Below are 72,089 nucleotides of genomic sequence, written 5' to 3'. Positions count from 1 at the left end.
GGGAACGTTATAAGAAACAAAGCACGTCTGGTCGTAAAAGGATACTGTCAGGAGGAAGGCATTGACTATGAAGAGACTTTCGCTCCTATAGCTAGGCTGGAGTCAGTGAGAATATTTCTTGCCTACGCTGCTCACAAAAACTTTGAGGTATTTCAAATGGACGTCAAGTGTGCATTTCTCAATGGCGATCTCGAAGAAACTGTGTATGTGGAGCAACCTCCTGGATTCGTGAATGAAAAGTATCCCAATCATCGTTACATTTTGGATAAAGCCGTGTATGGTCTGAAACAAGCACCGAGAGCCTGGTATGAAACGCTGACTAAATTTTTAAAGATGTCCAAATTCAAACAAGGATCGGTTGACCCAACCTTCTTTCGCAAAAAGGAAGGTAACCACCTTATGATCGTTCAAATTTATGTCGATGATATCATCTTTGGCTCCACGAATCCTAGCCTAACAGCTGAATTCAGGAAGCTGATGGAGACTAAATTTGAAATGAGCTCGATGGGCCCCATTAACTTTTTCCTTGGTTTAAATATTAGACAGGGACCTGAAGGCATCTTTATCAACCAGGAAGCTTACACAAAGACTCTCTTAGCTAAATTTGGCATGATGGGAGATTCAAAAGTCAAAGTCCCAATGGTGTTCGGCACTAAGCTCACCCCATCCCTGGATAAACCGGCTGTTGATATTACACTATATCGTCAAATGATAGGCTCTTTAATGTATCTTACTGTTAGCAGGCCTGACATAATGTTTTCTGTTTGTTACTGTGCTCGGTTTCAGGCAAATCCTCGGGAGCCTCACATGCTTGCAGTAAAGAACATATTACATTATCTCAAAAGAACTACCTCTTTAGGTTTGTGGTATCCTTCTAACTCAGGCTTCTTCGTTCAAGCCTACTCAGATGCAGACCTTGGTGGTTGTGGTCTCGACAGGAAAAGCACCACTGGCAGCTGCCAATTCCTCGATGGGAAGTTAGTTAGCTGGCAGTCAAAGAAACAAACGTGCGTGTCTCTGTCTACTACTGAAGCAGAATACATCACCGCTGCTTCCTGTACCTCTCAAGTGATTTGGATCCAGAGTCAACTCCGAGACTATGGACTCAATATGAAAAAGATCCCACTATATTGTGACTCTGAAAGTGCAATCAGGATTTGTCATAACCCAGTGCAACACTCCAAGACCAAGCACATCGCACTGAGGTATCACTTCATCAAAGATCACGTGGAAGATGGAAACGTTGAAGTACACTTTGTTCGAACCACTGATCAGTTGGCTGATGTCTTTACCAAAGCTCTTCCTGAAGCGACTTTCAACAAAATTCTACAAGGCTTAGGTATGATGGTAGGAGAGTTGGTCCCCAATCCTCAAATCTCTAACTAAGAATCAGGAACCGAAATAGCCAGACCGCTCGGTCTCTCTCTGCTCTGAAGATTTAATCAAACCGACGTAGACAGACCGCTCGGTCTCTTTCTGCTTTGAAGATTTAATGGAACCGAAGTAGACAGACCGCTCGGTCTCTCTCTGCTCTGGTGATCTAATGGAACCGAAATAGACTGACCGCTCGGTTCCTCTCTGTTCTAAAATTTTCATGTCACCGAAATACACAGATCGCTCGGTCTATCTCTGCTTCATCATTTTTTTTTATGTTGTACATTTTATCTTTCTGTTTTTATTCCTTTTCAGAAAAATTTCAAAATCACAAAAATACATTTTATCTTTCTGTTTTTATTTCTTTTTCAGAAAAATTTCAAAATCACAAAAATACATTTTATCTTTCTGTTTTTAATTTTTCGAAATAATTTCAAAATCACAAAAACATTTTATCTTTCTGTTTTATTCTGTTTTCTTACTTATTTCCACTAATCGCAAGTCCTGGTTGATGTAAGTTTTGCACAGGTAAATACAAGTATCACCTTCGATAGTGTTCACCCAGGTATGTTTTATCTTTTACTCAAACTAGTTAGATGTCCCTAGAAGCATGCTGCTGTATGTTGTCACAAGCCTCTATGACCTTGAGTAAGCCTTAATGATTCGATCAATACCTATCGTTTCTTCCCGATCAGGCTATTTTTTTAAACACTCGGTCTAGAGCTACCTTACTCTTCTCATTTGAAACATGAGTTACTCTGCTTTGTCCCACTTTTGTAGCAGAAGGTACATTCGGTCTCTTAACCACCTCCTCAAATTCTACATTTACCCTCAATTCCCTAATGTAACCCTTGATGCTTTCGGTCTTTACCACTGAAGCTTATGGTTACACAACATCTGTGTTTATGATCTGGGATTCGTTTACCACGTTCCTAGTGAAACCCAACATTCAATACCTAAAATGAATTGACGGTGTGTGTTATACTCAAAATGTTACTTGGAAATCTCATTTTCTTTTTGCGTGATCTTTTATGAAATCATCTCTTCCTAAGACATTTCTTCCCAAAGAGGTCCAGTTTAATTTTTTTTGAGATTTCTGTTTATCCCATGCTTGTCACTAGATAATTCCCACCTACCTGTTCAACAGATCACATCGGTCTCACAGGTACCTCTGCCAACACTCAGTTTTATGTTGAGACTTGATGTTCGGTTGGAGGACAACCACCCCACAGACTATGCTCAAAAGATTCCTTTCATTGTTTCTTAACAGACAATTGATCGTATTTCTAGGGAAACTGCTCAAGCACTTCAAGTCTTTCTTGACTTTGAAGGAAGTGATTCTTGCCCGGAATCTTCCGCCTTCTGTCTTCTTCATAGACAACACTCACATCTCAAACACCTTTGATTTATTTCTCTATCTTTCACACTCTTATGCATGAAAATTAATTTTTCCAACATTCGGATTGCTGTTTGGTATGTGGTTTTAAGTTACAGTTGTAACCAAACACGGGCACAAGGGATTTCAAACGGTACAAAAATATGATTTGGGCGCGTGCAGTTGATTCGTTTCACACCCACGTGTGCTGATGTATTCCTGGGATAAACCATAACATCCAATCGCGCTTTTTCAGGCGACGTTTTGGTTCCCTTATCATCACGATTTTCTCTCTCCAGTGAACGGTATAAATAAGGGGTGATCGTGTTCTTTGGCATTTACCACTCACGTAATCTCTCTCTCTGAAAAGTTTCCACTGTTCATCTTCTTCTTCAATTCAACAATGGCGACTTCTTCTTCTGCACAAGATCAAACTGCCTCTTCATCTTTGCTTTCTATCAAGCCTAATCAGAATATGATTATCGAGATGAACCCTTTCTTATATGATGCGTACATGCTTCATGTCGTGGAATGTCTCAAATATTCCCCATTGCTGTTGGCACTCACGCAGGTGGAAGCCGTTCCGTTGTCCCTGCTTTCTCAAGTCTACACAACAGCAAGTTATGACAAACACAAAGATCGCATCTACTTCACCATCCATGACAAGAAAACCTCTGTTTCAAAAACCAAGTTTTGCTCTCTTCTAGGGCTTGCAATTGATTCTTCCGTGATCTCCCCGGATTTTGTCACTATTACCCAACTGTTCTCGATGATGTACGAGATGGGCTATACAGATGTTCTTACAACAATCGCGAAGGTCAAGAAATCCTATCTTCCTTCTCAATGGAATTGCTTGCTTACCCTTTTAATCAAGGGTTTAGCGGAACGTTGTGGTGGTTCTGATACCACGAGTAAAGGATTTCTCACCATTCTCTATGGTCTTTACAACGGCATCAACCTCGATTATGGCTCCATAATTTGGTCTCAAGTGGTTTAGAGTCTAAACACCACCACCCGATACTCCGAGATCTCTTGCGGACGTTTCTGGACGCTCATCACAAAGAAGGCCATGGATTCCCTAGAAATCCTTGTGATGAAGGATGCTCTTCTGGCTTCAATTGCCTCTTACAACACGAAGAAGATTATCGTTTCTAATCCAAGTAAGTTTCTACATTATGGATTAATCCCTGAATCCATGTACAGATGTGTCACGCCTCACAGCCAGATCATGGCAGACTATAGCACCAGAACTCCCTTGCCTCCAAGGGTTCTGTCCGACGAACAAAAAGCCGCATTGGAAGCCCTTGATCAACCTGCCAACCGAGGCAAGAGGGCTAGTAAAAAGGAGAAAAAGGAGAAGAAAGAATCTGAATCGCAAAAGGAGAGAAAGCCAAGATCCTCCAAGCGAAAACATGATGCAGATGAACCTTCTTGGTCCAAATCCAAGAAAGTTAAGAAGATGGCTAAAAGGGCCAAAGGATCCCCTTCTCCTGGCTCTGCTCCACATGACCAATCCGACACAGAGGCTGCTGCTCCTCATGCTTCTCCAACTGAGCCAACTCCTGCTCAGTCTCCTCAACAACCATCCTCTCCTGCAGCCACTAATCTTCCCTCTCCACCAGCATCTCCCAAAATTACAAAATCATCCACTCCACCACCTTCTCCTAAAATTCCTACCCCACCCCCATCACCGAAACAGACGGTCCCACTTTCTGTTCCTACAATCACCCCTCCCACTACAACAGCACCAACCATTCCTTTCTCTGTTACTATACCCACCTCTTCTATCCCCACTCCAATCATCACCGAATCGGTTACCACCACCTCTTCTCAGCCACCAGTTACAATCAATGTATCTGATACAGGGGCTATTACTGTGGTTGAAACCCCCGTCATCAACATCCCTCCATCACCTTCTCCATCCTCACACTCCGGTGCTACTTTGGGCGGTGATGATGAAGAGTACAATTCTCTTTATTATAGCCCTTACCGGATTCCCACAGATACTGATGCCGATACCCCTATTACCAGTCAGCAGCTTCAAGAAATTCATGACAAACTCGACAGTTTGCTGGCTGACAATAAAGCCTATGGGGGTGTGGTGCTCAAAGCCTTCATCGAGTCTGCGATCAAGACGTATACTGATGCTCTGGACCGTTCTACTGATGCCATTGATAACTCAGCAGCTTCATGCTCCAAAGCTACAAAGGAAGTCTCTGAGGTTGTTCACACGACTCAGCTCTTTCTTGACTCTCTCAAAGCACATGCTGATGCTAATGCGGCCAAGTTTCAGACGTCTGTAGACTCCTTTTCGGCTACCCTTCAGGGTGAAACCTCCAAGTTTGAGGCTCTGCGTGCTGACCTCAAAACTGAATCCACCTCTTTTCTCAAATCTTTGGATTCACGTTTTGCTTCTCTAGCAGCAGAGAGCACCTTAAAAGAAGATCTTGTCAAGCATCAGGAAACTATTGACCTTCAGAAGATCCAACTGGCCCAGGCTCAACAAGAAATTTCTTTGCTGAAAACTCAGCGGGCTGTTCTTCAAGGTTGCGCTGGTGATGTTAAGAATATGTTGACAAATGTCCTTGACACTCATGACCCCTTTCTTACCCTTACCATCAGACAGCATCTCCAGGCAAAACTCCTTCCTGCAATTAATATCTTGAGCGAAATGAAGGGTGTCTCGGAGAAGCTTGTTCTTCCGAGACAAGGGGGAGAAGAGGGTATCCCAAAGACAGAACCGAAGGTTAATTTAGCTTCGGGTTCTGGAAAACAATTTCTTGTTGAGAGCGAGTCAGATACCGATGAAACTATTGCTGAAGCTCTTCAACGAAAGAAAACGGACAAAGAGCTGGATGAAACAATGAAAATAGCTCGAGAGGCAGAGGCCAAAGAAAGAAGACTCAAGGAGGATGAGGATGCCTTACAAGCCAAGAAGACTCTGTTCCCAGAATGGGACAGAGACACACTCATCAATCAAGCGATTGAGTTTCCCTCCATATATTGGTTGGAACAGATTGCATCCTTTGAGTGTGAGAATACCAAAGACTCGCAGTTTGACATGCCAATCACACGAAAAGCTTTTACATTTCATTGCTTCGATGTCACTGCTGATGTCCCTCATCCAAACTTGAAGGTTGACAGAGAATTAATAGATTTTTATCTGAAGTATGGTCAACCACAGTACTTGACATGGAGTGCACAGAAGATAATTAAAGTCAAGGTACTGAAACCAACACAGGCTGGGAAATTTGTGAATGTTAACTTCAAAATCAACAGAGGAACGGCCAACACAGAACATTTTATTTCTCTGGCAGATCTTCCCAGTCTGAATCCTCATGATTGGATTCTGCTATACAACATTCTTCTCTCCAATCAAAGAGAGTATGAACTGATTCTGAAACATCTCAAAAGAATGTTGGCTTCCTATATCCATGAGCTCGCCACTATGGATCAGGAAATAGCAAAAATAATGAACAAGAAACCGACCGTCAAGCCTACTTCCAAGACAGGAGACGTTCACAAAATGAAGTTAGGCCAAATTGACTCTTCAAATCTGACGGTCATGTTCACAAGAGGCGACAAGCACAAGTTTCTGTTTGCTTTGGTAGACAAGCATCTGTTTTCAACAGACTGTCTGGAGCATATCATAAACATCATTCACCGATGCAAGCAGAACTCCACAGCAGACAAGAAGAACTTCACTGATATGCTTCGATGGTATATTACCTTCAGGCATCACATTCTGGCTATTATACCGCGGATTTTTGAGACGGTGAAGAAGCCATCTGCTGTTAAAAGGGAATGAAGGCTCTGTGCCAAATACGCAAAGGGGGAGATTGTTGAAGATTATTGTGTTGCGTCTTGGGCCCTTATGTTTTACAGCCGGATTGGGCTTGTCAATCTGTGCTTATCTTGAATAGCTTTCTTTTTCTTAGGAAAACTGTTAGGGTCGTATTATATATATATATGCATGCATGTATGCGTATAGTAACGGTGGTCACTCTCATTGATTATTTGTAAACCCTAAAATCCTCTACAGTTGATGTTCTTTATCGAGCTCTTCTGAGGATTGTTTATCAAATCATTCGACACCTTTTGATCCATTTACTTGTTCTTAATTGATTATCTAGTTGTTTCTCTACCTGTTTCATTGATCTAATCGATCTTCGAGTTTGTTTTAAAATTCAACACCATGGCGAGGGAGAGGGAGATAGATTTGGAGCATATCCGGAAACGGAAGGCGGAGGAGGGACAGTCAGGAGGGGCTTCGGGGAAGAAGCCCAAGGGATCAGATGTGGGGCCGAAAGGCCAACAGGGACGTGGCCACTGCAGGAAATGCAGCAAGACACACGAGGGGGCGTGCAGGTTGGGATCATCAGGCTGCTACAAGTGCGGCAAGTCTGGGCACTATAGCAGGGATTGCACTGCTTCGGCAGCAGTTATCCAGACGTCTGAGTTGCTGTGTTTCCACTGCAACTAGAGGGGACACAAGAAGTCCAATTGCCCCCAGTTGACAGTTTCAACACCGGTAAAGGCGCTAGCTCCAGTGACCCTGCGGATCACAAATGTCGACAGGGCAAGGCAGAGGCTCCCGTGGTGAGGATCCAGGCATTTCAGTTGACCGCCGAGGACGCACGCGCTGCACCTGTTGTGGTGATGGGTATGATTCTTTCCTTCTTATTTATTTATATGATGTTATGATATTGATATGTGCTCGGTTTATGTATATATATGTATTAGGATCGTTCCATGTGAACGATATCCCAGTCCAGGTGTTGTTCGACTCGGGTGCTATCCGATCGTTTGTTTCCCTTGCACTTAGCAAGAAGTTCACTGAGTCTTCGGGCATGTTGGATTGCCCTTTAGAGGTAGAGATTGCCGATGATCGATCGGTGCGAGCATCAGCAGTGTTCAAGGATTGTGTCTTGAGGTTATTTGAGGAGCGTTATCTGGTGGACTTGGTTCCCATTCCGTTGCGTGGGAACAAGATGATTATAGGCATGGATTGGTTGAGCCCCAATGGGGCGGTGGTAGATTGCGCGCATCAACTAGTGCGAGTCAGGACCATAGATGGGGGAGAGTTAGTGATTCATGGCGAGAGGCCACAGTATGGACCCGCAGTATGTTCAGCAGCGAGGGCTAGACGCTACCTTCAGCAGGGATGCGCAGGATATGTCGCGTACGTGATGGATACCCGGGAGGCGGGTAAGGCGACAGTGAGCGAGGTTCCGGTGGAGCAAGATTTCACAGATGTTTTCTCAGAGGAGCTTCCTGGGATACCTCCGGAGCGACAGGTGGAGTTCAGGATTGACCTCGTTCCTGGTGCGGCTCCGATAGCCAAGGCACCGTATCGGTTGGCTCCTCCCGAGATGCAGGAGTTATCTGCGCAGTTGCAGGAGCTGCTAGACAAGGGATTTATTCGTCCGAGTAGTTCACACTGGGGAGCCCCGATTCTGTTCGTGAAAAAGAAGGACGGGTCGCATCGGATGTGTATAGATTACCGGGAGCTGAACAAGGTAACGGTGAAGAACCGATACCCACTCCCGAGGATTGATGATCTCTTTGACCAACTTTTGGGAGCGTCTTGGTTTTCCAAGATCGATTTGCGTTTGGGTTATCATCAGATGAGGGTCAGAGAAGAGGATGCGCAAAAGACCGCGTTTTGGACGCGCTATGGCCATTATGAGTTCGTGGTGATGCCGTTTGGGCTCACCAATGCTCCTGCCGCGTTCATGGACCTCATGAACCGCGTATGCAAACCGATGCTGGATCGGTCTGTGATAGTTTTCATTGACGACATCTTGGTTTATACCAAGATGCAGGAGGAGCATGAGGAGCATCTGAGAGAGGTTTTGGAGACCATGAGGAGGGAGAGCTTGTATGCCAAGTTCTCCAAGTTTGAGTTTTGGTTGCGCGAGGTGCATTTTCTCGGACACCTTGTCAACCAGAACGGGATTCTGGTCGATCCGGCCAAGGTTGAGGCCGTGATGCGGGGGGAGGTTCCGAAGTCTCCATATGAGATTCGGAGTTTCCTGGGATTAGCAGGCTACTATCGGAGGTTCATTCAGGATTTCTCCAAGATAGCCGTGCCCCTGACGCGGCTGACGAAGAAAGCCGTAGTCTTTCGGTGGAGACCCGAGCATCAGGCTGCATTTGAGACACTAAGACAGAGATTGTTCGAGGCGCCGATCTTAGCCCTGCCAGAGGGCGTAGAGGATTTTGTGGTTTATTGTGATGCGTCCATTTCAGGGTTAGGCGTGGTACTGATGCAGAGGGGGCATGTCATTGCCTACGCTTCGAGGCAGCTCAAGCCTCACGAGGCGAACTACCCGGCGCATGATCTGGAATTGGGGGCAGTGGTTTTTCCCTAAAGATTTGGCGGCATTACTTCTACGGGGTTCATTGTACCATCTACACGGACCACAAGAGTTTGAGGTACCTCATGGATCAGCCGAATCTGAACATGAGGCAACGTCGGTGGTTGGACGTGGTGAAGGATTATGATTGCGAGATCCTCTACCACCCGGGGAAGGCCAATGTGGTGGCCGATGCGCTTAGCTGCAGGGCACCGCCGATCAGGGACGTTTGCTCGAGGATGACCATAGTGACTCCCCCGTTGGAGCGAATTCGGGAGGCTCAACAGGAGGCTATCAAGGAGGAACATCGGAAGAGCGAGCATGTGGTGGGTCAGGTTTCCTCCTTCAATTATGATAGCCGAGGACTATTGACACTACACCGCAGGGTGTGGGTGCCGTATCACGGAGGCGTGCGCCAGATCTTGATGGAGGAGGCGCACAAGTCCCGATTCTCTATTCATCCAGGGGCGACGAAGATGTATAGGGATCTTCGCCTAGATTATTGGTGGCCCTGCATGAAGCGGGATGTGGCATGGTACGTCGAGCGGTGCTTGACCTGCAGGAAGGTTAAGGCCGAACATTAGAGACCGCATGGCAAGATGCAGCCGTTGGATATTCCGTTGTGGAAATGGGAAGATATCACGATGGATTTTATCACAAAGCTTCCCAGGACTGCGCGTGGAGTAGATTCGATTTGGGTTATCGTAGATCGATAGAACAAGAGTGCCCATTTTATTCCGATCCAGGAGAGCATCTCGGCCGAAAAGTTAGCCAACATCTATATCAGGGAGATCGTGGCGCAGCACGGGGTGCCAGTATCGGTTATCTCGGACAGGGATGTGCGTTTTACTTCCAGGTTTTGGAAGAGATTTCATGACGAGTTGGGCACTCGTTTGCATTTTAGCACCACCTTCCACCAGCAGATGGATGGTCAGAGCGAGCGGACCATCCAGACTTTAGAGGATATGTTGCGGGCATGTGTGTTAGATTTCGGTGGTAGCTGGGATACCTATCTTCCCTTGGCTGAGTTCTCATACAATAACAGCTACCACGCGAGTATTGACCATCCCCCAATCGAGATGATGTACGGACGGAGGTGCAGGACCCCGATATGCTGGGGAGAGGTTGGTCAGGGAGTTATGGGGAGCACCAAGGTGGTGATCAAGATGACCGAGAGGATCCAGCAGGTTTAGAGCAGGCTTCAGACTGCTCAGAGTCGGCAGAAAAGTTACGTCGACAAGCGTCGATCCGACTTGGAGTTCCAAGTCGGGGATATGGTTCTCTTGAAGGTATCGCCTTGGAAAGGCGTCATTCGATTAAGGAAGCGGGGCAAGTAGGGCCCGAGATTTATAGGACCGTTTAGGGTTGTAGCCCAGGTGGGCAAGGTGGCGTATAGGCTGGATCTGCCGGTCGAGCTCATCTAGATCCACAACACTTTCCATGTCTCAGAGCTGCGGAAGTGCTTAGTGGATGATTCAGCAGTAGTGCCGTTGGAGGATATTCAGGTTGATGACAGCCTGAATTACATTGAGCGCCCAGTCGCAATCCTCGACAGGAAGTCGAAGGATTTGAGGACCAAGAGGGTGGAACTAGTGAAGGTGCAATGGCAGCACCGCAAGGGTTCGAAGTGGACTTGGGAGCCGGTAGAAGAGATGATGGAGCATTACCCCGAGCTATTTCAGGATCGAGCAGAAGACTTCGAGGACGAAGTCTAAAATAAGTGGGGGAGATTTGTAGCACCTGGTTCTTGGTACGTGAGTTTTGTCTAAGTATTCTGTGTTTTTGGCCATGGACTCGGCGAGTTGGAGGCCCGACTCGCCAAGTAGAGATGAGACTTTGGGGCGCGGTTAAGATGGCGACTCGACGAGTCCACGCTGTCTGATGAAACCCTAATTTCCAAGGGTTTTCACCCTATTTAAACGACCATTTGCGCCCTAACTCCGCCCCATTCACCCTCAGAAGCTCTCCATACGTTCTAGCTCTTGTTCTTGTGAGTTTGAGGCATTTTAGTGTGTGTTCTTGAAGATTTTGAGAAGGAAGTGGAGTAGATCAAGAGGAAGGGAAGGAAGCCAAGCATCTTAGTGTTCTCTCAGAGATTTCTTTGAGGTAAAACTCGTTTTCCCCCTGTCTCTATGCTTGTTACTCCATTAAAGTCTTTCTTGAGCCCTTCCCCAAGCTTGTATGTGCATTATAATTCGTAATAAGCTGATTGGCCTCTAGATCTAGGCATGGTTGAGCTCCAGGAGCTCAGATCTACTGCCTTTATGGACCCATGTTGCATGAAGACCTTAGATCTACTCTTTTGGTGCATTTTGAGCCCTAAAACCCTCATGGATGAATATTTACACGTAAAGTTGGAAACTTTACGTGTTATTCATGATTTAGGAACCCATATCTATGAATGGCATGGACTGGATTCGAGCAAAATCATGTATATGGCTCTTGCATGAAGCCGACTCGGCGAGTCGCTCATCTGACTCGGCGAGTCTAGTCGCGAGTCTCCGAGTTGTCCCCTTTTTCGTTGTGCTGAGTTGTGTAGTGAGTCTAGGGTGGACTCGGTGAGTTGGAAGCCAAAACTCACCCATAAGAGAACTCGGCGAGTCGATGCCCAGACTCGGTGAGTTCAAGGCAATCTCCTTAGATCAAGATTAGACTCGACGAGTTGTTCATACAACTCGGCGAGTCGTAGCATAAGTGTTCATCAGATGAAGATGAACTCGCCGAGTTGTTCATACAACTCGGCGAGTAGGATGAAGGACTTGAACATAAGTTTGGAAGGAGACCTCGTCGAGTCAACGCCTAACTTGACGAGTAGAAACAGAATCTAGGTCAGTAGATTGGACATGGACTCGGCGAGTTGGCGAGCCAACTCAACGAGTCGGGTCAACTGAAAGTTGACTATGACTTTGACTTAGGGCATGATCAGGGGTAAAATGATCATTTTATCCAAAGGACAGTTAGCAGTGTTTGATTGAGTATGTTGTGAGAATTACAGCCGGAGGATTTCCGGAGCAGCAGCAGCAGCAGTAGGCAGTCAGTTCCCGATCAGATCAGCAGCTACTCCGAGGTGAGTTACCTTCCAGTAGCGGTGGGTCTAAGGCCACAATGCCGACCCACCGGTAGGAGATGTGTGATTAGATGATTGTCTTTGTGATATTCATCTAGGGTTGCTACTACATGTGTTATGTTTATGTGTTAGTGACAGTAGGGGGAGATAGTTCCCCAGAATACCGGTCGATAGGGCCAAAGGGGCGGTCATGCCCAACCATGCTAGATAGACTATGTGATATATGTGTTATGTGGTAGTAGTAGGGGTGAAATAGTCCCCAGTATCCGGTCGAGAGGACCGAAGGGGAGGCCTGCACCCAGATATGCTAGGCAGTATCCAGAGGTGATTATATGGTATGTGGTACAATGGGGGAACTCACTAAGCTTCGTGCTTACAGTTTTCAGTTTTGGTTTCAGGTACCTCTTCAGCTAAGGGAAAGGAGCCGGTGTGGTAGCAGCATATCACACACACTCTTGTTTTTCCGCACTGTGGATTTTTTGGGATGAACTCTGAAATATTATTATGATACTACTGGTTTTCAGACACGGATTATTATTATGAATGATTTGTAATGATGTCTTTACGTATTAACCTAATTTAAAAATGAAATTTTTAGCCGGTATTTTTAGGGTGTTACAATATGTATAAGACTAAGTCAATCGAACCACTAATACACCTCATTCATGAAGCCATACTATAAGAGGAATTTAAGGAAGCGGCTTATAAAATGACCATCATTGGGTATCCACTCTTACCGATCGGTATCTTGTACGGTGAAGGGTCGTTAGAAGAATAGATTTGATAGGATAGTTAATTCTCATTAATAAGTATAATGGGATTAAAAGTAACTAAACTCCTTTATTTTAAATCCCAATCTTAGTCACTTTAGGAAAAATGTAAATTTGTATGCTAACCCATGAAATTGCACGCTATACTTTATAGTAGTCAGTGGAGCATGTGTGGTTAACCGACATAGTAATAGTGACTATAAAGATTAATAATGGGCATCTTGAAAATTATCATTGATTAATGGGGCACATGCGGTTAACTGACACATTAAAATGAGATGATAAATGACATCGAGGGTGTTAAGCTAATTTGCATGATTATTCACATCTTGTTTATGATCCTCAGTATCCTAATCACAAATGGAAGAGCATAATTTTAGATTAAACATACCATTGAATAGTTTCAATGAGTTTTAAAGATCTAAGAATTTCACTTAACTTAATTTCCTTCAAATTTTGTTTCCCAATGGTGGAATTGGTAAATCATCATTTACCTCCCTTTATAAAATTTACAATTAGATCACGACATCCCTTTTCTAAGTTGTGAATTTTTTAGTTGGATCCTAGCCTTAATATTTCATTTTTGGGTTGTTATATTAAGGATTGTTATTATCTAACTAAAACTACCTTTCTTTTACATATGTCTACTCCAAATTATGCTTTTAGTTCCTCCTCCTCCTCCAATCAAAACTTCTTGTTGCTAAACATCTACTCAAGGGTGACATTGGATGGCACCAACTATAATGACTGGATGTGCAACATCAATATGGCCCTTCGTTTCAAGGACAAGGAGTATATACTTGAGAAAGAGTTCAATAAGATTAACAAAGAGAAGGCCACTCCTGAAGAACTGGCTGTCTATAAGAAGCACTGCAATGATACAACAAAAGTTGCTTGCATCATGGTAGCCACAATGACTCATGAATTGCAGAGAGACTATGGGGATTACTGGATATACAAGATGAACAATGACCTTATGGAAAAGTACCATAAGCGAGCTCGTCAAGAAAAGTACAAGGTGATAAAGTCCCTCATAGTAAGCAGGATAAAAGTGGGAGAATCTGTTAGCAACCATATGCAGAGAATGTAACGATACGTGGATCGCCTTGTGAAGCTTAATGTGAATTTGATGAGGAGTTGGGTATTGACATAGTCTTGAACTCCTTACCAATTTGTTATGATCATTTTATCTTGATCTATCATTTGAACAACAATGAGACCACTTTTTCTTAATTACACAACCTCCTGCGAACAACTGAAGCATGGATGAAGGGAAAAAGTGTTTCCTCCACTCCTGTTAATGCTCCCGTTTTGGCTGTTGTTCAAGGGAAAGGGAAAAAGAGCAAATGTCCTCCAAAGCAAGATTGGAAGGGAAAGTATCAAGCTGGGTCATCAAGTAATGGACCCAAAGGTAAGTTCAATTCTAATTCTCCCCTTATCTTTGATCCAAAAGAAGCGACTTGCTTCTAGTGCAAGGAAAAAGGGCATTAGAACAGAATCCGCCCAAAATATGTACAAGACATTAAAGATGGCAAGGTGAAGCCGACTTCTATAGGTATATACACTATCTTATCTAATAACTAATCATCTTCTCATTCTTGGGTCCTTGATATAGGATGTGGATTTCACATTTGTTCTTATTTGCAGGGGCTAAGAAGAAGTGAGGACATGGAGCATGCTAGAATAAACTTGATCATGGGGAATAGGTGATCTTCACCTATCACCAAGATTTGAGTTTGTAGTCTAGTGATTAGTGATGAAGTTAGTTTAGATTTCTTAAATTGTTGCTACTTATCAGAAATCTCATGAAACATTATTTCCTTTCATGCATTGTTTAAATAAGGTTTTAGATATTGTTTTAATGATCAGAATGGTTCTATTTTTTCTTATAAAAGTGGTATTTTTTATTTTGAAGCTTTACCTTGTGGTGTTATGTACGAAACTATGATGCGTGTAGACAATTTAGGCAATAATGTATTTCAAATCGACTCGTCTAATGGTATAGACAAAGCGTGCTTGTGGCATTATTGTCTTGGACAGATTAACAAGAAACACATCACCTAACTCCAAAAGGATGTAGTGTTGGAATCATTTGACCTTGGGTCAGATAATGAATGTAGATATTGTCTTTTGGGTAAGATGAAAAAATCACCTTTCATTGGTTCTTGTGAAAGAGGTGAAGGATTTTTGGACCACATACACAAAGATGTGTGTGGGCCTTTCAGATCCACTACAAGGGATGCTAATCGATTCTATGTGAATTTTACTGATGATTATAGCAAATATGGTTATATCTACTTAATCAAGCATAAGTAAAAAACCTTTGAAAAGTTCAAGGAGTTTAAACATGAAGTTGATAATCAACTAGGTAGGAAGATAAAGATGCTCCAATCAGATAGAGGTGGAGAGTATCTTAGTATTGAGTTCCACGACTAACTTATGGAATGTGGAATAGTTTCAAAATTGACACCTCCTAGGACACCACAACTTAATGGTGTGGCTCAAAGGCACAATCGAACCTTATTAGACATGGTTCGTTCCATGATGAGTCGAGCTTCTCTTCCAAATTTATTTTGGGGGTATGCGTTTGAGACTGCTCCCCACACTCTTAATCTTGTCCCAACTAAGAAGGTTGCCAAAACACCTCATGAGATGTGGACAGGGAAGGTTCCGTCGTTAGCACATATCAAGGTTTGGGGTTATGAAGCTTTTGCTAGATGAGAGACTCATGAAAATCTTGGAAGTAAGAGATGTATTTTCATTGGCTATCCACAGAAGACCTTTAGATATTTGTTCTACATACCTAGTGAGAATGTGGTCTTTGTAGCATAAAGGGGAGTCTTTCAAGAGAGAAATCTTATATAAATAGAGGATAATGGGAGTATAATTGATTTTGAAGAGATTCAAGAATTAAACGATGAAGGAACCTTTGAAGATGCTAGGGTTTAATCAGAGGAAGAAATTCCAGTTAAACCAATTGATGAGTCATTACCTCTTAGGCATTCCAGTAGAGTTAAATGCCACCTGAGTTCTATGGTGTCCATATAACTTTAAATGGTGATACATTTATCAGTGATAGTATACTGGTAAATTTGGATGATCCGGTTAACTAAAAGGAAAAACTGGCAGGCCCTGAGGTAGCCTAATGGAAAGAGGCAATGGACTACGAGATCAAGTCCATGCATGACAACCAAGTTTTGGATTTGGTTGATAATGTACCAGGTCGTAAGACAATTGGGTGCCAAATGGATCTTTAAGAAGAAGACCGACATAGAAGGAAAGATACATACTTTCAATGCTCGACTGGTTCTGAATGGATTTACTCAAACCCTAGGGGTTGACTATGATGAGACCTTGTCACTAATGGCCAAGATAAGATCTATTAGGATAATGCTCGCCACAGCTGCTTTTCATGACTATGAAATTTGGAAGGTGGATGTCAAAGCTATTGTGCTTAGTGAAAAGTTGGATGAGGATGTTTACATGAGTCATTCAGAGGGTTTTGTTGATGTAAAGTTTCCCAATAGAGTGTGTAAGATTGAGAAATCAATATATGGATTAAAACAAGATTTTCAGAGATGGAATCATTGCTTTGACGACAAGGTCAATGAGTTTGGCTTCTCCAGAAGTGAATATGATTCATGCGTGTATGTCAAAGCTAGTGGGAGTATAGTAACCTTCCTGGTATTGTATGTTGATGACATACTTCTTAAAGGAAACGATGTTCCAACTTTGCAATAGGTTAATTCTTGGATTAGAAAGTGTTTCGCTAAGAAGGATCTAGGAGAGGCTGCTTATATTCTAGGGATAAGAATTCTGAGAGACAGGGGTACACGACTGATTGGACTTAGTCTGAATACATACTTGGAAAAGGTGCTAAAACGTTTTAGTATAGAGAATTGCAAGAATTGAGGACTACCTATACAGAGTAATACCAAACTGAGTAAGACTCATAGACCGAGTTCCGATGCAGAGATAACAGAAATGAGTAGAGTTCTATATGCTTCCATCATTGGATCTATCATGTATGCTACGGCATATACTCGCCCCGACGTGGCCTTTTCTTTGAGCATGGCCAGTCGTTATCAGGGAAATCCACGTAGAGCTTATTAGATAGAAGTTCAGAATATTCTCAAGTATTTATTAAGAATTAAGGACTGGGTCCTAGTACTTGGTGGTAATTATACATTGAGAGTAACTGGGTATAGTGACACCAGCTTTCAAATAGACAGAGACAACTTCCGTTCTCAATCTGGCTGGTGTTTACCTTAAATAGAGGAGCGGTAACCTGGAAAAGTTCCAAACAAGAAACAGTGGCTAATTCTACCTGTGAATCAGAGTACATCGTGGCGAGCGAAGCATCAAAGGAGGCAATTTGGTTGAAGAACTTCATCGGAGACCTTGGAGTTGTTCCATCCATCAAGGAGCCAATGTAAATTTTTTGTGATAACGAAGGAGCGGTTGCCTAGACATAGGAACCAAGAGATCCTAGCAGATCAAGACATATTAATAAAAAAATACCATTTCATCAGACATAGAGTAGAAGAAGGTCACCTCATAGTGAAGAGGGTATCATTAGAATAAAATCCTATAGATCGCCTCACAATGGGTCTGATCAGGGTTAAACACATTCAACATGCTAGGAGCATTGGTATGAGAGATGATATTAGTTTTAGTAAGTAGATAGTTAGTTTAAAACTTGTAACAAGTAAATTTAATTGACTTCTGGTGATTAAAAAATAGAGAATTACTTATGACTTTGTTTGCTACCTTCTATCAATTGTTTATCACTGTGTTTCATTTTTGCATGTTTTACCTCCCGAATAATTCGAGTATTCAAACTCCATAGTCAATCATACTTTTGGAAGTAAGTAGTGAATTTAGACTGCCATGAATAAGATTGTAGATTGTTTAAAGAGTTTTAGACATAGCAATGGTATTGCTGCAATGTTTATAAGTACTTTGAAATGGATATTTAAGTATTAGATTAACCCATGATCTGAGAATTACTTCAAGGAATTTATCACGAGTAATTATGAGACAATAGTATCTTATAATCTTAAAACAAAGATATATGAGTTGTGGTTTACAAGTTAGTTGTGCATTGATGATATGTAAACGCATCAGTAAATCGGTGTTATAAAACGTATTCTTGTGCATGATTTGATGATTAAATTTGCAAGCATATAAGTCAAAGTTTATTCGCTCCTTTTACGTTAATGAGAAAAAGTGATATCTTTGGGCCCCTCGATGATTTGGTGTTGACTTATAGTGTCGGGCCCGACCATAACTAAATTGATGTGTTCGATTAGAAGTTATATGCAATTACAAATCAGAAGTTGGGAAACAAAGTATTGGACAATGAGATTGATTATGTTTCATGTCTCATATCTGAATGATATCTTGTAGAACGGAGGATTATATGATCACTTACCTCAGGACATGTAACTGACTGGGTCAAAGTTCGACAATGGCTTTTAGAAGCTACAATTTACTGATTGGTTTACAAGTTATACTTGAATTTATAGTTACAGACATATCCAAGTGGGAGTCTGTTAGATTTGGTGTCTAAGCCCATAACTATAATTGGTATAAACTTGAATTGATGGTAGCATAGTCCTTTTCGATTATCCTCAAACCTAACAATTGGACATGATATTTTCAGAGAGAGAGAGGTTGATTTACTATTTGATTAATAAATTGAAATAAATAATTTATAAATATATTATGATAATGATATATTAATTAGAAATAGTAGTATTTAATTAATATTTAATAAAAATTTAACTGGAATTAATTTTGTGATTAAAAGAATTAATTAAAAGTGTAGGGACTAAAGTGCAATTGTTCAATAATGGAGAAAAAGGTTCCAAAACCTTCCACACATAGGGTGGACAGTTTCTATAGGCTTTAGTGTTTCTAGGATTATCTTTGGAAGATAATCAGGAAGCTGGATAATGACCAATTCAAGATAATATTATTTTATTGGTTTTGGGTTTGTCTAGGGTTTCCAAGTTGCACTATATAAGGAGGTCTAACCCTTTGATTTTAGGCACTCATACTTCCCCAAGGTTTGGCTGAAAATCTGATCTCCTACTTCCTCTCTCCTCAATATCCTTCTTGCCTGTGTTGGGTGTGAACCACCAGAGGAACGACGATTGTGGTGCTTGCTTCCGAAAGATCAACAAACAGATTCTTTGTTGTTTACTTCAACAATAAAAAATTTATGTATTCCTATTAATGAGTTCAAGTTTGAATAGGAAAATTTTGTAGTTTGATAGTTCATAGTATGTTGCCTTTATGTGAAAGACATAGATCCTTCTTAGGTTGCATGTGCCCTAATCATTTAATTGTTAAATGTTTTTCCTCTTAGAACATTATTTTTGTAACCTCCATAAACCATTACAAACATATGTGGCACAACCTACTTCACAACAAAAATACGTGAAAAGGAGTTGAAGATGGAAAAAGAATAAAGCCCAAGAAGCTCTATAGCCATCATAAAATAAGAATGAGGTCACATTTTCCAAAGATGAGAGAGAAAACATTATGGATCGTCATCATGTCGAATTGGTGCTAACCCTATACATTGCAAACCACTATGTTAGAAGAATCCTAGCTAATTGAGGAAGCTCTATCAACATAATCCTTAGAGAAACTCTACAAAAAATGAACATCCCAGAGTTAGAAATCCTACCGAGATGCTTAGTACTAGTCGGATTCAGTGGTGAAACACGAACACCATGGATAAAATTAAGTTGCTGGTATACATAGGAGGAAGAAAGTCAATGCAATATTCTTGCACCATATACAATGTCATCATGGGCCAGAGCTCGATCTATGAGTTAAAGGTAGTCCCCTCAACATGTCACCAATGTGTCAGTATTCTTGCACCTTGGGGGTAATCAGGATCCTTGGAGATCAAGAGGAAGCTAGTAATGTGACATCCCCTCATTTCTCGGCCAAAAAAAGACCGATTTAATTTATGCTTTTTATAATAAAATCAGAGAAATCTTTTTAAAAGATGTTGCGGAATTGGTCCCAAAACAAAACATGATAAAAGTTTATCAAAATCTTTCCTTAAGAAATGTATAGTTTCATTTCATATCAAAACCTCGGGATGTCATGTTCCGATACAGATCAAAAGCATAAACAAGACATTATAAGCCTTTCAACAATTATTTACAACTACTACCCTATAATAAAAAAAATCTCTCCTCGTCCTCCGACTATGCTCAAGGTCCACTACCTGAAATCATAAAAACTGAGTGGCTCAGGCTTGGGAGCCTGGTGAGCATATAGGGTTTTCAACCCACAATAATAATATACTTATTAAGTTCACCAATCAACAATAACCCTGATTACCCATTCCCATTGTCCTCACTTTACGTCCCTAAACACCTATCATAAGGGACCTAGCCTAAAGAATATCATCGAGATGGACACTACTGCTAAGGGGTTTCCTCAGCCATACATGTCCTAAAGGCAACCATGAGGGGGATGGAGTACACCAATGAACATTTAGTTCATCAACACCTACAAGTTGCAAACCTGCTAGTGTTCCACTGGACTGTCTAGAAGGGTCCGTGGTCGTCATCTATACTCTGCTAGATGACTACAACAACAACATCAACAATATTGAGGCCTCTCACCATTTTAACACACATCAACTATTTCATCTACCCATTTTTTACCCAACATATTTTGTAGATAAAAAGCATACAGTTTAAAACTTGTATAAAACATCAATTCAACAATTGTCTCAAATAAACAATCAATATATATATATATATATATATATATATATATGTATATATACATATATATGTACACACACACACAACATGTATTCAGATAAAATACTTCATATCTATGTGTAAAATGAAACTAACTATACACTCACATGATTTGATGATAATCGGGTAGCAATTCGTTGCTTAAAACGATCGTTTCTAATAAAACTAGGCGTTTTATTGAGAAACTGGGCTTTGCGAAGGTCGGGCTTCGAAATCGAAATGATAAATTTTCCGGGCTTCTCGGGCACTTCGTGGAGTATTCCGAGCCTTATAATCGATACCGGGGATTTGGGGGATGTTAAGATGAAAGAAATATGGGTTTAGGGGCTAAAAATGACAAGATTCCAAAATATACCCGGGAGGTCTCGCACACTCCTATTTATAGGGGTGAGCCTTCTGATCAGACGATCAGGAGAGAAGCCACGCGTCGCAGATCCGGAGTTTGCAGGGGGTGGCTCGCACGTGGGCTGCACATGCGAAGGGGATGCTGGCGGTCTGTGATTGGACCGAGGTCTACTGGTCCACTTGCGAGGTTCGGAGGCTAGGCGGTGCGAGGACCGGAAGGTCTACCAAGGTTGGGATGGAAGTCCCATAGAGCTATGGCCTTGAGTGGCGTATGTGTTGTATGTGGTATTTTGGGAAACTCACTAAGCATTTATACTTACCGTGTTATGTGTTATGTGATTCAAGTACTGGTGAGGATCGCGGGAAGGCGTCGGCATGATTCGTACACACTGGTAGAGGATTTATTTTATGATCTTGGGATATGTTTTTATCATGATGACATTTGTTAAACATGAGATTAAGAATATTGAATGAGTTTTATGTTGTTTGATAAATGAAAATTTGTTTTAATTTTTGCGTTGTTACATGCATGTTGTTGAGTTTGTTATGTTATGATATTGTTGATATTGTTATGTGGACTGTATGTGTATCGGTATTATGGGGAAACTCACTAAGCCTCAGGATTACAGTTTCAGTTTATTGTTTCAGATACATCAAATGATTGCAAGAACGCGAAGGTGTGATCATACAACTCCTCTCCTTTTAAGACTATGTTTCTTGCTCCATTTCCTCTAGGACAAGTACTGCTTCTTTGTTTTGATTGCTATGCTTGTTTAAGAGTTTTAGATTATCTCATTGATGATGTGTACCAGTTACTTGTAACATTCGTTTTTCTAGCCTAGGCATTTATATTGATATGATAATCTAGTTTAACCTTTGTAACTCATTTTGAAGAAATGAAAAAGGAATTATGTGAATTGTATGTGTTTTATGCTTAATTATTAGGGTTTAATTAATTAAGAATAAAAATGAGTGTCAAAAACAAATATTAGATAAATCCGATATCTTTACATAAATTTGTAGTGGTCGAAACAAGGATTTCGGGGATATAAATAATACCAAAATCCGAGTTATAACGAAGAAGTTATGACTTGTCGAAGTTTCGCGACAAAACCGGCACGGCGCTGAATGTCATAAAAAGTGAGTTTTTGATAAACTACTTTTTAGCCTTAGTCATCTAAACGAAAGTCATAGTAGTCGTTAACCGAGAAGTTTGATAAAAAGAACGCCAAATCTGACTTCGTATGAGGAAGTTATGATTTTTCGAAGTTTCAGCCTAGCAGCAGACAGCTAAAAACTCGAATTTTAGATCGAACGATTTTTAGCCGACACAGCCTAAACGAGAATCGAAGGTCTCGTCATTAGTATCAACGGTACAAAGTTTGACGAAAACGGACGTCGGATGAAGAAATTATGAATTTTTAATGGATTTCCTGTCCCGGTCTGTTAAAAATAATAATATAAAAATTAAAGTCAAAATTAGCCGACGAAGTCTAAACGAACGTTGTAGAGCGTAATTTTACCTACGTGTGCATATAAAGAACGTCTGGTCTTTTACCCTTCTAATGGTCCAAAAGTCCAAGTTTTGACCAAACCCTAAAAGTCAACGAAAGTCAAGTGTAGTAAATGGTCAAACTTTGACCATATTCGTCGAGTGCACTTGTGTGACTCGGCGAGTCCATGCGTGTCCTTATAATCCTCATAAATCATCACTCGACTCGTTGAGTTAACCTTTCACTCGACAGGTTACCACTAGTCACGAATCGCGGGGCAACCCGACTCGACTCGTCGAGTCCCCTTATGGACTCAACGAGTTTCTTCCATGGCAACAACCAAATGACCTTCTGAGGTCAAATATGTTTCTCTAACCTATAGATCTGACTTCCCAAGGCTCAATAACTACGTAAAGGTTCAACCTTTACACTCATGCAACACATATAAGACTCCTTTTGGTGAAATAGCTTCTAAAATGGCAACCTAGATTCATATCTCTAATGAAACAACATAAATCAGGGAGGTTGGGGATCTCTGGACTCCTCAAGGTCAGATCCAAAGTTTCACGCTCAAAGGGACATCATAAGTATCATATCCTAGCCAAATAAAGGGTAGAGAAAACCCTAGATTCAAGGGTTCTACACCAAAACAGAGGAAGGATCGATTTAATACCTCAAAGATGGGGTTCCTTGCTTGAAACCACACAATAGCAACCCCTTTGACCTTCTTTTGCTGGAATCTCCTTCTTCTTTGCAAAAACCACACCAACAAGGATCAAAATAGCCCTTCTTCTCACACCACCCGCTCAAGCTCACTAGGGTTTCTCTCTATGGACTGGTAGCCGCAAATGAGGGCCATAAGGCCCCTTAAATAGGGAACAAGCCCGAGGATTTAGGGTTTCCACCCACAGCGCGGACTCGTCGAGTCCACCCATCGACTCGTCGAGTCTGTTCATTAATCCAGTTAGCCAATCGTGATCCTACTCGACGAGTCTAGGCGTCAACTCGTCGAGTCCCTCCTCATAACTCAAAATAAATAATTCAAATATGGTACATGGAAATCTGGATGTTACAATTCTCCCCCACTAGAATCAGACTTCGCCATCGAAGTCTCATTCTGCAAACAACTCTGGGTGCTGCTCCCACATCTCCGTCTCCGACTCCCAAGTCAACTCGGACCCTCTCCGATGTTGGCACTGGACCTGAACCTGGGGCACCTCCTTGTTTCTCAGAACCTTGATCTTCCGATCTAAGATTGCGATTGGCCTCTCAGCATAATTTAGGCTTGTGTCCACCTGAATATCCTCTAGTGGTAGAACCGCCGACTCGTCGGTTATACACTTCCTCAACTGAGACACATGGAAGGTATCATGTATCTGGCTCAAATCTGCAGGTAGCTCTAAACGATACGCTACCCTGCCCACCCTCGCGGTCACCCTGAAAGGACCACTGTACCGGGGCCCCAACTTGCCCCTCTTGATGAACCGGATCACTCCTTTCCAAGGAGATACCTTCAGGAGTATGAAGAAACACAAGATCGGATCATCGCCTATCCGCATAACTCTTCCAGCGACTCTGGGCTGTCAGTAATCTCTGCCTGACATGTTGTATCTACTCAGTCGTCTGAATCACTATCTCAGTGCTACCCATCACTCGCTACCTTACCTCTCCCCAGTAGATGGGAGTCCGACACCTCCTCCCATACAAAAACTCGAAGGGAGGCATACCAATGCTCGATAGGTGGCTGTTGTTATAGGAAAACTCAGCCAATGGTAGGTACGTGTCCCAACTTCCTCCGAAGTCCAACACACATGCTCGAAGCATGTCCTCGAGCGTCTGAATCGTCCGCTCACTCTATCCGTCCGTCTATAGATGGTATGCGGTGCTGAAATGTAACCTCGTACCCAACTCCTCATGGAATTTCTTCCAGAACCTAGAAGTGCAAATTACGTCTCGATCCGACATAATCGAGATCGGTACTCCATGCCATGATACCACATCCCTCACATATATATCTGCTAGCCTTTTTGCAGAAGAGCTCTCACTGATAGCAAGGAAATGGGTGCTCTTCATCAGCCGATCAACAATCACCCAAATTGCATTGGAACCCCTCGCGGTCATCGGCAATTTGGTGATGAAATCCATAGGTTCCCACTTCCATTGGGGAACCTCAAGTGGCTGCAACTTGCCATGCGGACGCTGGTGCTCGGCCTTAACCCTGCGATAGGTCAAGCACCTCTCAACGAACCATGCAACATCCCTCTTCATGCAGGGCCACCAATAATCTCCTTTCAGGTCCAAATACATCTTAGTGTCCCCGTGATGGATCAAGAACCTCGATTTGTGTGCCTCCTCCATCAGGATGGCACGTGCCCCGCACATGAACGACACCCAAATCTGACCCTGAAAGGTCATAAGCCCTCGACTATCAGTAACAAACTCCGATACGTGCCCAATCACTCACTCTTTCTTGCGGTTCTTCGGTCTCACAGCCTCTGCCTAGGCCTCTCGGATGGTATCCAACATCGGAGTCATCACTGTCATCCTCATACAAATATCTCGTATCGGGGCACTCTCCACCCTACGACTCAGGGCATCGGCTACAACGTTAGCCTTGCCCGGGTGATACAGGATCTCGTAGTCATAATCCTTTATCATATCCAACCATCTCCTCCGGTGCATGTTCAGGTTGCGCTGATCCATCAAGTACTTCAAACTCTTGTGGTCCGTGTATATGATACAACGAACCCCATACAAATAATGACGCCATATCTTGAGGGTGAACACCATGGCCCCTAACTCCAAATCCTGGGTGGGATACCTCACCTCGTGAGCCTTCAGCTGCCTCGATGCATATGCTATCACGTGCCCTCTCTGCATAAGCACCGCACCCAACCCGATGTCGATACGTCACAATATACCACAAAATCCTCCATCCATTCCGGGAGGGCTAGTACCGGGGCTTCGCATAATTTCTAGAGAAGCGTCTCAAATGAGGTCTGCTGCTCTGGACCCCAACTAAAAGTCACGCCCTTCTGGGTCAACCTGGTGAGAGGAATGATAATCTTGGAGAAATCCCTGATAAATCTCCGATAGTAGCCGGCCAATCCCAGAAAACTCCTGATCTCGTTGGGGGATTTCGGCACCTCCCATCTCATAACCACCTTAATCTTGGCGGGATAGACCAATATCCCATTCTGGTTAACGAGGTGTCCCAAGAACTGGACCTCTCGTAACTAGAAATCACACTTGGAGAATTTGGCAAAAAGCCTTTCCGACCTCAATACTCCAAGAATCTCTCTCATATGCTCCTCATGCTACTCTCTTGATCTTGAATATACTAGAATATTGTCGATGAACACGATCACCGATCGATCCAACATCGGTCTGCACACTCTGTTCATGAGATCCATGAACGTTGCCGGTGCGTTGGTGAGCCCAAAAGGCATCACCACGAACTCGTAATGCCCATAACAAGTCCTGAATGCCGTCTTCTGGATATCCTCATCCCGAACTCTCATCTGATGATATCCAAACCTCAAATCTATCTTGGAGAACCAAGACGCTCCCTGCAACTGATCGAACAGATCATCGATTCTTGGTAATGGATAATGGTTCTTGACCGTCAACTTATTCAACTCCCGGTAATCAATGCACATCCTGTGTGAACCATCTTTTTTCTTGACAAAAAGGATCAACGCTCGCACAACGAGCTACTTGGTCTAATAAACCCCTTTCCCAACAGCTCATGAAGCTGCGATGATAACTCATGCATCTTTGGCGGCGCAAGGCGATAAGGTGCCTTGGCGATAGGCGTTACCTCCGGAACCAAATCGATGCGAAACTCCACCTGCCTCTCGGGAGGCACACCTGTAAACTCCTCAAGAAAAACATCCAGGAACTCACGCACTATCGGAACATTATCAATCGAACTCGGTCTCTCCGCAGCCACTCGTGTATCCATCACATAAGCTACAGGCCCGCTACAGCCCTGCTGTAAACTCTGTCTCGCTCTAGCAACCAAACAAAATGCTGACCCACATCGGGTACCCTCGCCATATACAGTCAGCATTCCCCCACTAGGGTCTCGTATCGTCACTATCTGCCGCTTGCTGTCTATAACCGTCCCAAATTAGCTTAACCAATCCATGCCCACTATAACGCAAACGTCCCCCATTGCAATCGGGACCAGATCTATCGGGAACTCAACGCCGAAGATCTCAAGTATACATCCTTGAATCACATCAGTAGCATACACCGCTTGCTCGTCAGTTATGGAAACTCATAGAGGCCGACTTAATGCCTCTCATCGAATACTAATGTGCTGACTAAACGCTAACGACACAAAAGATCGACTCGCACCCGAGTCAAATAACACCAAAGCAGGTACGTAATTCACAAGAAAAGTACCTATGCATATCATGAAATAAGCACAATATCTCAACTCAGCATAAATAAATGAAAGAATACGTACCCGCTACGACATCGGGCGCTGTGCAAACCTCTTCCGCTGTCAACTGGAAGGCTCTCCCGCGAGCCTTCGATGCCTAGGCCTTCACTGGCCGATTCTCAATAGCTCGTGCAGTAGCAGGAGCAGATCCCTGTGCTGATCCCTGTATTAGCTACGGGCACTCGACCTATCGATGACCCGTCTGGTTGCAATGAAAGCAAACCATGAACCCCTTGGGGTAGTCCTTGGTTATATGCCCCTCCTTGCCACATTTGTCGCAAGCACCCGACCGACACACTCCATCATGTGCCTTGCCGCACTTCCCACATGTACGACCCTTCTTGACTCTGGATCTCGTATCAGCGGGCTTAACCCGCTTGGTTGCCAACTGAGACTGTATCGGCCGCCTATCCTTCCCCTGAGACTCGGCCTCCTCCCTGGCCTGAGTCTCGAGCTCAATCTCCCTCTTCCAGGCATTTTCCTGTAGCTCAGAAAATATCCGGTAAGTCGAGTTCGCCACGAACTCCCGGATGTCCCTCCTTAGAATGCTCAAATACCGGCTCATGTGTGTCTGCTCAAACGACACTTTCTCAGGGCAAAACAACACCCTCTCGTGGAACATCTGTGTAATCACAGTGACAGACTCCTTCCCTTGCTCGAGGGACAAAAATTCCTATGCCAACCGTTCCCTCTCCACCAGGGGAACATACTTGTCTCTGAACATGGTGGTGAACCTCTCCCAGGTCACCTCCTAAATCTCTGCAAGATTGAAGTTCGCCGTCACAAACTTCCACCAGTCCTTCGCTCCAAAGCGAAGCTGGTTTAGTGCAAACTGAACCCTCAGATGCTCCGGACACGAACAGGTGTAGAAGCATCCGTCGATATGAGAAATCCATCTCATCACAATAATCAAATCCTGCATCCCATCAAACTCCGATGGCTTCGTGTTGCTGAACTCCCGGAACAACATCGAGTCAACCCCCTGAGGTCTAGCAGCAGCCACAGCTGCAGTAGCTATAGCAGCCGTAGCCTCAGTAACCGCTGCATATCTATTGTCAAACATCTCAATCAAAGTGGTCTTGATAGACCAAGCATCTCCGATATCTCTGCTCAGATGGCCGCATCCACCTCATCATGGATCATTTGACCAAGCTCCTCGTCACTCATGCTGCTGGTCTCTGGTCTATGGCGTGTCCCAACCATGATGTCTCTGAAACACAACATAAAAATATCAGAGACTCGCTCGAGCATACATACACTCGATAACTCAACCCTACTTGCCCCTTCGTACCCAAGGATTCTTACTTGGACTGCTTACTGGTATGGTGTTTTCAGTAGTACGAGCCCTATACTACCATCCACACTGCATCAGTATTCACCCCAGTCATCCTCCTTGGATCCCAAATCACAAGTACTCTACTTCTTATCACTCATAGGCTACTTTCTAGTAGACCTCTCGCAAGCTCCTTCCGCTACCTACTCACTCTCAAAGTATCTCCTAGTAGTAGTAAGCTCCTGAGCTAAGGCATCACAATCAGACCACTCTAGTCCTAGATATGAATACCTAGCCTACTTTAGTATGAATATCATATCACATAATATCTCATAACACACAATGTAAGGGTATTTTAGGAAATCACCGTTCGGGCGCTGGCTGATCGTACACACTGCTCCATTCTGCCTTTCTCAAAATCTTTTACTCTTTTAAAAAAATTGTTTCTTTTCTGAAAATTTTCCTCAAATCCTCAGTTTGAGTTCAAATACGCCCGAAGGTGCATCCGAATCCCTCAAACCAAGGCTCTGATACCAACTTGTAATGACGTAAAAATTAAAACAAATTTTCATTTTTTAAACAGCATAAAACTCATTCAATACTCTCAATCTCATGTTTAACAAATGTCATCATGATAAAAACATATCCCAAGATCATAAAATAAATCCTCTGCCAGTGTGTACGAATCATGCGGCGCCTTCCCGCGATCCTCGCCAGTACTTGAAACACATAACACATAACACGGTAAGCATAAATGCTTAGTGAGTTCCCTAAAATACCACATACAACACATACGCCACTCAAGGCGATAGCTCTATGGGACCTTCTGGTCCATATGTCTCAGGGGACTTCCATCCCAACCCTGGTAGACCTTCCGGTCCTACACGTAATGACCTTCCGGTCCATACATTGTTGACCTTCCGGTCCATAACATGATGACCTTCCGGTCCAAATACATACTACGCATAACATAACATAACACATACATATCGCATATCACCTATCAACATATATCACATACTCTTCATAGCACATAGGACCTTTCGGTCACACATAATTACCATTCTAGTAACGTATAGTGAGAAGACTCACCTCGTATGCTGTCTAGTAACTCACGTGCTCGGTATCCCTGAACCTCGTAACAATGACCTAGCCCCGCCTAAACACATAAGCAATCATCTCAAATCAATAACGGCTCTCCAGGCTAGACTAGTCATTTCCAATGTTCTCTCAGAAGCCTAAAAGACCATTTTACCCTTCTAATGGTCCAAAAGTCCAAGTGTTGACCAAACCCTAAAAGTTAATGAAAGTCAACTGTAGTCAATGGTCAAACTTTAACCAGACTCGTCAAGTGCACTCGTGTGACTCGGCGAGCCCATGCATGTCCTTATAATCCTCATAAATCCTCACTCGACTCGTCGAGTTAACATTTCACTCGACGAGTTACCACTGGTCACAAATCGCGGGGCAACTCAACTCGACTATTCGAGTCCCCTTATGCACTGGGCGAATTTCTTCCATGACAACACCCAAATGACATTCTGAGGTCAGATCTATTTCTCTAACCTACAAATCTGACTTCCCAAGGCTCAATAACTACGTAAAGGTTCAACCTTTACACTCATGCAACACATATAAGACTCTTTTTGGTGAAATAGCTTCTAAAATGGTAACCTAGGTTCATATCTCTAATGGAACAACATAAAGCAGGGAGGTTGGGGCTCTCTGGACCCCTCAAGGTCCAGATCTAGAGTTTAACACTCAAAGGGACATCATAAGCATCATATCCAAGACAAATAAAGGGTAGAGAAAACCCTAGATTCAAGGGTTCTACACTAAAACAGAAGAAGGATCGATTTAATACCTCAAAGATGGGGTTCCTTGCTTGAAACCACAGAATAGCAACCCCCTTAACCTTCTTTTGCTGGAATCTCCTTCTTTTTTGCAAAAACCACACCAACAAGGATCAAAATAGCCCTTCTTCTCACACCACACACTCAAGCTCACTAGGGTTTCTATTTATGGACTGGTAGCCATAAATGAGGGCCATAAGGTCCCTTAAATAGGGCATAGGCCCGAGGATTTAGGATTTCCACCCACAGCGCAGACTCATCGAGTCCACCCATTGACTCATCGAGTCCGTTCATTTATCCAGTCAGCAAATCGCGATCCTACTCGACGAGTCTAGGCGTCAACTCGTCGAGTCCCTCCTCATAACTCAAAATAAATAATTTAAATATGGTACCTGGAAATCCAAATTTTACAATGCAACGGGTCCACAACTTTACAGACTGGATTACACCTAGACCCACAGTGTGAGTCTGGATTGCCTTTCGGGCCCACAACTCACATATGGATTGCCACTGAGTCTATAGGATGAGTCTTCCTTAGCCCGTAACTAGAATGGTCCATTGACTAGATCACCTCTGGGCCCATAGTGCGAGTCTTGATTGCCTTCCTGGCCCATAGCTCACATCTGGATTGCCATCGAACCCACAATACGAGTCTCCCTTAGCCCGTAACTGGAATGCTCTTGGGTTTTTTGGTTACCGCACAAAGCAGTATCACCTCAACCCATCCCACATAACATATCAACATATAATCATAACGACTAAGCATGCATATAATCATAACTACTGAGCATGCATATAATCATATAATAACACAGGTAGTCCTACAAATCTACCTAACTGGCATAACCACTAGCATGCAACACTAACTTCATACTCAACATACTAACACTGCTAGGATAACATATCCAAGGGGCTAGCCTTGGTGCCTTAGACTCCTTAGTATAGTGACGTAACTCACCTGGCACTGCTGAAGTCTCGCGGAAAAAACTGCAGCTACTGGATGATTGATTCTCGAACTGCCAACATCAAAAAATACCCAATTAATAATTGGGTTCCAAGCCCAAGGTCCAAGTCACACTCTAAAGGTATAATAGTCATGTAATGGGCCAAAGCCCAACATGTGGACCAATTTTCCAAATTGGACCCAAACCTCTACATGGTATTTCCTTAAGGTCCATCCAATTATTCTGGTCCAAACTCTTGGTATTCCTATGGCCCAATATCATATAATCATACAGGCCCAAACTATGGTCCATTTATGGACTAATTTTCCAAATTGGACCTAACCCCTCATATGGGCCTTAACCTAAAGCCCATCAACCTATTCTAGTCCATATGGTCATTCTTGGATGGTCCATTAATAATCCAATTACCAAAGCCCAATAGAAAAGCCCAACACAAAGCCCGAGTGAAATTAGGGTTTCACATAAAGTGATAATTAGGGTTAAGTGTTTCTCATTTAACCCATTAAGGACTTAATCGATTAAGTCCCTTAATTTACTAAATAAGTCATATGGTGTGATTGGGTTTAATACACAATTCCATTCCAATGACCCAAATGTGAGTCTCGATAAGTCCATGCCCATAATCCCAAAATTAGGGTTTTCACATGAAATGATGATTAGGGTTAAGTGTTTCTTACTTAACTCATTAAGGACTTAATCTATTAATGACTTAATCCATTAAGTCAATTATTTCCTTAAGTTAGTTTGCCAATGATTATTATTTAATATTTCAAGTTTATTAAATAATTCACGTGTGTGTGTCTAGATTAATTTCCATAAGTTAGGGTTTTATGCTCTTAGGGTTTTCCAAATCCTAATTAGGGTTTTCCAACCCAATACTAGTTCATTAGTCCATTGGTTGGGCTTTTAGGTCACATTGGGCCTTATTGGCCCATTAGGGTTCCATTGGGCCCACTAGGGTTTCTTTGGCCCCATTTTGTCCAAACGTCCCAAACGAGTTCAAAATACAACAAGGCACACCGCCACCATACACGGCGGTTGGTGGTGGCAGCCACCACCTTACGGTGGTGGTTACAAAATTTTCTTTTGATTGTTCCCACATTATTACAACTTTACAATGCAATCTGAAATAATACACACACACGCTTAGTAATACACACACTAAATCACACACAGCCACCTCACACGATGGTTGGTGGTGGCAGAAGAGCAGCATCCGACCGACAACCACCATGGTTGGCTGCCATGGTGATTCCAATCGTTTTCTTGCTAGCCCAAAAATGCATACACACGTGCAAAACACCCACCGCAGCTCTTCATCGATCGTGAAGGAGGTTGACGCCGACAACACTAACGACGACGACGACGTGCACCCGTAATGGCGGACAACAGCGCTAGCTATCGACGACTGTGGCTTGCACTCATCAGAAAAGACGCATCTGCTTCGTTCAACCCTGCTACAACAACCTTCATGCATCCTCTTTGCGATTCCACAAACCCAACCACCAACCTACGGTGGCATGTAACGAACGGAGGGGGTCAACCTCCAGACAATAGTGGTGATGCAGCAATCGGGAAGGAAGTGGAGATGGAAGAAGGTGGTTCGAACCCACCAAGCACAACAACAGCAGCAGCAAAGAGGCGATGACTCTTGTCCTCTTTGGCAGCTCTGTCTTCAGCGACATCGGCGGGTAAGAACCCGACAACATTGGACGATTGCCTGCTAGCCTCCGATGGTCTTCCGTTTCTATGATCATGGAGGAGGCCGTCGTTGGTCTTGGTTGATCGGAATAGGAAAAAGGGTGAAAGGTGGTGGCGGCCAGACGATGGAGGAAGGAGGGGTGGCGGTTGCAACATAAAGTGGGAGTTAGGGTTAGGGTTGCAAGGTGACGGGGATAACATGGGTTATATACTCGGTTCTCAAACATAATCCTATAATAGCATAATTAGTCCCTCCTTGTATTATTCCTTTCAAAACAAACCCTTAATTTACAATCTAAACCCTCCCTTCTTAAAATCCATACATATTAAGTCCAAGTAATTACCATATGGCCCCTCCATGACCAATTATTTTCAACTTAGGTACGTAATTTACCCTTTTAGCCCCAGCCATTCAAAATCCTTTCAAATTAAGTCCAATATTATACTTTAACCCCCGAATTAACATTCCGATAATTAGTAATTGATTTTGGACTATAATATTATAAAATAATAATAAAATTACATTTCGGGGTTCCAGATTTATTATTACTTACTCTATTTAAAACGTGATGTTACAAAGACATAATAGATACAAATAAAATATTATTACCCATAAACCATAAATTAATCCATTTTTTTAGAAAAATAAGAAGTTTGCACCCAAAAGTAATAAGATAATTTGAGAATAAGTGAAACACCTATTCAAATTTGGGATCCACAAAGCATTATCAACTCTTATTGAAAATTATAGCTCACACTCTAGAGAAATAACATTTGGAACTGTACTCAAATTAGCACAAGGGGACATAATACACCAAAGACGCTAATACAAGAAATTTGGTTACTAAGTTGGAATGATCATATCTCAAGGATTTCGAAGATGGAAAAGGGGCATATTGGCTTGCCACCGTGAAAGTAAGCACTTTGCCAAAACCTTGGAATGCAATCCACTTCAAGACTTACTGCAGGTAAGTCGATATGGTAAATCCCAAGGAAAAGGTGCACATCCCTTCACTCATAATTCATTTATATGTTACTTATTCTCCAAAACATGGTACTTACTTAAGTAATGGACGGGTGTTGGCTAAGTCAAATCCCATCTCTCACGGAATTTCTATTTTGTAGACAGTAAATTTTAGAATTTTTCCAAGATCATGCCTAGAATCCTTAATAACATTCCCCAAATAAAGACTCATCATCTCTCTTACGCTTAAGGTATAAAAATCCCTTCTAAGTTTTAAATGTATTTACCTTTCATCCAAATTGGGTTTAAACAACCCGCTTGAGCGCACACTATCTTGGAATGGACATAGAATGAGTGAACCAATATGATGCAAGGAATATTGACAATCTCCTTGAGACTAGCCATATCATAGATCTAATAATAATTTTAATGGCATAAAATTTTCATATTATACAGTTGTTTGGGACTAACCCTAGTAAATTTTGGGAATATCCCTATAGAATGTCAAAAGGATTCCCTATAGATTTTGGGAAAATCCCTAGAGAATCCCGGGAATATCCCCAATAAATATTGGGAGTATCCCTAGAAAAGATTAGGTAAATTGTTAATAAATCCTCAATGTATTTGCAACACTATGAGAGCTACCACAACTACATGGAAAATCTTTAGCAAATCCTTAAAGGATCCCCAATGAATCTCAGGAAGTTTCAAGAATTTGATTGGATATTAAACCAAGGATTACAAAGGAATATAAGCGATAAATCACAGGAAGATTATGAAAATGACTAGCAACTAATATTTCGTCAAGATTCAGTCAAAATTCCAATCAGGTTCTACCTATCCAAAGTTTATTATTATTCAATCTCATTTAATTCACAACATTGCTTCATTGTTTATTTTACACAATTTATCTCTTAAAGAAATAGAATCTTATCTAGGTTCCTTAACAAAACTTATGAAAAACATTATTAAGTTGTAACTGCGAATGCACTATACAATCATAATATTACTTAAGAATCTTTAACATGATCTTTGTGAAACTCCTATATTAATTTAAGAAACTAGACAAAGTTTACAATCACCCAAAATTATCTCTTAATAAGATTTCTTTCACTTTATTGTTTCAAAACTACTCTATTTTGATAAATTGATAAAAATATTCTAGATCCCGAATCAAAATTCATCTTTTTCAAAATTATTACTAAGATTCACAACTAAAACCAAACTATCAACAATATCCCAAGTATTTAAAATTTTAAACTATAAAACCAATATGCCTAAGCTGAATTGGTTTCCCTCTGAACCCTAACAAAAGTTTATTTTCTCCAAAATAAGGTTTTGATGGATTTTGATTAAAGTCTTTGACAAAATTCTTCGAAAGCTTTAGAATTTAATAAACTTTATGTTAGAATTTTCTTCTAAAGTTTGCAAAATTCTTAAATGTTCTTTTCAAAACCTTATAAAATTATTTATCAAATGGTTTTCTTAAAGACCTCTTTGTTATTTTTTTTAAACCATTGATTATTTTTCTAAAGACAATTTTCGAAAAATCCTTAACTTTTGTAACGCATTCAACAATCATACTAAATATTTTTACCGAAAATATAAGAGAGATATGCAGAAATATATAAACAAACATCATATTAAAGCACAAACTACACATCCCAAATATTAAACAAAAGAGTAAATTGTCTTAATCCCCAAGGGTGTTAACCATAAACCAACAAAAAATTAAAATTGTTTTAACAGAACGTTATAAGAGGCAAAACCCGACCATATGAAATTGAAAATAAAACGAAACACCATTCTCGCCCTCCTTTACCACTTATTCATTTTCAGCTCTCTTCTCCTAAGGATTCTCCCCAACATCCTCCTCAGCATGCCCAACCGCATCCTAAACCATGTTTTCAACTGTTTTCTTAATCTCTTCTACCTTCTTCTTCTCTGCGTTTCTCTTTTTCACCTTCCTTACACTTGTCTCCCAAAAAAACATCTCCTCACTTATCTTTCATTAGCTTCTCGTGAGATTCATGCCATTCCTCCACGTACCAATATTCCTTTTTCTGTTCCTTAAGTTCGTCCACCATCTTCAAGTGAGCTTGTAAAATGGTCACCGCGGTAGGAAATTTAGCTTTATTAGTAATCCTCTTTTCTTCCTCATTAGTCCCCACCTCGTTATCAACTGCCGTGAGTAGAAATTATGAATTACTATTTTTATCTTGATCTTGTACTAACATCCCAGGCAAGCCCTAGATCTTGGATTTAATTAGTATCTTGGCCTTTCATCGTGTTTTTAGTGATATTTTATACAAGAACTTAAAGCTTGAATGAAAAGGAATAGATCAAGTCAAAACTCACATGGTCAATGCCTAATGAACACCGGAGACTCTTGTGAAAGTCGAGTCAAGCAAAGATCAAGGAGAATCCCAAGTATGTTGGAATTATAGTTATTCTTGTTATGAATATAAAGACTAGATGATCGATTCAAACACATACACTTCCACTACTACTTTTTTCCTCTCGACACTTGAGCACATTCACTTCATTACCAACATCAACTAGCATTTGTAACTTTGATTCGGTTTAATATAAGTTCTAAGGTAGGTGATTTCATCACATCCCGAGGTTTTATGCCGAGATCTAAAAGGATTAAGGTTTTTCCTTGTAATTTATTGTGTTATTGCATTTAATTTCATTTATTTACTGCTGTTTAATCAAGTTACTCTACTGTTCACTTAATTGTTAGTATGTTTTGTTTAAATTAATAAAATATCTTTTGACATATTGGTTGGTAGGGGTGAGCAAACCCAAACCAAAAAACCGAGAAACCGACTAAAACCGACAAAACCGAAACCAAAAAAACCGAAACCAAAGCAAAACCGACGGTTTGTGTTTGATATTTTTAGAAACCGAAAAATCGGGTTCGGATTCGGTTTCTAACCAGAAACCGACCCATCCAACCCAAGAAACCGACCCATACTTAAAACCGACAAACCGCCCCAAGAAACCGACCCATCCAACCCAAGAAACCACCCATACTTGATTGTGTTTTAGTTGTAATAGACTATTTCGGGCTTTAGTTGTAACTTGTAATTGACTATTTATGTAAGAGTCATGTTTTTTGAAGTACTTAACTTAAATTTGTTATTTTTTGAAGTATCTAACTTGTTGCTTCATTTATGGAAAATGGGTTAAAACCTTAAACCCATGGGTTTAAACCCAGAACCCGTGAGTGTATGGGTTGAACCCAAGAAACCGAAAAACCGCCCAAACCGACCTCAGAACCCAAGAAACCGAACCGACCAGAAACCGATCCTATTGGGTTCTAAAAACGAGAAACCGACAATTTATGGGTTGGGTTGGGTTTGAGTCCAAAACCGACCCAAACCGACCCATGCACACCCCTACATATTGGTATCTTTTTTAGTATCTTAAAGTTTTATTATGCATATTCACTTATTAATCACTTTAACACTATTTTTGTTTCAAATACACTCATTTGTATATGAAAGTACTACACTATAAATTAACAAACTTTTAGAGCATTATTGATTTCCATCATGGATCTTGGGTAAAAACCAAGAACTTCAGCATATTTCAAGAACTTAAGCACTTTAGTTTTTAATATATTATTTCTAACATCACACAACACTTACTAATTTGGTTACAGAATTAGTTTGTTAATTTTTTACCAAAACATCACCTAACTCCTTTGTAACATCCATTTCATGTATTTTCATTTTCAGCTTAAAAAACATTTTCTTGCAAAATCGGTCCTTACGCTGGGCGTACATAAAGTTTACGCCAGGTGTAAGTCATTATCTGGAATGTAGACTTCATTGAGTATGTTGGACGTACATAAGGAGTATGCAAGGCGTACTCATGCTGATTCTAAACCCTTAAATCAGGGATTGTGACCCTTATTTAAGGACATTAACTCCTTGAGGACCTTCTTATTACTAACCTTTTAACATCCATAAAAATCATGCCAATTTAAAACTTTTTAAATCATTCAAAAACCAACAGTTCTTACAAATTTGTTTTCAAAATAGTTCCATATTAGATTATCCTAGAAACAAAGTCATAAAATGTGAGGAGCTCTACGATCACACCTTCGCCTTCCCGCGATCCTCCAAAGTACCTGAAACTAAAACTGAAACTATAAGCCCGAAGCGTAGTGAGTTCCCCCAAAATACCGATACATAACAAATAATACACATAATAACAACATGTAATGGGGCCACAACTCTACAGACTGGATTACCCCTGAGCCCTCAGTGTGAGTCTGGCCTGCCTTTCAGGCCCACAACTCACATCTGACTTGCTTCTGAGCCCACAACATTAGTATGGTTTGCTCTCGAGCCCACAACTTATGATTGGCTTGCCCCCCTCAATCCTAAGATCGGAATATAACTAATCAACCCTCAGTATGAGTTTGACATGCTCCCTTGGTCCTCAGCTTGCAACTGGAATGCCTAGGAGTCCTCAGTATGAGTCTGGTATGCTCTCCCCGCCCTCAGCTCATATCTGGCATACTCCAAGGTTTGTTGGTCACCGCACGAAGCAGTGCAACCTCAACCCTACCCACATAACATATCGACATATAACAACTAAATGCACATACAGATGATCAAACAGTAACAGAGGTAGTCCTACAGATCTACCAAATTGATATAGCAAATAAGCATGCAGAACTTTCTCATACTCAACATATCATCAACTACTAGGATATCAGATGCAATGGGACGGTGTTAGTGCCTTCGACCCCTAAGTATAGTGAGGACAACTCACTTTATAAAAGTCAAATTGTAGTGATAATATCAAACTCTCGAATCGCAGCCACGAACTCCACCACCTATATTCACCATAAAACCACTTCCATAAATTCCCAATTTACTAAAATACCCCCAGAAGTTAAATTGTTCAACCTTGGTCAAAGTCATAGTCAACGGTCAAGGTCAACAGTCCATGTTGACCCAAATCATCGAGTACAACTCACTGGCTCGTCGAGTCCTTCCAGAACTTGGGAAATCGCTAAAACCATCGTTGACTCGTCGAGTTTCCAAACAGCTCGTTGAGTCCATGTGTGTCCAAAAGTTGGGAAAACCCCTAACTGACTCATCGAGTTCATGTAGAAGCTAACAACGACCAATCTTCATCAGACTCATCGAGTTGACCATGCAACTCGTCAAGTCCTTTCATTCTATTTCTCATATAGAGGCTTTTTCATGACACCAAAGCTCCAAGCTGTAGATCTAGGCTCCTAGGGTGTGATTATCACGTAAAGTTGCCAACTTTACTTGTATGGAAAGCTCCATGAATCTAAAACACTCATAACTAGCCTTAGAAGAAGGTTTTGGAAATTAAGGAGAGTTAAATCCTCATAAAGCTTGAGGCTTTATGTTCATAAAGGTCTAAAGGTGTCCAGATCTGAAACTATGCCCTTGTGACAAGCTCAAATTCGAAAATAACTCCATTTTTGCACCAAAATGCCCATATTATCATTTAAGAAGGGATATAATAAATGGAAGACCAATGTAGAGGATTTTTACCTTTAAATGCAAGCCAAGACAATGTAGATATTGGATCTACCCTCCTTTTCTCGTTCCAAGCTTTTAAAACTCCAAGCTTCTTCAATCAAAAGCACCAAAAGGACATTTTAGCCTCTTCAAACACTCAAGATGTCACACCCCCAACCCAAGGATGGCGGAAACGTCCGGGGGTGGAGGACTTCATGTATAGCATCATAACCACAATTTTAATAGTAATTTAAGCAAACACAACCAACATATATATAATTGAAAAAGTTACATCACTTGTATGAATTACATGTTTCAAAATCAATTACAATATGTTGTCAAAATGTGAAAAGTTTGACGCCTTAACGTCCCATCCTCAAAAGCACTTGATAACCTGATTAGTGTTTTCCTGTGAATACAAGTTGTTTGAAAAGTGTCAACACAAAGGTTGGTGAGTTCATAAGCTTTTATTAATAAACTTAGTAGGAGTATTTCACATGTAAATGTCGCGTTTGTTTCAGAAAAATCCGATATTTCCCTTGAAATCCGAGAAATGTAGCCTTATAACCACAGACTAGAGTGTATGAGAAATCATTGTTTCTTAGTAAAAATGTTGTGAGTTTAAAATGTTATGGAAAGTAAATTTCTTTTATCAACCTAAAACCTACTTCGGTTTTATGAAACCCCGTAAACTTCATGAATTGTTATCCCCCTAAGTGAGTCGCTATAATCATACTGTGACTATGTGAACCTGCCACAACGTTTCTCAGGCGTCGCGAAAATGAAATGACATTTGTCACCCGTAGACCTGCAGGTCCCACTGTAGCTAGCAGCAAGGTGTGGGGTGTCAAACCCAATATAGATCTATATACAAGTATCACGTTCTCCCTCAAGGAGATTCTGATTATAACTACCAGGAATTATATCCCGCACTCGGACGTACGGGGAGAGAGAGTCTCACAACATAGGTTAACAAGTTTACGTGAAATGTGTGTGAATATAAATCTTTCTTGTATGGATGTACCCTTTTTGTACGAGTGCGTTGAGTGATGTATCATAAACTATACCTATTATAGTTTATCTAAAATGTATGTAATATGTATGAATTCTTTTATGGAAATGTATTAGTATTGTGAATTTATCAAACTATACTTTTTATAGTCTAATAATACGTGTTCCAAAATGAATGAATAATATTTAATATTTAATATGAATGTCTTAGTTTCAGTTCATAATGATAATCTAACAAGGAAACACATACAAATACTAAAACTTATGATTATACACTTTGCTCAACATAATACAAAGTGTTATGATATTTACATGCTGTTGGCAAAATTTAGCAATTCTGCCCTGTTTTGGAAAAATCATAGAAAAATCATACGAAGTCGAAAACTAGATCCGTGAATTCTGAGAGTTCACAAAATGTGTCTAGTTTGCTCATAACTTTTATCACAAATTAATATGACCTCTAACTTGGTTGAAAAAGTCCATAATCACAGACTGGTCCGGATTGTTGTTTGAAATGATAGGCAGTTTTGTAAAAATCACCATAAATTGTAGAAAAATCGTATGGAGATGTGCAAGTAGCCATTTTAAAGCTAAAAACTTGAACTATTTGCACCTTGTACAGTTTTGAAAACAAAAATGTTTAAGATGCCCAAAACAATCCGTGAATGGAGTTGAACTTTTCTGATGAAGGCTGTTAGAAAAATTTAGCTATGTTCCTAGTGTTTTAACTTGTATCCCCCCCCCCTCCCCTGAAAACTTGAGAAAACATGAAAATGTAGGGGTATGAACTCACCTTAAGTGATTTCAGTAGATGATTGTTGAAGAATGGAAGTGTTTAATTCAAGAACACTTGGAGATGCCTTGAAGGTTTTCGAGAATCTAACATCATAGTTAGGGAGTTTGTGTAAGCAACCAAAGATTTGAGTAGAATGAAGTGAAATAGTAATAGGGAGGATGAATTTTTACTTACTAAGTGTGGAAGAACACTTGAAATCAGCCCTGGATCTCGAAAATTTGTGTAGAAGAGTTTGAGAGAAAAAGTGGTGTTTGTTACTTAGTGGAATGAGAGAAATGAGAGAAAATGAGGAGTGTGGTTGTTTGTTCCAGTTCAAAAACGTGGGAGTGAGTGAAATTTGAGTGTAAGGGAACATTGAAGTGACATAGGTAAGGTGGGGAGGTATGGCTGGTCATAGAGTGGGTGTGGGGTGGTTGCTTGTGTCATAAGTTAAGGCAAAGTCAACACTCTACCTTAAATAAATCCCCCATTAGATCTTTATTATTTAATTAATGATTTTTATAAAAATATGTTTAAATTATGAATATTTAGAGTTTATTATGTTAAAATAAACTTTCTGGAGAAAATCCCGCTTTAAAATCACGAAAAACGGGCTTAAAATGTTAAAAATATAAAAAATGGGCTGAAAATGACAAAATTGCGAAGTCTGGCCGAGGTTCGGCCCTCTTATGCTGAACCGAGAGAGAGAGGGAGGCGGAACCGAGAGGAGAGGAGAAGGAGGGAAGGAACCGAGAGTACGAAGAGACAGAGAGGAGAGAGAGGAACAGAGCGCGCGAGAGACAGAGGGGAGGGAAGGGAACAGAGCGCGCGAGAGACAGAGGGGAGGGAAGGGAACCGACCGCGCGAATAGAGACCGAGCGAGAGAAAGGGAACCGAGAGGGAGGCGGACCGAGAGGCACCGAGAGGGACCGATCGCTCGGTTGGTCTCGGTTCTCTTAGCCACCAGAGGCTCGGCCTCTGGTCTCTTAGCCACCAGAGGCTCGGTCTCTGGTCCTAAGAAGCCTCTCATTCCGGTTTCGGTTCCTAAAGCCTATTTTTCTCGTTTTCGCCCCGTTTTAAGCCGTTTTTGACCCGGTTAAGGGCCGGAATGACCCGAATGATTCCAAAAAGTTTCGGGAAACTTTTGAGAGAGATTTGGGAGAGATTTCTCACACTTGGAGAGATTTGGGAGAGATTTCACATTCTTGAAGATATTTCCCATACAAAGAGATATTTAAGAGAGGTTTCACATACTTGGAGAGATTTAGGAGAGATTTGACATTCTTGGAGAGATTTCTCATACAGAGAGATATTTGAGAGAGATTTCACATACTTAGAGAGATTTAGGAGAGATTTGACATTCTTGGAGAGATTTCTCATACAGAGAGATATTTGAGAGAGATTTCACATACTTGGAGAGATTTAGGAGAGATTTGACATTCTTGGAGAGATTTCTCATACAAAGAGATATTTGAGAGATATTTCACATACTTGGAGAGATTTAGGAGAGATTTGACATTCTTGGAGAGATTTCTCATACAGAGAGATATTTGAGAGATATTTCACATACTTGGAGAGATTTAGGAGAGATTTGACATTCTTGGAGAGATTTCTCATACAGAGAGATATTTGGGAGAGATTTCACATACTTGGAGAGATTTAGGAGAGATTTGACATTCTTGGAGAGATTTCTCATACAGAGAGATATTTGAGAGAGATTTCAAGTGTGGCATTTGTGAGTGTTTGGTTCCGTAATGCGAGTCTCTTGAGCCCGTTAAGTCATGATTAAGGATCCCACACACTCCTAATGAGTATGCAACATGGTTTTCATCAGTTTAATTCATTGATTAGTACTAAGGCTTAGGAAATTTTTAACACAAAACTTTTCTCCAGTGATGTTTTCCCATTAATATAGCAAGTTATACAGTACGAACATAACACAAACCCTAATACACAAGGTTTAATAGAGTTGACCGGCTTGACTTGATGACTTGACTTGACTCAAGATTGACGATTGTCACATCATCCCCCCGTTAGAGGGAATTTCGTCCCGAAATTTAAATTCGGCTGGGACTTCAAGGGTTTGGGAAAAGATGTGGATACTTTTGCTTCATTTGATCTTCACGTTCCCAGGTAAACTCAGGCCCTCGTTTCGCGTTCCAACGAACCTTCACTATGGGAATGCGACTTTGTTTTGTTCTCTTGATCTCTCGATCCATGATCTCGACGGGTTCCTCCACAAAGTGGAGATTTTCATTAACTTCGATTTCTTCGAGTGGTATTACGAGTGTCTCGTCAGACAGACACTTCTTTAAGTTGGACACGTGGAAGATAGGGTGCACATTACTAAGTTCTTGTGGTAGTCGGAGTTTGTACGCCACAGGGCCAATCCTAGCAAGGATTTTGAACGGACCGATGTACCTTGGGTTTAGTTTCCCCCGTTTACCGAAACGTATCACCCCCTTCCAGGGGGAAACTTTTAGTAGTACCCGGTCTCCGACCTGGAATTCTAAAGGTTTGTGTCGCTTATCCGCGTAACTCTTTTGTCGATCACGAGACGCTTTTAGTCTTTCCCGAATTTGAATGATCTTTTCTGTGGTTTCCCTTATGATTTCAGGCCTAGTAAGGGTGCTATCAGGGACTTGCCCTCTGGCTAGCTGAGTATCTCCAACTTCGGCCCAACACAGTGGTGATCTACACTTGCGGCCGTAGAGAGCTTCGAATGGAGCAACTCCAATGCTAGTGTGATAACTGTTATTATAAGAGAATTCGATAAGCGGTAGATGGGTATCCCATGCCTTACCAAAATCTATCACACAGGCTCTCAGCATGTCTTCCAACGTCTGGATGGTTCTCTCGCTTTGTCCGTCCGTTTGTGGATGGTAGGCCGTACTCATGTCTAACCTGGTTCCCAGAGACTTTTGTAGGGACTGCCAGAAACGCGAGGTGAATCTACTATCTCGATCCGAGATAATGGATGTTGGTACACCATGTAGTCGCACGATCTCCTTAATGTACGTCCTGGTCAACTTTTCCATCTTGTCTGTTTCCTTTATTGGCAGGAAGTGCGCGGACTTGGTCAATCTGTCCACAACCACCCATATGGTATCCATCCCACCTGATGTCTTAGGCAGTTTGGTTACGAAGTCCATGGTTATTCGCTCCCACTTCCACTCGGGTATATCCGGTTGTTGAAGTAGTCCTGATGGCTTCTGGTATTCCACCTTGACCTTGGCGCAAGTGAGGCACTTGCTCACATAAGTAGCAATTTCAGCCTTCATGTTTGGCCACCAATATAACCTTTTGAGGTCTAGATACATCTTATCTGACCCCGGATGAATGGAGTATCGAGTCTTGTGGGCCTCGTCCATTACAACGTCTCGGTACCCACCGAACTTCGTTGTCCAGATTCGATTCATGAGATAACGAGCTCCATCCCCTTTGACTTCCAAGTTCTTATCCATCCCCCTTAGTGCTTCGCTTGCCACGTTTTCTGGTTTCAGGGCTTCTAATTGGGTGTCCTTGATCTGGGTGGCCAGTTGGGAGTGGATGGTCATGGCTAGGGATTTTACTCGGCGACCCGAGTATTCTTTCCTGCTTAAGGCGTCGGCTACTACATTAGCCTTGCCCGGGTGGTAGCGAATTTCACATTCGTAGTCATTCAGTAATTCCACCCATCTTCTTTGGCGCATGTTTAGTTCTTTCTGATTGAGAATGTGTTGAAGACTTTTGTGATCAGTGAAGATGGTGCACTTGGTGCCGTAGAGGTAGTGCCTCCAAATCTTCAGGGCGAACACCACAGCTCCCAATTCAAGGTCGTGGGTTGTGTAATTAACTTCATGTGTCTTCAGTTGCCTTGATGCATAAGCGATGACTTTTCCCCTTTGCATGAGCACACAGCCGAGGCCTTGATTTGAAGCATCGCAATACACCACAAAATCATCAGTTCCTTCTGGAAGAGACAAGACTGGTGCGCTGCATAGGGCTTGCTTTAGTGTCTGGAAGGCGGCTTCTTGTTTATCTTCCCATTCGAACACCACCCCTTTCTGAGTCAAGGTGGTGAGAGGCTTAGCGATTTTGGAGAAGTTTTGTATGAATCTTCGATAGTAGCTTGCGAGTCCCAAAAACTGTCGGATTTCTGTCGGCGTTGTAGGTGTTGACCAATCTTTGATTGCTTTGATCTTCGAGGGGTCCACATGTATTCCTTCTTTGCTTACTACGTGGCCAAGGAATCCTACTTCTCGGAGCCAAAATTCACACTTTGAGAATTTAGCGTAAAGCTTCTCGGTCCTTAAAACCTCCAGAACTAGTCGTAGGTGATGTCTGTGCTCTTCTTCGCTCCTCGAATAGACCAGGATATCGTCGATGAATACGATGACGAATTTATCCAAGAAGGGTCGACACACTCGATTCATCAAATCCATGAACACCGCGGGCGCGTTAGTTAATCCGAATGGCATCACTACAAACTCATAGTACCCATAGCGAGTTCTGAATGCCGTCTTGGGGATATCCTCTTCTTGAACTCGCAGTTGGTGATAGCCCGACCTCAGGTCGATTTTTGAAAAGTAGCTGGCTCCTTGGAGCTGGTCGAAGAGGTCATCGATTCGGGGTAGGGGATAACGGTTCTTGATAGTGAGTTTGTTTAGTTCTCGATAGTCTATGCACATGCGAAAAGACCCATCCTTCTTCTTTACAAATAAGACTGGTGCTCCCCAAGGTGAGAAGCTTGGCCTGATGAACCCTTTGCTCAATAGTTCATTCAATTGGCTGGATAGTTCTTGCATTTCTGCCGGTGCTAAGCGATAGGGAGCCCTGGCAACGGGGGTAGCTCCTGGGATTAAGTCGATCCGAAATTCGACTTGTCGTGCGAGTGGTACACCAGGCAGATCGTCTGGGAAAACATCAGGGAAGTTGCATACTTCTGGAATTTCTTTGATGTCCTTCACCTCCTGTTTCTTGTCTACGATGTGGGCTAAGAAAACCTGGTATTGCTTTCGGAGGTACTTTTGGGTTTTAACACAAGAGATGATTTGTAGGTTCGCACTAGGTTTATTGCCATAAACGGTGAGAACGTTGCCATTCGGCAGATTGAGGCGGACGGCCCTTTCGTAACATAGAATGTCGGCACGATGAAGGCTTAACCAATCCATACCAATGATTATGTCGAAGCTTTTTATGGTGACCGGCATAAGGTCGATTTTGAACAAATGGTTGTCTAGAGTGAGAGTACACCCTATGTAAATATCATTAGCGCGCTCAACCTTTCCATTTGCCATTTCTACGATGTAAGAATCTTCTAGTGGTTGAGAATTTTGCTTAAGTATATGTTTGAATTGGTGACTTATGAAACTCCTTTCTGCCCCACTATCGAAAAGTACGCATGCATAAGAGTTATTGAGGAGGAACGTACCAGTAACCACAGAGGGATCCTTGACTGCTTCTCCCTGCCCTAAAGTTAGGACTCTCCCTACACCCCCAGCATTAGGGGCTCGTGCCTTGGGGCAGTTCCTCCTGAAGTGTCCCGTTTCACCACACCCATAGCAGGCTTGGCTTGCTCCAGTGTTGGCGGTCGTAGCGACTTGTGTGGCGGGTTGGGTAGTCGCTCTACAGAATCGTGCAGTGTGCCCCTTTTTGTTACAGTTATTGCAGTGTAACTCTCGACAAGCACCGTTATGGTGGTAGTTACACTTGTTGCACTTGGGAAGAGTTCCTGTATACTGTTTTGGTGGCGCTGGTGCGACAGCAGTAGTGGCGGCGCGAACAGCAACAATCGGTTGCTTTTTGGCGGGGTCCTGAATTGGTTGTTTCCTTTTATTGCCCCAGAACTTCCTCTTGTTGTTCCCTCCTTTTGTTCGGTCGGTGGTGGTTATCACGGTACCACGGCTAGCCCTGTGATCTATGAGTTGTTGTGCCAATTCCTTGGCACTCTCAAAGGTAGTGGGTTTCGAGGCCAATACACTATCTTGAATCTGGGATGACAGCCCCCAGAGGTATCGTTCCACCTTCTTCTCTTCTGGCGTGACCATTGTTGGACAAAGGAGTGCTAGGTCGTTGAAACGGGCAGTATAAGTTTCAAGATCAGTGCCTGTCATCCTGAGGTTCCAAAGTTCTTCTTCAAGTTTTTGTATTTCGCCCCTCGGGCAGTATTCCTTTAACATTAGGGCTTTCAAATCCTCCCAGCTGATCGCGTTAGCTACTGCAGGAGTAAGTGACTTAACTCGGCCATTCCACCAAGTAAGTGCTTTTCCAGTGAAAGTGAATGCCGCAAACTTGACCTTGCTCGCTTCGGGACAAGCGCAGATTTCAAAAACTGCCTCGGTCCTTTCGAACCATTGAACCAGTGTGATAACGCCCCCGCTTACATTGAAAGGATCGGGTTTGCCATTCGTGAAGTCTTTGTAAGAGCACTCCCTCGTACGCCCCGTACTGTCCCCATGAATGGAATTTGTAGCTCCAGATCCAGAACCGCCGGAACCATGGGTTCCCATTTGCGACATTGCTGCCGCCACGGCTGCCGTTACTGCAGCCTGGAACATTGCAGGATCAAACTGCGGAGGTGCTGGTGGAGGCGGCACTGGGTTGCTGGAAGGCCTTGGTCTTTTCCTTGGTGGCATGGTTCTGTAAAAAAAAATGACTAGTCGGTAAGACTTAAATAGTGATAACGAGTCGAGTGTTACTGGTTTCATCCCTCTTGTATTTTATCATAACTTTATTATTCGTAAACTGTTTGTGTGATCAGGTTATGATGTATAGTGCCAAACATTCAATAAATAAAACACATGCCAAATTTCATTGATACTTTTAGTACATAACGTTTAGAGAGAAAAGTTTGACCTCATAAGGGTCTACATTACATCGTTACAAAAGGTAGTTTTTGGCATTGCAAAAGCCCTTTGAATAGTGTAATCACATAGTCGCAGGGTCGACCTACATACAAGGAGTAGCACCAACGCGTACTCATAAAATTCTACAACCAAGACGGGAGAATAGCAACGAGTTCTAATCACTGTGACCCTTCTTTGACGGAGGCTGCGATGATGTCGATGCGCCCTGTAGTTCCGCCAATTTGCGTTCGGCTGCAACCATTCTCTCTTCGAGTGCCATGTATCTTTCCCGATACTCTCTTGTTTCTGCTTGAGCCGCGAGAAGGTCTCGAATGAGTTGGTCTCGGTGGTGGGAGTCTTGTTCCAGGTTTCTGGTGCGATCCGTAGTAGACTGTACAATGGCACTTAACTCCCGGACCTGATCTGTCGTTGTCCTACCACGATCATCCATTCTTGCCATTCGTTGTATCGTGACGGGGAGAGCCCTGTCAGCCGGTCCACCATGAGTGAGATCATAGTAACCTCGTTGGTAGCCATATGGTGACCGTTGGCGTTGTTGTCGGCTCCATCTTTCGATCGTTGTTACCCAAGGGGGTTCAGGTCCGTTGTAACCAAAACGGTGCGCGGGTACCCTCGCGATGTAGGGAGGGTTGAATACTTCTGGTGGTTCCTCTGCTTCGTTCCCAACCATGACTACCTCATCACCTTCCTCTTCTTCCTCTTCTTCCTCTTCTTCCTCTTCTTCCTCTTCTTCTTGGTCGTCTTCCTCTTCTTCTTGGTCGTCTTCCTCTTCTTCCTCTTGTTCGTCTTCCTCCTCGGGCTCCTCCTCCTCGGGATCCTCTTCGGGATCCTCCTCGGGCTCGTCTTCGATCCATCCCGCGTTTCCCTGATTGGGAAAGTAGGGGTCCCCGGGTATGTGAAATCCTGCCATGTCGTCTGCACGAGAAAGGGGGTTAAGAAGTATGTATCGGAAAATAATAATTTGGCGCTATAGAAACGTACAAATACTCCTATAGTATTTTTAAATGTTTATATTTGGTTCTTAGCGTGTTCTTTATGGAGTGTAATTAGGTTTTCAGATTTGTCGCTCATTACGACTATTCCTTAGTGTGCGTAAGTTACTTCTTGGACGGATATAGTTGATCAGGCTATATCCTTCCCAGAACTGATTACACATGCTAAGGCGCATTAATAATGTTCGACTCCTCCTCTTTCAATTTATGTTCTCCTAAGTTATGACACCATGCTAGTATAGAATGCATGCAAGTATACTTTAAAACAAGAATTTATTTGTTTTCTAAAAGTACAACTCTTTAAATCACTCTAAGAATCAGAGACTTTTAATCCCAAATGTGTTTATAGTTTGTATATCTTATGTGGTTGACATAATTAATTCACTATAAACCGTGCTCTGATACCAATCTGTCACACCCCCAACCCAAGGATGGCGGAAACGTCCGGGGGTGGAGGACTTCATGTATAGCATCATAGCCACAATTTTAATAGTAATTTAAGCAAACACAACCAAAATATATATAATTGAAAAAGTTACATCACTTGTATGAATTACATGTTTCAAAATCAATTACAATATGTTGTCAAAATGTGAAAAGTTTGACGCCTTAACGTCCCATCCTCAAAAGCACTTGATAACCTGATTAGTGTTTTCCTGTGAATACAAGTTGTTTGAAAAGTGTCAACACAAAGGTTGGTGAGTTCATAAGCTTTTATTAATAAACTTAGTAGGAGTATTTCACATGTAAATGTCGCGTTTGTTTCAGAAAAATCCGATATTTCCCTTGAAATCCGAGAAATGTAGCCTTATAACCAAAGACTAGAGTGTATGAGAAATCATTGTTTCTTAGTAAAAATGTTGTGAGTTTAAAATGTTATGGAAAGTAAATTTCTTTTATCAACCTAAAACCTACTTCGGTTTTATGAAACCCCGTAAACTTCATGAATTGTTATCCCCCTAAGTGAGTCGCTATAATCATACTGTGACTATGTGAACCCGCCACAACGTTTCTCAGGCGTCGCGAAAATGAAATGACATTTGTCACCCGTAGACCTGCAGGTCCCACTGTAGCTAGCAGCAAGGTGTGGGGTGTCAAACCCAATATAGATCTATATACAAGTATCACGTTCTCCCTCAAGGAGATTCTGATTATAACTACCAGGAATTATATCCCGCACTCGGACGTACGGGGAGAGAGAGTCTCACAACATAGGTTAACAAGTTTACGTGAAATGTGTGTGAATATAAATCTTTCTTGTATGGATGTACCCTTTTTGTACGAGTGCGTTGAGTGATGTATCATAAACTATACCTATTATAGTTTATCTAAAATGTATGTAATATGTATGAATTCTTTTATGGAAATGTATTAGTATTGTGAATTTATCAAACTATACTTTTTATAGTCTAATAATACGTGTTCCAAAATGAATGAATAATATTTAATATTTAATATGAATGTCTTAGTTTCAGTTCATAATGATAATCTAACAAGGAAACACATACAAATACTAAAACTTATGATTATACACTTTGCTCAACATAATACAAAGTGTTATGATATTTACATGCTGTTGGCAAAATTTAACAATTCTGCCCTGTTCTGGAAAAATCATAGAAAACTCATACGAAGTCGAAAACTAGATCCGTGAATTCTGAGAGTTCACAAAATGTGTCTAGTTTTCTCATAACTTTTATCACAAATTAATATAACCTCTAACTTGGTTGAAAAAGTCCATAATCACAGACTGGTCCGGATTGTTGTTTGAAATGATAGGCAGTTTTGTAAAAATCACCATAAATTGTAGAAAAATCGTATGGAGATGTGCAAGTAGCCATTTTAAAGCTAAAAACTTGAACTATTTGCACCTTGTACAGTTTTGAAAACAAAAATGTTTAAGATGCCCAAAACAATCCGTGAATGGAGTTGAACTTTTCTGATGAAGGCTGTTAGAAAAATTTAGCTATGTTCCTAGTGTTTTAACTTGTATTCCCCCCCCCCCCCCCCCCCTGAAAACTTGAGAAAACATGAAAATGTAGGGGTATGAACTCACCTTAAGTGATTTCAGTAGATGATTGTTGAAGAATGGAAGTGTTTAATTCAAGAACACTTGGAGATGCCTTGAAGGTTTTCGAGAATCTAACATCATAGTTAGGGAGTTTGTGTAAGCAACCAAATATTTGAGTAGAATGAAGTGAAATAGTAATAGGGAGGATGAATTTTTACTTACTAAGTGTGGAAGAACACTTGAAATCAGCCCTGGATCTCGAAAATTTGTGTAGAAGAGTTTGAGAGAAAAAGTGGTGTTTGTTACTTAGTGGAATGAGAGAAATGAGAGAAAATGAGGAGTGTGGTTGTTTGTTCCAGCTCAAAAACGTGGGAGTGAGTGAAATTTGAGTGTAAGGGAACATTGAAGTTACATAGGTAAGGTGGGGAGGTATGGCTGGTCATAGAGTGGGTGTGGGGTGGTTGCTTGTGTCATAAGTTAAGGCAAAGTCAACACTCTACCTTAAATAAATCCCCCATTAGATCTTTATTATTTAATTAATGATTTTTATAAAAATATGTTTAAATTATGAATATTTAGAGTTTATTATGTTAAAATAAACTTTCTGGAGAAAATCCCGCTTTAAAATCACGAAAAACGGGCTTAAAATGTTAAAAATATAAAAAATGGGCTGAAAATGACAAAATTGCGAAGTCTGGCCGAGGTTCGGCCCTCTTATGCTGAACCGAGAGAGAGAGGGAGGCGGAACCGAGAGGAGAGGAGAAGGAGGGAAGGAACCGAGAGTACGAAGAGACAGAGAGGAGAGAGAGGAACAGAGCGCGCGAGAGACAGAGGGGAGGGAAGGGAACAGAGCGCGCGAGAGACAGAGGGGAGGGAAGGGAACCGACCGCGCGAATAGAGACCGAGCGAGAGAAAGGGAACCGAGAGGGAGGCGGACCGAGAGGCACCGAGAGGGACCGATCGCTCGGTTGGTCTCGGTTCTCTTAGCCACCAGAGGCTCGGCCTCTGGTCTCTTAGCCACCAGAGGCTCGGTCTCTGGTCCTAAGAAGCCTCTCATTCCGGTTTCGGTTCCTAAAGCCTATTTTTCTCGTTTTCGCCCCGTTTTAAGCCGTTTTTGACCCGGTTAAGGGCCGGAATGACCCGAATGATTCCAAAAAGTTTCGGGAAACTTTTGAGAGAGATTTGGGAGAGATTTCTCACACTTGGAGAGATTTGGGAGAGATTTCACATTCTTGAAGATATTTCCCATACAAAGAGATATTTAAGAGAGGTTTCACATACTTGGAGAGATTTAGGAGAGATTTGACATTCTTGGAGAGATTTCTCATACAGAGAGATATTTGAGAGAGATTTCACATACTTAGAGAGATTTAGGAGAGATTTGACATTCTTGGAGAGATTTCTCATACAGAGAGATATTTGAGAGAGATTTCACATACTTGGAGAGATTTAGGAGAGATTTGACATTCTTGGAGAGATTTCTCATACAGAGAGATATTTGAGAGATATTTCACATACTTGGAGAGATTTAGGAGAGATTTGACATTCTTGGAGAGATTTCTCATACAGAGAGATATTTGAGAGATATTTCACATACTTGGAGAGATTTAGGAGAGATTTGACATTCTTGGAGAGATTTCTCATACAGAGAGATATTTGGGAGAGATTTCACATACTTGGAGAGATTTAGGAGAGATTTGACATTCTTGGAGAGATTTCTCATACAGAGAGATATTTGAGAGAGATTTCAAGTGTGGCATTTGTGAGTGTTTGGTTCCGTAATGCGAGTCTCTTGAGCCCGTTAAGTCATGATTAAGGATCCCACACACTCCTAATGAGTATGCAACATGGTTTTCATCAGTTTAATTCATTGATTAGTACTAAGGCTTAGGAAATTTTTAACACAAAACTTTTCTCCAGTGATGTTTTCCCATTAATATAGCAAGTTATACAGTACGAACATAACACAAACCCTAATACACAAGGTTTAATAGAGTTGACCGGCTTGACTTGATGACTTGACTTGACTCAAGATTGACGATTGTCACATCATCCCCCCGTTAGAGGGAATTTCGTCCCGAAATTTAAATTCGGCTGGGACTTCAAGGGTTTGGGAAAAGATGTGGATACTTTTGCTTCATTTGATCTTCACGTTCCCAGGTAAACTCAGGCCCTCGTTTCGCGTTCCAACGAACCTTCACTATGGGAATGCGACTTTGTTTTGTTCTCTTGATCTCTCGATCCATGATCTCGACGGGTTCCTCCACAAAGTGGAGATTTTCATTAACTTCGATTTCTTCGAGTGGTATTACGAGTGTCTCGTCAGACAGACACTTCTTTAAGTTGGACACGTGGAAGATAGGGTGCACATTACTAAGTTCTTGTGGTAGTCGGAGTTTGTACGCCACAGGGCCAATCCTAGCAAGGATTTTGAACGGACCGATGTACCTTGGGTTTAGTTTCCCCCGTTTACCGAAACGTATCACCCCCTTCCAGGGGGAAACTTTTAGTAGTACCCGGTCTCCGACCTGGAATTCTAAAGGTTTGTGTCGCTTATCCGCGTAACTCTTTTGTCGATCACGAGACGCTTTTAGTCTTTCCCGAATTTGAATGATCTTTTCTGTGGTTTCCCTTATGATTTCAGGCCTAGTAAGGGTGCTATCAGGGACTTGCCCTCTGGCTAGCTGAGTATCTCCAACTTCGGCCCAACACAGTGGTGATCTACACTTGCGGCCGTAGAGAGCTTCGAATGGAGCAACTCCAATGCTAGTGTGATAACTGTTATTATAAGAGAATTCGATAAGCGGTAGATGGGTATCCCATGCCTTACCAAAATCTATCACACAGGCTCTCAGCATGTCTTCCAACGTCTGGATGGTTCTCTCGCTTTGTCCGTCCGTTTGTGGATGGTAGGCCGTACTCATGTCTAACCTGGTTCCCAGAGACTTTTGTAGGGACTGCCAGAAACGCGAGGTGAATCTACTATCTCGATCCGAGATAATGGATGTTGGTACACCATGTAGTCGCACGATCTCCTTAATGTACGTCCTGGTCAACTTTTCCATCTTGTCTGTTTCCTTTATTGGCAGGAAGTGCGCGGACTTGGTCAATCTGTCCACAACCACCCATATGGTATCCATCCCACCTGATGTCTTAGGCAGTTTGGTTACGAAGTCCATGGTTATTCGCTCCCACTTCCACTCGGGTATATCCGGTTGTTGAAGTAGTCCTGATGGCTTCTGGTATTCCACCTTGACCTTGGCGCAAGTGAGGCACTTGCTCACATAAGTAGCAATTTCAGCCTTCATGTTTGGCCACCAATATAACCTTTTGAGGTCTAGATACATCTTATCTGACCCCGGATGAATGGAGTATCGAGTCTTGTGGGCCTCGTCCATTACAACGTCTCGGTACCCACCGAACTTCGTTGTCCAGATTCGATTCATGAGATAACGAGCTCCATCCCCTTTGACTTCCAAGTTCTTATCCATCCCCCTTAGTGCTTCGCTTGCCACGTTTTCTGGTTTCAGGGCTTCTAATTGGGTGTCCTTGATCTGGGTGGCCAGTTGGGAGTGGATGGTCATGGCTAGGGATTTTACTCGGCGACCCGAGTATTCTTTCCTGCTTAAGGCGTCGGCTACTACATTAGCCTTGCCCGGGTGGTAGCGAATTTCACATTCGTAGTCATTCAGTAATTCCACCCATCTTCTTTGGCGCATGTTTAGTTCTTTCTGATTGAGAATGTGTTGAAGACTTTTGTGATCAGTGAAGATGGTGCACTTGGTGCCGTAGAGGTAGTGCCTCCAAATCTTCAGGGCGAACACCACAGCTCCCAATTCAAGGTCGTGGGTTGTGTAATTAACTTCATGTGTCTTCAGTTGCCTTGATGCATAAGCGATGACTTTTCCCCTTTGCATGAGCACACAGCCGAGGCCTTGATTTGAAGCATCGCAATACACCACAAAATCATCAGTTCCTTCTGGAAGAGACAAGACTGGTGCGCTGCATAGGGCTTGCTTTAGTGTCTGGAAGGCGGCTTCTTGTTTATCTTCCCATTCGAACACCACCCCTTTCTGAGTCAAGGTGGTGAGAGGCTTAGCGATTTTGGAGAAGTTTTGTATGAATCTTCGATAGTAGCTTGCGAGTCCCAAAAACTGTCGGATTTCTGTCGGCGTTGTAGGTGTTGACCAATCTTTGATTGCTTTGATCTTCGAGGGGTCCACATGTATTCCTTCTTTGCTTACTACGTGGCCAAGGAATCCTACTTCTCGGAGCCAAAATTCACACTTTGAGAATTTAGCGTAAAGCTTCTCGGTCCTTAAAACCTCCAGAACTAGTCGTAGGTGATGTCTGTGCTCTTCTTCGCTCCTCGAATAGACCAGGATATCGTCGATGAATACGATGACGAATTTATCCAAGAAGGGTCGACACACTCGATTCATCAAATCCATGAACACCGCGGGCGCGTTAGTTAATCCGAATGGCATCACTACAAACTCATAGTACCCATAGCGAGTTCTGAATGCCGTCTTGGGGATATCCTCTTCTTGAACTCGCAGTTGGTGATAGCCCGACCTCAGGTCGATTTTTGAAAAGTAGCTGGCTCCTTGGAGCTGGTCGAAGAGGTCATCGATTCGGGGTAGGGGATAACGGTTCTTGATAGTGAGTTTGTTTAGTTCTCGATAGTCTATGCACATGCGAAAAGACCCATCCTTCTTCTTTACAAATAAGACTGGTGCTCCCCAAGGTGAGAAGCTTGGCCTGATGAACCCTTTGCTCAATAGTTCATTCAATTGGCTGGATAGTTCTTGCATTTCTGCCGGTGCTAAGCGATAGGGAGCCCTGGCAACGGGGGTAGCTCCTGGGATTAAGTCGATCCGAAATTCGACTTGTCGTGCGAGTGGTACACCAGGCAGATCGTCTGGGAAAACATCAGGGAAGTTGCATACTTCTGGAATTTCTTTGATGTCCTTCACCTCCTGTTTCTTGTCTACGGTGTGGGCTAAGAAAACCTGGTATTGCTTTCGGAGGTACTTTTGGGTTTTAACACAAGAGATGATTTGTAGGTTCGCACTAGGTTTATTGCCATAAACGGTGAGAACGTTGCCATTCGGCAGATTGAGGCGGACGGCCCTTTCGTAACATAGAATGTCGGCACGATGAAGGCTTAACCAATCCATACCAATGATTATGTCGAAGCTTTTTATGGTGACCGGCATAAGGTCGATTTTGAACAAATGGTTGTCTAGAGTGAGAGTACACCCTATGTAAATATCATTAGCGCGCTCAACCTTTCCATTTGCCATTTCTACGATGTAAGAATCTTCTAGTGGTTGAGAATTTTGCTTAAGTATATGTTTGAATTGGTGACTTATGAAACTCCTTTCTGCCCCACTATCGAAAAGTACGCATGCATAAGAGTTATTGAGGAGGAACGTACCAGTAACCACAGAGGGATCCTTGACTGCTTCTCCCTGCCCTAAAGTTAGGACTCTCCCTACACCCCCAGCATTAGGGGCTCGTGCCTTGGGGCAGTTCCTCCTGAAGTGTCCCGTTTCACCACACCCATAGCAGGCTTGGCTTGCTCCAGTGTTGGCGGTCGTAGCGACTTGTGTGGCGGGTTGGGTAGTCGCTCTACAGAATCGTGCAGTGTGCCCCTTTTTGTTACAGTTATTGCAGTGTAACTCTCGACAAGCACCGTTATGGTGGTAGTTACACTTGTTGCACTTGGGAAGAGTTCCTGTATACTTTTTTGGTGGCGCTGGTGCGACAGCAGTAGTGGCGGCGCGAACAGCAACAATCGGTTGCTTTTTGGCGGGGTCCTGAATTGGTTGTTTCCTTTTATTGCCCCAGAACTTCCTCTTGTTGTTCCCTCCTTTTGTTCGGTCGGTGGTGGTTATCACGGTACCACGGCTAGCCCTGTGATCTATGAGTTGTTGTGCCAATTCCTTGGCACTCTCAAAGGTAGTGGGTTTCGAGGCCAATACACTATCTTGAATCTGGGATGACAGCCCCCAGAGGTATCGTTCCACCTTCTTCTCTTCTGGCGTGACCATTGTTGGACAAAGGAGTGCTAGGTCGTTGAAACGGGCAGTATAAGTTTCAAGATCAGTGCCTGTCATCCTGAGGTTCCAAAGTTCTTCTTCAAGTTTTTGTATTTCGCCCCTCGGGCAGTATTCCTTTAACATTAGGGCTTTCAAATCCTCCCAGCTGATCGCGTTAGCTACTGCAGGAGTAAGTGACTTAACTCGGCCATTCCACCAAGTAAGTGCTTTTCCAGTGAAAGTGAATGCCGCAAACTTGACCTTGCTCGCTTCGGGACAAGCGCAGATTTCAAAAACTACCTCGGTCCTTTCGAACCATTGAACCAGTGTGATAACGCCCCCGCTTACATTGAAAGGATCGGGTTTGCCATTCGTGAAGTCTTTGTAAGAGCACTCCCTCGTACGCCCCGTACTGTCCCCATGAATGGAATTTGTAGCTCCAGATCCAGAACCGCCGGAACCATGGGTTCCCATTTGCGACATTGCTGCCGCCACGGCTGCCGTTACTGCAGCCTGGAACATTGCAGGATCAAACTGCGGAGGTGCTGGTGGAGGCGGCACTGGGTTGCTGGAAGGCCTTGGTCTTTTCCTTGGTGGCATGGTTCTGTAAAAAAAAATGACTAGTCGGTAAGACTTAAATAGTGATAACGAGTCGAGTGTTACTGGTTTCATCCCTCTTGTATTTTATCATAACTTTATTATTCGTAAACTGTTTGTGTGATCAGGTTATGATGTATAGTGCCAAACATTCAATAAATAAAACACATGCCAAATTTCATTGATACTTTTAGTACATAACGTTTAGAGAGAAAAGTTTGACCTCATAAGGGTCTACATTACATCGTTACAAAAGGTAGTTTTTGGCATTGCAAAAGCCCTTTGAATAGTGTAATCACATAGTCGCAGGGTCGACCTACATACAAGGAGTAGCACCAACGCGTACTCATAAAATTCTACAACCAAGACGGGAGAATAGCAACGAGTTCTAATCACTGTGACCCTTCTTTGACGGAGGCTGCGATGATGTCGATGCGCCCTGTAGTTCCGCCAATTTGCGTTCGGCTGCAACCATTCTCTCTTCGAGTGCCATGTATCTTTCCCGATACTCTCTTGTTTCTGCTTGAGCCGCGAGAAGGTCTCGAATGAGTTGGTCTCGGTGGTGGGAGTCTTGTTTCAGGTTTCTGGTGCGATCCGTAGTAGACTGTACAATGGCACTTAACTCCCGGACCTGATCTGTCGTTGTCCTACCACGATCATCCATTCTTGCCATTCGTTGTATCGTGACGGGGAGAGCCCTGTCAGCCGGTCCACCATGAGTGAGATCATAGTAACCTCGTTGGTAGCCATATGGTGACCGTTGGCGTTGTTGTCGGCTCCATCTTTCGATCGTTGTTACCCAAGGGGGTTCAGGTCCGTTGTAACCAAAACGGTGCGCGGGTACCCTCGCGATGTAGGGAGGGTTGAATACTTCTGGTGGTTCCTCTGCTTCGTTCCCAACCATGACTACCTCATCACCTTCCTCTTCTTCCTCTTCTTCCTCTTCTTCCTCTTCTTCCTCTTCTTCTTGGTCGTCTTCCTCTTCTTCTTGGTCGTCTTCCTCTTCTTCCTCTTGTTCGTCTTCCTCCTCGGGCTCCTCCTCCTCGGGATCCTCTTCGGGATCCTCCTCGGGCTCGTCTTCGATCCATCCCGCGTTTCCCTGATTGGGAAAGTAGGGGTCCCCGGGTATGTGAAATCCTGCCATGTCGTCTGCACGAGAAAGGGGGTTAAGAAGTATGTATCGGAAAATAATAATTTGGCGCTATAGAAACGTACAAATACTCCTATAGTATTTTTAAATGTTTATATTTGGTTCTTAGCGTGTTCTTTATGGAGTGTAATTAGGTTTTCAGATTTGTCGCTCATTACGACTATTCCTTAGTGTGCGTAAGTTACTTCTTGGACGGATATAGTTGATCAGGCTATATCCTTCCCAGAACTGATTACACATGCTAAGGCGCATTAATAATGTTCGACTCCTCCTCTTTCAATTTATGTTCTCCTAAGTTATGACACCATGCTAGTATAGAATGCATGCAAGTATACTTTAAAACAAGAATTTATTTGTTTTCTAAAAGTACAACTCTTTAAATCACTCTAAGAATCAGAGACTTTTAATCCCAAATGTGTTTATAGTTTGTATATCTTATGTGGTTGACATACTTAATTCACTATAAACCGTGCTCTGATACCAATCTGTCACACCCCCAACCCAAGGATGGCGGAAACGTCCGGGGGTGGAGGACTTCATGTATAGCATCATAGCCACAATTTTAATAGTAATTTAAGCAAACACAACCAACATATATATAATTGAAAAAGTTACATCACTTGTATGAATTACATGTTTCAAAATCAATTACAATATGTTGTCAAAATGTGAAAAGTTTGACGCCTTAACGTCCCATCCTCAAAAGCACTTGATAACCTGATTAGTGTTTTCCTGTGAATACAAGTTGTTTGAAAAGTGTCAACACAAAGGTTGGTGAGTTCATAAGCTTTTATTAATAAACTTAGTAGGAGTATTTCACATGTAAATGTCGCGTTTGTTTCAGAAAAATCCGATATTTCCCTTGAAATCCGAGAAATGTAGCCTTATAACCAAAGACTAGAGTGTATGAGAAATCATTGTTTCTTAGTAAAAATGTTGTGAGTTTAAAATGTTATGGAAAGTAAATTTCTTTTATCAACCTAAAACCTACTTCGGTTTTATGAAACCCCGTAAACTTCATGAATTGTTATCCCCCTAAGTGAGTCGCTATAATCATACTGTGACTATGTGAACCCGCCACAACGTTTCTCAGGCGTCGCGAAAATGAAATGACATTTGTCACCCGTAGACCTGCAGGTCCCACTGTAGCTAGCAGCAAGGTGTGGGGTGTCAAACCCAATATAGATCTATATACAAGTATCACGTTCTCCCTCAAGGAGATTCTGATTATAACTACCAGGAATTATATCCCGCACTCGGACGTACGGGGAGAGAGAGTCTCACAACATAGGTTAACAAGTTTACGTGAAATGTGTGTGAATATAAATCTTTCTTGTATGGATGTACCCTTTTTGTACGAGTGCGTTGAGTGATGTATCATAAACTATACCTATTATAGTTTATCTAAAATGTATGTAATATGTATGAATTCTTTTATGGAAATGTATTAGTATTGTGAATTTATCAAACTATACTTTTTATAGTCTAATAATACGTGTTCCAAAATGAATGAATAATATTTAATATTTAATATGAATGTCTTAGTTTCAGTTCATAATGATAATCTAACAAGGAAACACATACAAATACTAAAACTTATGATTATACACTTTGCTCAACATAATACAAAGTGTTATGATATTTACATGCTGTTGGCAAAATTTAACAATTCTGCCCTGTTTTGGAAAAATCATAGAAAACTCATACGAAGTCGAAAACTAGATCCGTGAATTCTGAGAGTTCACAAAATGTGTCTAGTTTTCTCATAACTTTTATCACAAATTAATATAACCTCTAACTTGGTTGAAAAAGTCCATAATCACAGACTGGTCCGGATTGTTGTTTGAAATGATAGGCAGTTTTGTAAAAATCACCATAAATTGTAGAAAAATCGTATGGAGATGTGCAAGTAGCCATTTTAAAGCTAAAAACTTGAACTATTTGCACCTTGTACAGTTTTGAAAACAAAAATGTTTAAGATGCCCAAAACAATCCGTGAATGGAGTTGAACTTTTCTGATGAAGGCTGTTAGAAAAATTTAGCTATGTTCCTAGTGTTTTAACTTGTATTCCCCCCCCCCCCCCTCTGAAAACTTGAGAAAACATGAAAATGTAGGGGTATGAACTCACCTTAAGTGATTTCAGTAGATGATTGTTGAAGAATGGAAGTGTTTAATTCAAGAACACTTGGAGATGCCTTGAAGGTTTTCGAGAATCTAACATCATAGTTAGGGAGTTTGTGTAAGCAACCAAATATTTGAGTAGAATGAAGTGAAATAGTAATAGGGAGGATGAATTTTTACTTACTAAGTGTGGAAGAACACTTGAAATCAGCCCTGGATCTCGAAAATTTGTGTAGAAGAGTTTGAGAGAAAAAGTGGTGTTTGTTACTTAGTGGAATGAGAGAAATGAGAGAAAATGAGGAGTGTGGTTGTTTGTTCCAGCTCAAAAACGTGGGAGTGAGTGAAATTTGAGTGTAAGGGAACATTGAAGTGACATAGGTAAGGTGGGGAGGTATGGCTGGTCATAGAGTGGGTGTGGGGTGGTTGCTTGTGTCATAAGTTAAGGCAAAGTCAACACTCTACCTTAAATAAATCCCCCATTAGATCTTTATTATTTAATTAATGATTTTTATAAAAATATGTTTAAATTATGAATATTTAGAGTTTATTATGTTAAAATAAACTTTCTGGAGAAAATCCCGCTTTAAAATCACGAAAAACGGGCTTAAAATGTTAAAAATATCAAAAATGGGCTGAAAATGACAAAATTGCGAAGTCTGGCCGAGGTTCGGCCCTCTTATGCTGAACCGAGAGAGAGAGGGAGGCGGAACCGAGAGGAGAGGAGAAGGAGGGAAGGAACCGAGAGTACGAAGAGACAGAGAGGAGAGAGAGGAACAGAGCGCGCGAGAGACAGAGGGGAGGGAAGGGAACAGAGCGCGCGAGAGACAGAGGGGAGGGAAGGGAACCGACCGCGCGAATAGAGACCGAGCGAGAGAAAGGGAACCGAGAGGGAGGCGGACCGAGAGGCACCGAGAGGGACCGATCGCTCGGTTGGTCTCGGTTCTCTTAGCCACCAGAGGCTCGGCCTCTGGTCTCTTAGCCACCAGAGGCTCGGTCTCTGGTCCTAAGAAGCCTCTCATTCCGGTTTCGGTTCCTAAAGCCTATTTTTCTCGTTTTCGCCCCGTTTTAAGCCGTTTTTGACCCGGTTAAGGGCCGGAATGACCCGAATGATTCCAAAAAGTTTCGGGAAACTTTTGAGAGAGATTTGGGAGAGATTTCTCACACTTGGAGAGATTTGGGAGAGATTTCACATTCTTGAAGATATTTCCCATACAAAGAGATATTTGAGAGAGGTTTCACATACTTGGAGAGATTTAGGAGAGATTTGACATTCTTGGAGAGATTTCTCATACAGAGAGATATTTGAGAGAGATTTCACATACTTAGAGAGATTTAGGAGAGATTTGACATTCTTGGAGAGATTTCTCATACAGAGAGATATTTGAGAGAGATTTCACATACTTGGAGAGATTTAGGAGAGATTTGACATTCTTGGAGAGATTTCTCATACAGAGAGATATTTGAGAGATATTTCACATACTTGGAGAGATTTAGGAGAGATTTGACATTCTTGGAGAGATTTCTCATAAAGAGAGATATTTGAGAGATATTTCACATACTTGGAGAGATTTAGGAGAGATTTGACATTCTTGGAGAGATTTCTCATACAGAGAGATATTTGGGAGAGATTTCACATACTTGGAGAGATTTAGGAGAGATTTGACATTCTTGGAGAGATTTCTCATACAGAGAGATATTTGAGAGAGATTTCAAGTGTGGCATTTGTGAGTGTTTGGTTCCGTAATGCGAGTCTCTTGAGCCCGTTAAGTCATGATTAAGGATCCCACACACTCCTAATGAGTATGCAACATGGTTTTCATCAGTTTAATTCATTGATTAGTACTAAGGCTTAGGAAATTTTTAACACAAAACTTTTCTCCAGTGATGTTTTCCCATTAATATAGCAAGTTATACAGTACGAACATAACACAAACCCTAATACACAAGGTTTAATAGAGTTGACCGGCTTGACTTGATGACTTGACTTGACTCAAGATTGACGATTGTCACACAAGAACAAGGTTAGACTGATTAGGGTTTCTTCTGGCCGTCAAAAGGTGGTAAGGGGATGGAGGTAAGGACTTAAGGTCCTTCAAATAGGGTGCAAACCCTAAAAATAAGGGTTTCATTTTCCAGATCCTACTCATCGAGTCAGGGTCCTCCGACTCGTCGAGTAGGTCTAATAATCCACATGGGCTAACCTGCCTCTACACGACGAGTTAGGGAAACCAACTCGTCGAGTAGGTCCATAAACATGTACATAATGCTTTAAAACTTATACCTGAGAGTCGGGGTATTATAATTCTCCCACTTGAACTAGACTTCATCCTCGAAGTCTGTTGCGGCGAACAAGTCTGGGTAGTGCTCTCGCATCTCTGCCTCCGGCTCCTATGTCCACTTGGATCCCCTCCTGTGCTTCCACTGTACCTTTACCATAGCTACTTCCTTGTTCCGTAGAACCTTTACCTTTCTCTCAAGAATGACCATTGGCCTCTCCATGTAATTCAAGTGTTCGTCGACCTATATGTCATCTAATGATACCACTGCCCCTTCATCTGCTATGAACTTCCACAATTGTGACACATGGAAAGTGTTGTGGACCTGACTAAGCTCCTCTGGGAGATCCAGTCTATATGCCACATTGCCAACCCTGGCAATGATCCTGAATGACCTAATGTATCAGGGACCCAATTTCCCCCTCTTCCTGAAGCGAATCACACCCTTCTAGGGTAAGACCTTTAGGAGTACCATGTCACCCACCTAAAACTCCAGATTAGATCGGTGTCTATCAACATAACTCTTCTGCTGACTCTGAGCGGTCTGTAGCCGCTGTCTAATCTATTGAATCCTCTCGGTAGTTTACAGAACTACCTCTGTACATCCCATCGCCTGTGACCAATCTCACCCCAACAGACTGGGGTGCGACATCTCCATCCATACAACATCTCATATGGTGGGGCACCAATACTGGAATGAAAGGTGTTGTTGTATGAGAACTCTGCAATGGTAGGTACAAGTCCCAGCTCCCTCCAAATTCAATAACGTAGGCTCTCAGCATATCCTCGAGAGTCTGTATGGTCCACTCACTCTGTCCGTCTGTCTACGAATGATAGTTTGTGCTGAAGTGAAACCGCATTCCCAGTTCCTCGTGGAACTTCTGCCAGAAACGGGAGGTGAACCGAACGTCACTATATGAGACAATAGAGACCGACACCCCATGGTAGGCAACGATCTCACAGATATATAAGTTGTCCAGCTTCTCGGCCGATGAACTCTCCCGTATCATTAAAAATGGACACTCTTGGTCAATCGATCCACGATGACCCAAATAGCATCGAAGCTCTTCGTCGTCCTCAACAACTTGGTGATGAAATCCATCGTGATCTGTTCCCACTTCCACATGGGAATCTCCAGGGGTTGTAGCTGATCATGTGACCTCTGATGCTTGGCCTTGACTATCCAGCAGGTCAAGCACCTCTCAACATACCATGCAGTCTCCCTCTTCATGCCTGGCCACCGGTAACTCAAACATAACACCTGGTACATCTTGGTGGTCCCCGGGTGAATAGAGAAGCAAAAATTATGGGCCTCCTCCAAAACAATCTGTTTGACCACACAAGACATCGGAGCCCAGACCCGACCATAGTGGGACAATAATCCCCGACTATCCTGCACAAACCGGGTGTTCTAACCCCTAATCTTCTCAAGCTTCTAATTCTCCCGATGCATACAGTTCATCTTCACTAAACAGAAGTAAAAAGCTTTTAGCCTCTCATTATAGCAAAAAAACACAATAGATCCAAGTAAATTAAGCTAGAAATAAGTATAATAAGCAAACCAACTAGATCAATGTGGACTTCTTCTAATCTTCTTCCATCCTTGATCTTCACATGAATCTCGATCTTCTTCTGGGTTTCTAGGGGTTTTCGGTCAAAATTCTCATTAGAAAACCGATTGCATGCCATGAATTCGAACTAATGTTCGGGTTTTTATACTTGTCAAAATCTTATCACCATGTCGTGGTCCTCGTGTAAATCCCGTATTCTCTAAGTCATCTGATTGGTCGCGAATCTTCCTATCACCACGTCATGTTGGATATCGCCACGACGTGGTCTTTAGTCTTCTTTTCTAATTCTTTTTTTGTTTTAGCTCCCATTTCTCGCTTCAAGCTCCTTGTATGCTTCCTTTCTGTCCCGAGCAAGTTTTCGCTGCTACAAAACATATTTCAAACAAAATAAGTACATTTTGTCCGAAAATAATCATAATTGTAGGTAAAAGTATTAGAAATATGCATGAATTATACAATTAAATCTACACATATCAATCTGATAGTAGAGTGAAAATCTACTAGTTAATGAAGGAGGAAGAGGTAGAGAAAAACTTGAGAAGATGAAGGGATAAGGAGGTTTAAAGTGGCGGTGGTGCGAAACCGTAGAGTATGAACGTCGACGGTTCCGGTGGTAGTGAGTGGTTGTTCGGATGGTGGATGGTGACTACTGATCTTTCGCGATTTAGAATTTAGGATTAGGGGGGAGAGAGAGAGATAGAGAGAGAGAGAGGTGTCCCATATTTTTTTAACTTATATATATATATATATATATATATATATATATATATATATATATATATATATATATATATATATATATATATATATATAGTCTTTTCATATATGTGAGAGACGAAAAACACAACAAAACAAAAAACATAATGACAGTTTGAGTGCAAAAAAAATATATTAGGGACCAAACATATAGTTTTGTCAAACCACAAGGACGATTTTCAATAATTTATTATTTAGTTAACTAATTATGTAAAACATATAGTTTAACCATGAACTTTCGTGTGGATTCAACCCGACTTACCTTACTAATTAGATTTTGGTTGTTTATATTTGATTGCATCGATGACCAACAATAAATAAAATATACATGGTGGATGGTAAATAGGGAGGAGGAGTTAGGTGGTGTTGGATATCCGATGACCATAGAGGCGCATGCGTAAACTAACATGTCTAAAGTGAAGTTTGGTTCCTTGAAATCTTTTGGAATCGGAAGGAATTAAAATCCAATTCCATCATTTTGATGTGTTTTCTTCCACCATTAATAAGAAATTGGATTCCTAAATGAATCCAACTTTTCTTCCATCGAGGGAAAGTAAATTCCTTCCAAAAGATAACGGAATTAAAATCTTATTCAAGCGGGAATGTTGAAAATTACCATATTACTCATTTTATTTTAACACTACTTATGAAACCTCTTCGCCCAACCCACCACCACTTCCAACACGTCTACCACAACCACATTTTCCACTACCATCCACCACCTTGGACACCACCCATCATTACCATACAACTACCCGCCATCATCGCCACGACCACCTCTACCACCACCCACCGCCTTTGTCACCACTGCCACCACCACCTACCACCCAATAAAATGACACCATAACTACCTCTACCACCACTGCCACCACCTCCCACTACCTTCATTGTTGCCACCTACCACCTACCAACACCACCTCCGTCATCACCACTACCTCTACCACTACCGCCACGATCACCACTACATCCACTATCATCGCTACCACTATCATCGCTACCACCACCACCTCGCCAACATCACCGGCAACACCCACCACATCCACTACCACCACTACTGCTGCCACCCACCAATATCACTGTCAGCACCACCACTAACCACCACCACCACCTTCACCACACACCACCACTGCAACAACTAGCCACCACCACCATTACCTCAGCTACCACCACCTCCGTAACTATTCACCACCATTGTCAACACCACCACTATCACCACAACCAATACCTTTACCACCATCAACGTTAACACCACCTAACACTTGTGCTAGTAGTCACCACCATAAACATCGCCGCCACTACCACCACTATTAATTAATTTTATAATATATAATATATCTTTACATATTAGTAATAAAAAATTCAATTAAGCAAAATAATAAGAAAGACATTTCTCTCATTTTACAATATTTCAAATTATATTTTTTTACCAACCAAATAAAAGATGGAATTGAATTCTAATTTCATTTGATGCCATCCAAACAAAATATAAAATTAGATTCCAATTCTGATAGATTCCAATTCATTAATAAATTCTAATTCTTTCATAAACATTCTACGAACCAAATAATATCCACATGTTTGTGGAGAAAAAAGGAACATTCTACGAACCAAATAATATCCACATGTTTGTGGAGAAAAAAGGAGTTACATGAGGTAAAGAAGAGGGATAACATCATAACGTCATCTTGGTCTATGTGCATTTGTGTGTGTGTGTGAGGAGAGAGAGAGAGAGAGAGAGAGAGAGAGAGAGGTGGTTGGTTCCACTTTTATTTATTATCACATTAACACTAAAATAAAAGATAAAGATTTTAAGAAAATGATAAAAACAAATTTAAAGGGAACATTAGTCATTTTAAGTTTAATAGGGACCAAATATAAATAGAAACATGGTCAAAACGATCAGAAATCCAAAAAAATTCGGAGTTTGAACTAAAACCAGAAAAAAAATACATACCACATGGATTATTTTTGCAATTTTACCTTATAATAATAGTAAAACAAAACGTTAAATTATAAATTAAATTATGCTATATTATAGACAATAGTTGCTAATTTAAATAAGCATTACGATGAATTAAAACATCATAAGAAATTTAAAAGTTAATAAATCATAAAACTTGAGTAGAAGCAAATGATTATATTTGAATAAATATTAAATTATTTATTGTTGAAATTAATTATAATTTTGTAATAATTATTATTTTATAGTTCAAATAAATTTACCTTCTTATATGTTTTTCTAATTGGAAAGTGTTTTAATATTTTAAAATACGTTCTATGACAGTCTCTCTAATAACATTTAAAATTTTTAATTGAAAATAAATAATGAAGTTAAAAAAGTTTAGCATTACTTAATGGATTTATACGGGCGATATTGATAAATAGAGTCGGCAAATGCAATAAAACTTTGCCATAAGAATATTTTTTGCAAAAATATATTTTCAGCATCCATGTACAATGTTTGAACACTTCAATGAGTGTTTAAAATCATTTAACCTCTAGTATTTTTTTTAGTCCAACCTTTTTATCCAGTCATGTTTATATTCGCATTGTCACAAGTAGGCCATGTTTAGCTTCACATATACCATAAATTCGTCATAAATTGCAATGTAAATAATTTATGGTAGGTCAGGTGGGTAGGTTTAGGTTGGGGCATTTTTTTAGAAATTTTTAGGACCAATGTCGCTAAAATCATAATGTGAGTGTATGATCATATCCCACCTAGATAAATCAATTTCGATCACATGTGACTCCTTTTTGGGTAAAATCAGAGTTAGGATTGTAGGCTCAGATCTTGTTATTGTTACATTTGAATTTTTTTTTGTCTTGGACTAAATAAGTAAATTGAATATGAAGTTTAAAAGAAATATATTTGAAGTGTTTATTGTTAAATGATGTATTCAACATGTATTTTTCATGTTTTAAACTATTAGCTCTCAAGCAAATGGTAATTTATATGGATGAATTGTTTTTTTATGTTTTGAAATACCTTTGGTGGGATCTTACAATTGCAATTCGCTCCTACAATCACAAACTTGCAAAACAAAAAATAATCATATATAGAATCCCGATCTTGACAACCCTCGTTTGGACAATCTGGAATCATCAAAATTATTGCATTTTCATCTCCAAGGTGAGAGCTACATGGTTCTTGCTGATGAGATCGAGACCACTAGTTTTTATTGGATTAGATTAAAGGAGCTGTGCCAATTTTTCTTACCATTTTTTCTACCATGTAGGCGTCATCTTAGTTTTTCTACATAAGTCACAATACTTGCTATTATTTATTTATTTTAGGGGGTGGGGGTTGTCGTGCTACATTTTGTTTTTTATTATGATTATTATTTAATATTGTATAATTTATATAAAACTAAATTTTTTATTAAAATTAAAAAGACAAGTACACTTGAATATAAATAAAAGACAACAAACCTGAAATTAAATAAAATACAAGACATTTGAAATTAAAGCATAGCAAAACATGAAAAATTAAAAATAACAACTATTGAGGCCATTTTTCACACATCTAAACAAGAGAAATGTTTGTTATGTTCTCTGTGGAAAATTTGAAAAACATTGTTTAACATCATTCCATCATTTTTACTATTTGCTTAAGTACGTCTTACTTTATTAAACAAAATTTGAAACTGTACTATCACTTTATTTGTGTTCCTCCATTTATTAATCTTTGCTTCCATGGCAACCTTGACCTATTCCGTTGTTGAATCTTTGGAGATTTTGTTCCAAAAAGAAGACACACTGTTGTAGTTGCCAATTAGGTAATCATTTACATTGACTCATGTACGGGCCAAAACTACCTCTTCTATTGGGGCGATGAGCAATTTTGAGAGAGCTTTATGAGTGTTGAATGTTTGGAAGGGATGTATGTTGAAGGTTTGAAAATAATGAAAATTGAAGAAAGTTGTCGGTATTTGTTTTAGTTGAAAAGAGTTTAAAATTTGAAATCTTGAAAAAAAAAAACGGTTAGTTTTTTGAAAAGTGGTAAAATAAACTCATCTTTAACCTATTATTGAATTCACCTGCATGCTGAGCTGAGGGGCGGTGTTTTCCAAGCCACCTTAGCTGCTCGAGGCATAGTTGAGCCTATCGGTGGCCAATATTATAAATTAAGATAGACAAAATAATTTACAAAATATGAACATAAAGAGTTTGATGTGTTTAATGGTTTAATGAACATATAAAGTTTGTAGCAAAATATTTCAAACCATAACACATGTGTTACTTTATATAAAGTTTGACGTGTTTAATGGTTGGACCATACACTTCATGTCCCTTATCATTTTTATTTAATAAAAATATATAATATATAAAACCTTAAATTTTATGTGGTTGGGTGCCCACTACATTATCAATGTTGTAGATTGAATGTATTTTTAATTTATTACTCTAGGCCCTTCCTAATTTAATAAATTAATTTTCTATCCAAAAGTAAATAAATGAATTTATCATAGGTAGATCCAAAATGTTGAAGGGTGTGATTGTGCTTTGTGGTTCTATAAATAGTTAAAGACCAAAATAATTTTCTATGGTTCTATTGCAGTTCCGGCATAAGAATTTGTCAGCAATGACTATTATGATCACCATTGCATCTATAATTATGAACTCCCCATACCCGCACATGATATCTGGCAAGTTCGGACGCACACCAGGGGCCATGCATAAGCATCAAAACATCAAGTTAAAACGTACTTCTTCTTTGGGTTTGCAATTTAAAGCTCCAACAAAGGTAAATGCTACAAAAGTAGGTGCTATGGATTGGAGTATGGTCGACCCGGAGAAAGAGGGTCCAAACATGGTTTCAGATCTTGTTGTAGAAAGAATGATTCAAGATGGTCTTATATTCCAAGAAAAATTTTGTATCAGGATATATGAAGTCGGGCCAGATCAAAAAGCTTCCGTAGAAACACTCATGAACCATTTGCTGGTATGTATATGTTCAATGTGTAATTTATTTATACTTAGAATCACATTTTTATTAAAGTTAGTAAGAAGCTACTAAAAAAAGCAAGATGCAAATTGTTATGGAGATGTGCCTTTTGGTTTATCTATTTCTAGTTATGTTGTTTTGGAGATGTGCCTTTTGGTTTGTCTATTTCTAGTTATGTACATGGTATTATTCACAATGTCAACGTGGACTCACAGGAAACAAGCATTAATCATATGAAGAAAACTGGATTCATACATGATGGGCTTGGGTCAGAAGAGATCTCCATGTACAACCTAACGTGGGTGGTGGCAAAGATCCAAATGGTTGTCGATCGTTATCCAAAATGGTACAACACTCATTTTCATCTATACATGGTCCTTGGTTCACTATAATTCAAACATTTAATCATCTTTATCTTTGAAGCTGATATATAAATTAGTAGATCATTAAAACCCATCTCTTTACAGTTATGTATATTTATCATTTTTTAAATCGTGAAACTTGCTAGCTTTGTGAAAGTCATGTTTCCTTTGAAACACTAGGAATTTGTCATGATAATATTATTATGTTGGATTATGATGTACTCTGGCATGCTCAAATCTTCTATAGGGGAGATATTGTTGAGATTAATAATTGGAAAGCTGCGCTTGGAAAAAATGGTGTGTGTTGTAATTTGACATTCCGTGATTGTAAAACAGGCCAGATATTAGTAAGAGCTTCAAGGTATAAATTTTTTGTTATAACATGATGACTTAAATGATTCTAGTAGAACATCTGTTGTATTGATATAATATTTCTACTATCTTGTAGCTTTTGGGTGATAATGAATAAAAAGACAAGAAAGTTATCCAGATTCCCAAATGAAGTTCGAGCTAAATTGGAAAAATTCTTTGTGGATAAACCCCCTTTAGTCGAACAAGCAACTAGAACGTGGTCAAGAAGTGAGGATAACATTAGTGAACACATTTGCAAAGGTTTAAAGGTAGGTCCATTTTTATCATACTTTGAAATACTTTGTATGGGTTATTTGCTAATTACATGATTTTTCCGATTCATTTTACACACAAATTTTAGCCAAGACGGAGCGATTTAGATATTAATCAACATGTGAATCATGTGAAATATGTTGGGTTGATCCTTGAGGTAATTGGCTTATATTATATTTTAAAGAATGAGAAAAATACAGCTTAATTCCTTAATAAATTTCCAAGAATATACCAAAAAAATAAGAAATTACCAAAATAGACTTAAAGAATCTTACCAAAATAGTCAAGAGAATCGCAATTGGCTTAGACTGGGCTGTGATTTTATTCTCTCGGAGAAAATTGTAAAGATTTTCACAACCCAAATGAGAAAATCGTAGTGTGAGAGAATAAAATCACAGTCGTAGTAATAAAATCGCAGCCCACTACGGCCCAATTGCGATTCTCTTGGCTATTTTGGTAATTTTTTTTAATGTTCTTGGTTATTTCTTGTAAATCGTAAAGGAATTAGTCTAAAGTATTCGTTTTCTCTATATTTTAAGGATTATTGATACATGAATTATAATGATTTTTTTTTTTTTTTGTTGTAGAGTGTTCCCAAGACCATTATAGAGAAGTACGAGATTGATAGTATGACACTAGATTACTATCAAGAGTTTACAAATGACAATATACTACAATCCTTCACTTATATATTGACC

The 72,089-nt window shown here is 41.2% G+C and overlaps 1 protein-coding gene across 1 annotated transcript in view; it reads left to right on the top strand.

Moving 5' to 3' along the window:
* The first annotated feature begins 69,972 nt into the window (after positions 1-69,972).
* Positions 69,973-72,089, top strand: part of LOC145046799 (palmitoyl-acyl carrier protein thioesterase, chloroplastic-like) — a 2,408-nt gene continuing 291 nt past the window's right edge. Inside the window, exons 1-6 of the mRNA XM_078995058.1 lie at positions 69,973-70,402; positions 70,621-70,751; positions 71,015-71,128; positions 71,216-71,387; positions 71,480-71,548; positions 71,979-72,089. The exon at positions 71,979-72,089 is cut by the window's right edge and continues 291 nt beyond it. Coding sequence (XP_078851184.1) covers positions 70,004-70,402; positions 70,621-70,751; positions 71,015-71,128; positions 71,216-71,387; positions 71,480-71,548; positions 71,979-72,089 — 996 coding nt within the window. The 5' untranslated portion in view covers positions 69,973-70,003. The remainder of the gene's footprint in view (positions 70,403-70,620; positions 70,752-71,014; positions 71,129-71,215; positions 71,388-71,479; positions 71,549-71,978) is intronic.

This window comes from Lactuca saligna, chromosome 5 (genome assembly GCF_052625555.1).
Source record: "Lactuca saligna cultivar CGN05327 chromosome 5, ASM5262555v1, whole genome shotgun sequence".
Taxonomy (NCBI): domain Eukaryota; kingdom Viridiplantae; phylum Streptophyta; class Magnoliopsida; order Asterales; family Asteraceae; genus Lactuca; species Lactuca saligna.
Note: the sequence above shows the minus strand (reverse complement) of the source record. Positions and strands in the feature narration are given on the sequence as shown.